Here is a 66980-nt window from a genome sequence, read left to right as displayed (position 1 = left end):
GCAGGATTGTATATATTTTTTCTTTTGCATTTTCATATGATCTCTGCTGGGGCTGAGAATGTCCCCCTTCTCTTATCACCCTGGGCTAGCCTGGTGACTCTCGATAATCTCACTGGACATTGGGGAGAGGAACGCAAAGAAGTAACATATAAGAAAAATATTCACAAGTGGGCAGTGAAACAGCTGAGAGATGCTGACACACATCCTGATCAAGCTGAGCTGGAAAAGCTCCTGATACACCTAGTCCAACCTTTCCTCCCAACCCCCTGCTGACAAACAGGGAAGCTGTGTGTGCCTTGGAGCAATTAGGTAACATGATTAACCGAATGCAACTAAATTTTGATGCAACTCTCAAGCCACCATTCCAAGTGTGCAAGAAGTATTACATTGGGGGAGGGGGGTGCACCTGGGTGGCTCAGTCGGTTAACCATCTGACTTTGGCACAGGTCATGATCTCAGGGTCCCGGTACTGAGCCCCGCATCAGGCTCCACACTCAGCAAGGAATCTGCTTGTCCCTCTCCCACTCATGTCTATCTCTCTCTCTCGCTCTCTCTCTCTCTCTCAAATAAATAAATAAAATCTTTTTTATTAAAGTATTACATTTTTTAACTTTTCCATGATTTAACATAATATTTATTTTAAGCACCCTTTCCAGGGACTTAATCTTGATATTCAGGTTATCCTCCATCAAATCAGGCTTCCCTCAATCTCTCCATCCCCAGTAGTATCTAAGTTGCCTCTGTGACTTCAGTCTATGCCAGCATGTGCTAGCACGTCCATCACCCTGTGCTAACTTTAACTACAGACATACAAGGGACCCTAGAATTAACTTTTTCTTGATCTCAGGGCTTCCCTACTTCTGCTGGCTTTCAGCTTTGCCCACAATCCTCCTCAGCACATTAGAAAATCTGGCTACTCTGGGACCCCAGGAAACTCTGCAGGGTGGTTTCAAGTCCTCTCCACTCAGGCAAAGCACATATCCAGATCTGTTCTTCCACTGCCAGGCCAGACCGAGGCAGGAACTCCACAAGCCATGTCACCAAGAAGGAAGGCCTGAGTCCTGACTCTCCAATCCATCCAAATTGGAGCTGTGGTTTTCAGGAGGAGCAGGTCACAGGACCCTTCCCAGAACCCCACCAGTGTTCGTTACCTCCATCTCCCATCCTCTCCCCAACAGATGGGGCAATGTTGCAAAGTCTCAGAAATGTGTGTAAGGGGATGCGAGGAAATAGGGACAGACTGCCTCTACAGGAGACTGTGTTTTACCAAACTTTCACATCTTTCATCTGGAGCTCAGCTTTGGAAACTCAAAGATGAATTTATGCTCTATTTCTGCAATGACAATCTCCCTTGAGACCGATGCATTACATTTACCTGTGCCCAACTTGGCCACAATAAAGTACAGAACATTGAGAGAAAGGCATCAGTAAAAACCTGGGCTGCAGAGCTCTGCAGTGACACCAACAGGCACATTTTATGACTACATTGTCAGAAGTTTATACATACAGAACATGAAAGACTCCTAACTCTGGGAAACGAACTAGGGGTGGTGGAAGGGGAGGAGGGCAGGGGGTGGGGGTGACTGAGTGACGGGCACTGAGGTGGGCACTTGACGGGATGAGCACTGGGTGTTATTCTATATGTTGGCAAATTGAAGACCAATAAAAAATAAATTTATTTTAAAAATCACAAAATAAAATAAAATAAAGTCCAATGCATCTCAACTCTGAATATATACCATTGAACTGTGCACTCTAAAAGGGGGAACTTTATGCTGGGTCAGTTATAGCTCAATACGTATATAAAAAGATGAAAAGGCTACAACAATGTGGGGATATTGTATAAAGTTATTTAGTTTCTTTTCTTTTTTAAAAATAAACATCAATTTGACTTTACGGGAAAATATCTAAATGGATCCAAACACATAAAACATCAATTTTCTCAACCACACAAAACACCAAATCTCTATGTGTCTTGTTCCTATAAATTTCCAACACTCTTCCATTATTAAAATGTGGGAAGAGAGAAAATAATGTGTTCCATGAAAACCAGTTGGAGGGGCAGCCCAGGTGGCTCAGCAGTTTAGCGCCACCTTCAGCCCAGGGTGTGATCCTGGAGACCTGGGATGGAGTCCCACGTTGGGCTCCCTGCATGGAGCCTGCTTCTCCCTCTGCCTGTGTCTCTGCCTGTGTGTGTGTGTGTGAGTGTGTGTGTGTGTGTGTGTGTGTGTGTGTGTCATGAATAAATAAATAAAAATCTTAAAAAAAAAAAAGAAACAGCCTACGGAATGGAAGAAAAAATTTGCAAATCATGTATCTATAAGGGGTTAATATCTAGAACACATAAGAAACTTACACAAATCAGGGCAGCCCGGGTGGCTCAGCAGTTTAGTGTCGCCTTCAGTCCAGGGTGTGATCCTGGAGATCCAGGATCGAGTCCCACGTCAGGCTTCCTGCATGGAGCCTGCTTCTCCCTCTGCCTGTGTCTCTGCCTCTCTCTCTCCCTCTCTCTCTCTCTCATAAATAAATAAATAAATAAAATCTTAAAAAAAAAAAAAACCTTACACAAATCAACAAGAATAACCTGATCAAAAATGGGCAAGGATAAGGATTTGAATAAACATTTCTCTGAAGAAGACATACAAATAGCCAACAAGCATATGAAAACAGATGGTCAACATCTCCAAGCAGAAATGTGAATCAAAACCACCATGAGCTAGCTACCCTCTCCCATCCATGAGGATAGCCACTATTTAAAGGGACAGAAGTGCAGGTGAGGAAATTGGAAACCTGTACACCATGGGTGAGAATGAAAAATGGAAAACCAGTCAGGCAGTTGTGTTACAAAAAAGAAAAAAAAAAGCAGCAACTGTTCACAACTCTTTCGGGGAACTTCCCCAGGGTAATCTGAAACTGGCCTCCAAAAGCACAAAGGGCAGGGAAAGACCAAAGAAACAGGGAGGCCACTCCAGACTGGTAAACAGCAGTTTTGTTTGTTTGTTTGTTTGTTTGTTTGTTTGTTTGTTTGTTTAGAGCACAAAAGGGGTGTGGCGCAGAGGGAGAGAGAGAGAAAATCTTAAGCAGGCTTCATGCCCAGAGCTAAGCAAAAGGAAATTACATACAAGACTTGTCTCAGGTGGCAGCGAGATGAATGGATCCCCGCATCCCACTGTCCAATCTTCAAAGTTTCTATAGTGGCTTTAACTGGTTCAGTCACATATGTCTTACAAATGTTACCATCACATTACTATCTCAAGGCTATGTCCTTGGAGCAGCTTCTGGAAGCAGGAAAGGCAAGTGGAGTCCATATTCCAAGGACAGGGGGAGGTATGGAGCTTCCCAGTGCCCAGGTCTAGCTCACGTCAATGGATGGCCACATCTGTCCAATGATCTTTCCCAACATCCTGGAAACACGCACCTGCTGTCTGCTTGGGTAGCTCACACTCCCATTGAACTGCCATTTGCCATGGACAGAATATTTGTGTCCTCCTCAAATTCTTAAGTTGAAGTCTAACTCCCAGTGTGATGGTGTTAGGAGGTGGAGCCTTTAAGAGGCAACTAGGTCATGAGGGTGTAGTCCTCAGGAAAGGGATTTGTGCCCTTGTAAAAAGAGGCAGGACACAGTTTGCTGCTCTTACACAACTGTCAGGGCTTTTACACAGAGATTGAATGGGAAGGAACAAGAAAGATCCTTCTATGTCTCATGGTGGTGATTACACAGGTGTATCCAGATATATAAAGTATAAAAATTCAGTGAGCCATGCATAATACTTGTGCACGTGCATATAGTACTATGTGTGTGATACCTCATAAACCTTCAAACAACACCAACAAGCATGTCATGGGATTTGACATAAAATAGGACAAGGAACAAGAAAGGCAAACCAAGCCAAGGACAGGACAAGTTTCAAATAGTAGAAAGTCAGATTCAAGGACCTCAGAGGCTTCAGTATTAATGAGATATCAAATCATCCCAAATGATGAGAATGGCAAAAATCATACTGGTTGACTTTCAAGGTTAGGCCATAAAAAAACATGCATCCTTGTTTGTTCCCTGGAGAAATGTGGGATTTGGTGCTTACAGACTATTGGAAATCCTCACTGCCTTAGCTCCCAAGCTCACTGCTAGCACCTGGAGAATCAGGAATCTGCAAGATGCCCGGGAAGCGCCACCAGTGATGACAGCTGCCTGTGGCTTACAGGTGGTTTACGGAGGGGAGCCTGGGGACCCCTGCAACCTTCATGTTCACCATCTGCTGATGCTCCACATCTGCTTCTCTCCATTTCTAGAGGAGAAACCATGCCTCTCCTCATTCAGTTTCTAAATCTAATGCAAACACCTCCCCTGGGCAGAACCTAATCCAGAGCAATGCTGGCAAAGAGCACTGGAAAATGGGATTCTGAGAAAGAGGAGAACACAGAAAGGAATGGAGATAAAGCCTGATCACAAGAACACCAATATTGCTGCTTTTTAAATTGGTGTTTGTTTTTAAATTGGCATTTCTTCGATGGCTGAGGAGGTTGAATGTTTTCCCTAGACTTGCTTACTACATTTTTCATTTTGCAGTAAACATTGAAGAAGCTGTAGTTTTAACAAAGTTTCATTTTTCTTTGGTGGGTGGGGAGAAAAACAAAAGCCAGGATAAGTATAGATGTATTTTGGGACACCTGGGTGGTTCAGTAGTTAAGCATCTGCCTTTGGCTCAGGGTCTGATCCTGGAGTCCCAGGATCAAGTCCCACATTGGGCTCCCTGCATAGAGCCTGCTTCTTCCTCTGCCTATATCTCTGCCTCGTGCTCTCTCTCTCTGTGTCTCTCATGAATAAATAAATAAAACCTTTTTAAAAAAAATTATAGATGTGTTTCATGCAAGTGCCTGTTGAAAATACATTGGGCTAACTCCTCCAGCTAGTTACAATCACTGCCTCTGACCGCCCAGCACCCTGACCCTTGCTGAACCCTTATGGGGAGCCAATGCCCCTCCCCCTGCTGTGTGTGGGTCCATGTTACAGATAAGTGGGGACAGGACTAATTTTTTTAAGATTTATTTACTTATTTATTATAGACAGAGAGAGAGAGAGGCAGAGACACAGGCAGAGGGAGAAGCAGGCTCCATGCCCGGAGCCCGATGCAGGATTTGATCCTGGGACTCCAGGATTGCACCCTAGGCGAAAGGCAGGCGCTAAACCTCTGAGCCACCCAGGGATCCCCCAGGACTAATATTTTTGAAGCACTTTCTTGTGCATTTCTCCCTCTCCCAGGAGTCAGGTTCCTTGCCGCGTAGCTCTGTCCCTTACCAAAGCTAGAGCCTGAGATTTGTTGCCTGGGGAAGGGGGCCAGGAAGGCAACCAGCTAGAACAAAGATCATGTGTTCAGGAGAGGGCTGAGGTTAGGAAAGTCCCTGCAGAGGAAAAGAAGGGGAATGCCCCCCCCCTTAGGACTTTAGTGAAGGGTGGTGAGAAAAAGAGGGAGAAGAACAGGCATTGAGACACCAGAGGCCCCGGCACCCCCATGCCCTGGGGTCAGAACTCAGGGCAGGGGATGGAGTAATAGAAACCCCAGCTATGTTTAGAGATTCCTAGAGCAGAAAGGACCATGGCCTGACTTTCTAGGGTATCCAGGGGGCCACAGGGGCCATGTCCAACCTGGATTCTGAGAAATAGATCAAAAGAGTGCAGGACTTAAAATTTCCAAAAGTGGTAACCATAGCCAAACCCCAAGGAAGGTGATATCTGGGAGCCCTATAAAGGAGATTTTGAATCCTGTGAATTCTCCACCCTAAGGATGCCCGTGGTAGGTAAATTACCAGAATGTTCACCATTCTTTTTTTTTTTAAGATTTTTATTCATTTATTCATGAGAGACACAGAGAGAGAGAGGCAGAGACATAGGCAGAGGGTAAAGCAGGCTCCCTGCGGGGAGCCCAATGAAGGACTCGATCCCAGGACCCCGGGATCACACTCTGAGCCAAAGGCAGACACTCAACCACTGAGCCACCCTGGTGCCCTGTCCACAATTCTCTACCCTTTCCCTACATCCACACCCTTGGCAATATGATTTTGCAGCTCCTTCTATCAAGAGGTGCGATCTGCCTTCCATCCCTTCTATCTGATCTGGTCTGTGATTTGCTTCAGCCAAAAGAATGTGGCAGGAGTGACACTTCTGTGATCTTGCAACTTCTGCTCTCTCCAAACACTGCCCCTCTCATGTGAACAAGCCAGACTAGCCTCCTGGAGAATGAGAGACCACGTGGAAGAGAGCTGAGGGGGTCCAGGCGATAGTCAGCCAACCGCAGCAGCAGTCACCTCGCCAGCCTGCTGCTAATTCAAATGCAGCAGCGATCCTAGCCAAAACCAGCTGCAATGAGAACCATGGAGCTGAGCCCAGGCAAAATTGTCAACCCACAGTCACCAGTTAAATAAATGGTTATTGTTTTAGATCATTGCATTTTGGGGGTGGTCTGTTACACAGCAATAGCTAACCAATACACTACTTTACCTATTAAAATAAATAAAATTAATTTTAAGTAACTCTCGAGAAGAAAAGAAATAGTGGAAAAGGAAACCAGGCAGATGTGCAGGCGATTTAAAAGCTCCCCTGGGGGATCCCTGGGTGGCGCAGCGGTTTGGCGCCTGCCTTTGGCCCAGGGCGCGATCCTGGAGACCCGGGATCGAGTCCCACGTCGGGCTCCCGGTGCATGGAGCCTGCTTCTCCCTCTGCCTGTGTCTCTGCCTCTCTCTCTCTCTCTCTCTCTCTCTCTCTGTGACTATAATAAATAAATAAATAAATAAATAAATAAATAAATAAATACTCCCCTGGGAGGATGACACGGAGGGGCTAAGGGGCTGATGGAATCTTCTAGGGCTGTGGTCAGTTCAAAGAGGCTCCAATATCTAGGTCTCTTAAAAAGCAGAACAAGCAGAAAGAGCAATGGGATTTAGAAGACAGGACCAGCCACACCTCAGGAGACCCTGTACAAAGTGCTCAGGGACCAGGCCAGACTGACTTCCCCATAGCAGACACCAGGCCCTGAGACAGAACTCAGACCCAAGGCCCACCACTCTTCCTGGAAAGAAACTTTAGCCTTCTCTTCACCCAAGACCACCTGAAGTAGGAAGGAGGAAGGGAAGCATTGGAAGCTTGAGGGGTTTTTTCTTTTCTTTTTTTTTTCAGAAAAAAAAATAACGGAGTTAAACTAACTCAGAGAATGATGGCAGCATATACAATGCTCACTCCACCTCATACGTGCAACCATATTTTTCTTCCTGTCTTACAGATCAGGAAACTGAGGCACAAAGTGCTCAAATGATAGTCATGATGGATAAAGCCACAATTTGAGCCCAGACACTGCTGCTGAAGAGACTAACAGAACTCTGAAGAGCCTAGGATTGCTTTAATTGGCAAATATAAGTAAGCTTCCTTCCTGATAACCAGGATGATAGGGGCTCCCGAGGAAGTTACAGAAAGTTAAAATGCCAGGAACACAATTTTTCATATGATCTGGGTGTGTTACATTTGGACCCCAGGAAATGAAGGTTTCAAGAGTTTCCTACAATTAAACATTTAGGAATGGGGTTGTGCCTTCCCCACACTGTCGAAAGGACACTTGCTTTATAATAATAAATCCTTCTTCTTAAGCAAATGCCACCTCTCCTCCTTCCTGCATATCATGAATAACAATGGCTGGGATGTTCAGCATTTTCATTGTGCTGTACATGTGTGGGCCCTCACCCACACACATATCTTATAATTCTCACAACACCTTTCTGAGGAGGGGATTATTACTGTCCCCATTTTGCAGATGAAGAAACAAAGATTCAGAGGTGGGAAGTGAGTTTGAAAGGTCACACAGCCAGGGAGAGGCAGACGCCAATACTTGATCCCAAGTCTAGCTGACTTGGATGCAGGACAGGCATGCTCATCTTCCGTCCAGATGCCAGGGCCTATGGCAAGGGGTCATTGAGGTTTGGACAGAGTGATTACAGGAACCACTCACTGCCCAAACACAGAACCCGGAAACCCTGGGCAGCCCCGGTGGCCCAGCGGTTTAGTGCCACCTTTAGCCCTAGGGTGTGATCCTGGAGACCCTGGATCAAGTCCCATGTCGGGGTCCCTGCGTGGAGCCTGCTTCTTCCTCTGCCTGTGTCTCTGCCTCTCTCTCTGTGTCTGCCATGTATAACTAAATAAGATCTTTTAAAAAATAAATCATTAAAAAAAAAAGAACCCGGAAACCCTCTAAACTTCTCCTTCCTCTTGCACCAGCAGCTCTGTCTTAGTGTAGTAAAAACACTTCCCCAAGCAGCCTTGGCCACAAGAAGCAGAAACAACCTTGCCCACGGGTCCCATTTCAGGCTCTAACACCCACCAAATCAAAGAACGGTGGCCAACTTTGGGAATGCAGGAGAAACTTGTGCCCCTTGCCATGACCACCCCTACGCACCTGGCCCACTGTCCTCCCTGCTCCTGGCTGCTGATGCTGCTCCTGGTCTTCTTTGGTGAGTGGGATCTGGGACAGAACAGGACCCTGCCCTGGCTTGTCCCAGAGAGGGCCACCAGGGTCTCTGGCATGCCTAGAGGGGCTCGACCCCACCAAGAGGGAATGGGAATGGGGAGCTGAGAGATCTCCTGATCCCAGCAGAGTGCAGATCCACTGTCCAAAAAAGGAGGACTTCTTGGGAGGCAGCACAGTGAAGTTAAGTTCCCAGGCTCTGGGCTCTCACTGAATGGGCTCTGGCTCCAACCCCCATGTGCACATGTCACATGCCACGTCGCTGTCCTCTTCCACAAAGAGAGCTGCTAATGAGGTGCTGTGAATATTAAGTGTAAAAATGGGGAGGCTCAGGGCACCTGGGTGGCTCAGTCAGTTAAGCGTCTGCCTTTGACTCAGATCATGATCTTTTTTTTTTTTTTATGATAGTCACACAGAGAGAGAGAGAGAGAGAGAGAGAGAGGCAGAGACACAGGCAGAGGGAGAAGCAGGCTCCATGCACCGGGAGCCCGACACGGGATTCAATCCCGGGTCTCCAGGATCGCGCCCTGGGCCAAAGGCAGGCGCTAAACCACTGCGCCACCCAGGATCCCTCAGATCATGATCTTAAGGTCCTGAGATGGAGCCTCAAATCGGGCTCCCTGCTCAGCAGGGAGTCTACTTCTCCCTCTCCCTCTGCCCCTCTCCTCAAGCTCGTGCTCTCTCTATCTCTCCTGCTCTTTCTCAATAGATAAAATCTGTTTTTTAAAAAAACACTTATTAAATAAATAAATATAAATAAGAATGGTGATGCTCAGCCCAGGATCAGTGACCTAATTTGCTGGGCCCAGTGCAAAATATAAACACAGGTTCAAAAAGTATTGAGAACTTTAAGACAGCAACAGCTGAGCATTAACACAAGCATGAGGCCCTGTGTGGCCACACAAACTGAACATCCATGAACCAGCATGGGCTCAGCCTGAGAAATCTGGGCTCAACCTCAACACGGATTGCTTCAAGAAACTTCTCTCTGAGTCTCAGTTTCCCTGTCTGTAAAATGGGGCTAATCATGGGACCTACTTCATGACTTTATTTGGAGGATCCAATGAGATCATACCTCTAAGCACCTGGCACATATACAGATTTAGTAACTGTTTGGCTGTTATTATCCTACCTGTGTCTTCTCTAAGTCAGGATCAGGCTGACTTAGCTCCTGAGTCCTGGGGCGCCTGGGTTCAGCTCAACCTCTGAACCCAAGTACCTCTGATCCAGCAGGCAGGATGCTGGGCTCTTAGCAGGCTCATTCCATCCCCTGTCCATCTGGGCCACTGTCCCAGCTCCTGTCGAGACCCAGATCCTGCTCATCTCACCTGGTACTCCAGAATGGTCACCTCCCAGAGAGGCCCTGGTGGGCTCAGATCTGGGGCCAGACCTGGCTACTCCTTCATTCCCCGACTGTGATTTGGGGCACTGCTTCACTTCTCTGAACTGTTTTCCCTGATTGTAAAATGTGAATTGTAATTCCTATTGCTTATTCCACAAACACTCTTGAGTATCCACTGCATTTTAGGCTAGAAAGTCACATGTATAAACTACCCAGGATCAAATATTTTTGAAAAATATGGGTTTTATACCAGGCTTCCAAAATGGAACCCCTCATCACAGACCGAGAAAGGCAGAGCAGAAAATAGGTGGGAAGGAACCCCAGGACTGTGGGCAAGGGGCTGCTCCATCCCTGAAGACAAGGTACCCAGGACATTTCCCAAAGTCCATGGGATGACATAGAGGGAGAACCAAGAAGGGGACAGCAGGAAGAGGTGAGTGGAACAGGGCTTCCTTTCATTGGGGTACAACTGACATACAACAAATGACACATATTTAACATGTACACTTTCGTAAATTTTGTTGGGTATTAGATATACTTCACTCCTGTGTACTCATCACCAAAATCAGTATAATGAATATACCCAAGACCCACAAAACTTTCCTTGTGATTCATCCTTTCCACTTCTCCTCTCCAGGCAACCACTTATCTGCTTTCTGTCATTATAGATTAGTTTGCATTTTCTAAAACTTTATACAAGATCATGCAGTATGTACTCCTTTTTGTCAGATTTCTTTTCCTCAGCATAACTATTTTGACCTTCATTCATGTTGTTGCACATGTTAATAGTTCATGCATGTCTTTTCATTTCTACCCTCTGTATGGATAAGCCACAGCTTGTTTTCCATTCAAACCAGACATTTGGCGGGCTTGCAATTTGGGACTGTCACAAATAAAGCATTTACAGATGCTCACATACAAGTCTTTATATGGACTTATGCTTTCATTTCTCTTGGGAAAATACTTAACAAAATGACTGTATCATATGATACCTATGTGTTGAACTTTTAAGACACCTCCAAACTGAAAGGGGAACCCTCCTGCTCTGTTGGTGGGAATGTGAACTGGTGCAGCCACTCTGGAAAACTGTGTGGAGGTTCCTCAAAGAGTTAAAAATAGACCTGCCCTATGACCCAGCAATTGCACTGCTGGGGATTTACCCCAAAGATACAGATGCAGTGAAACGCCAGGACACCTGCACCCCGATGTTTCTAGCAGCAATGTCCACAATAGCCAAACTGTGGAAGGAGCCTCGGTGTCCATCGAAAGATGAATGGATAAAGAAGCTGTGGTCTATGTATACAATGGAATGTTACTCAGCCATTAGAAACGACGAATACCCACCATTTGCTTCGACGTGGATGGAACTGGAGGGTATTATGCTGAGTGAAATAAGTCAATTGGAGAAGGACAAACATTATATGGTCTCATTCATTTGGGGAATATAAAAAAATAGTGAAAGGGGATAAAGGGGAAAGGAGAAAAAATGAGTGGGAAATATCAGAGAGGCAGACAGAACATGAGAGACTCCTAACTCTGGAGTGGGTGGTAGAAGGGGGTGGGGGTGACTGGGTGACGGGCACTGAGGTGGACACTTGACGGGATGAGCACTGGGTGTTATTCTATATGTTGGCAAATTGAACACCAATAAAAAATAAATTTATTTTAAAAAGACACTTCCAAACTGTTTTCCAAGAAGGTTGTACCATTTTGCATTCTCGTCAGCAACATATGAAGATATTTCTTCTATATGCTCGCCAACACCTGATATGGTCAATCTTTTTAATTTTAGTCATTCCCACAGGTGTGTAGTAATAGCTCACTGTGGTTTTAATTTCACTTGCCTAATGTGTAATGATGCTGGACTTCTTTCATGTGCATCCTTTTTGGTCAAGTGTCTCTTCAACTCTCATTTTTTTAAAATATTTATTTATTTCTTTTAGAAAGAGAGAGAGTGTGCACACACGTGGGCACATGAAGGTGGGGGGTGGGCAGAAAGAGAGGGAGGGCAAGAGAACCCCAAGCAGGCTCCACACCTAGTACAGAGCCCCTGTTTGGCCCCATCCCAAGACCCCAAGATCATGATCCAAGCCAAAATCAGGAGTCAGACACCCAACCAACTGAGTCACCTGGGTGCCCCTCGACTCCCATTTTTAAATTGTTTTTCTTATTATCGAGTTTTGAGAGTTTTTAATATATTCTGGTTACAAATCTTTTATCAGATATATACTTTGCAAAGATTTTCTCCAACTCTGTAGGTTGTCTTTTTTATTCTCTTACAAGTGTCTTTTGAACAGCAAAAATTCTTAGTTTTCATAAAATCCAATTTATTAATTTGTTCTTTTATGGATTGTGATTTTGGTGTTGTATCTAAATGTATGGCAGAATTCACTAGTGAGACCCTCTGGGCTTGCAGTTTTCTTTGTGGGAAAGTTTTTAATACAGGTTAAATGTTTAAGATAATAGGGCTACTTAGGTTATCTATTTTTTCTTGACGGAGCTTTGGTAACCATTTGTGTTTTTCAAGGAATTTGTCCCTTTGTCAGTATATGTAGCCATGAACTTTCCATAGTATTCCCTTATTCCCATAGTTCTTTAATATCTGTAAAATCTGTACTGCTGCCACCTCTCTCATTCCTGACTGGCCATCTCTCTCTCTCTCTCTCTCTCTCTCTTTCACTATAGCTATAGGTTTATCAATTATAATGATCTTCTCAAAGATTTCATTCTTACTGATTTTTCTCTGTTGTTTTCCGCTTTTTTCACTTTGTTGCTTTTCACTCAGATATTTGTGGTTTCCTTTCTTCTTCTTACTTTGGGTTTAATTTCCTCTTTTTTCCTTATTTCTTCTTTTTTATTATTATTATTTTTTTTTTTAGAAACAGAGAGCAGGAGCAGTGGGGGAGGAGCAGAGGGAAAGGAACAGAAAGAATCCCAAGCAGGCTCCACACTGAGCACAGAGACCAACACAGAGTTCATCCCCAGAACCTTGAGATCAAGGTGAGACCAAGCCCAAATCGAGAGCTGGATGGATGCCCAACCAACTGAACCAACTAGGAGCCCCTCCTTGTTTCTTAAAGTAGTGACTGAGGCCATTCATTTAAGTCCTTTCTTCTTTCCTAATATAGTCATATAATGCTATAAATTTCCCTATACATCCCACAAATTTTATTATTGTTTTCATTTTCATTTGGATCAAAATACTTTTTTTAAGATTTTATTTATTTATTCATGAGAGACACAGAGAGAAAGAGAGGCAGAGACACAGGCAGAGGGAGAAGCAGGCTCTATGCAGAGAGCCCAATGTGGGACTTCATCCCGGGACTCAATCCCAGGACTCCAGGATCATGCCTCAGGCTGAAGGCAGGCGCCAAACTGCTGAGCCACCCAGGGATCCCCAGATCAAAATACTTTCTAATTTCCCTTTTATTTTGTCTTTAACTCATGTGTTATTGGAAAGTGTGTTATTTAGCTTGTGAATTATCTCAGGGTTTCCTGGGCATCTGTCTGCTATTGATTCTAATTTAATTCCACTGTGGTCAAAGATTATGCTTGAATTATTTTAAACTTGTTGAGACTATTTTTATGACTCAGAATATGCTCTATCTTTGCAAATGTTCTTTGTGCATTTGAAAAGAACTGTATATCCTGCTATTTGGGGGCATAGTGTTCTATAAATATCAATTAGGCTAAGTTAGTTGATAGTGCTTTTCAAGTCTTCTGTATTCTTCCTGACTTTCTGCCTACATGTTCTATCAACTATGAAAAGAAGGATATTGAAATCTCAGAGCATAGCTGCGTATTTGTCTGTTTCCCCCTGACATTTTACTGGATTTTGCTTCATATACTTTGAAGTCCTATTATCTGTTGCACAAATGTTTGGGATTTGTGTATCTTCTTGATTAATTTGCTCCTTTATCATTATGAAGCAACATTCTTTACTCCTAGAGATATTCTTTGCTCTGAAATCTACTTTACCTGATAATACTATAGCCACTCCAGCTTTCCTTTGATTAGTGTTCATATGCTATAGCTTTTTCCATCATTTTCCTTTTAACATATGTGCACCTTTAATATTTAAAATGCATTTTTTATAGGCAACAGATAGTTAGGTCTTAGTTTTTTATCCAATCCAACAATCTCTAACTTTTACATATGTATTTAGAACATTTACATTCAAAGTGACTTTTTATAGGATCAGATTTAGATATTATTACCTTCCTATTTGTCCAACTTGTTCTTTTTTCCCTTTTTACTCTTTTTCTATCTTCTTTTGATTGTTGAATATTTTTATAATGCTATTTCATCTCTTTCATTGGCTTATTAGCTATAACTATTTTGTCATTTAGTGGTATAAAGTTTATAGTATACATCTGTAATTGATTGCCATCTAAGTACAGCATACCATTCAGCATACAGTATAGGAAACTTTTGAAAGTATCCTAGTGTTTCCCCCTTCCAGTCTTTATTTGGTTGCTATCAGAGCTTCACTTAAACATGTGTTAAAGCCTCACAATGGAATATTGTTTGTTTTTAATAAATTAATGTTTTATTGGTGTTCAATTTACCAACATACAGAATAACACCCAGTGCTCATCCCGTCAAGTGTCCCCCTCAGTGCCCGTCACCCATTCACCCCCACGCCCCCCTCCTCCCCTTCCACCACCCCTAGTTCATTTCCCAGAGTTAGGAGTCTTTATGTTCTGTCTCCCTTTCTGATATTTCCCACACATTTCTTCTCCCTTCCCTTATATTCCCTTTCACTATTATTTATATTCCCCAAATGAATGAGAACATACACTGTTTGTCCTTCTCCGATTCACTTACTTCACTCAGCATAATACCCTCCAGTTCCATCCACGTTGAAGCAAATGGTGAGTATTTGTCGTTTCTAATGACTGAGGAATATTCCATTGTATACATAAACCACATCTTCTTTTTCCTTTTTTTTTTTTTTTTTTAAATTAATTTTTATTGGTGTTCAATTTACCAACATACAGAAAAACACCCAGTGCTCATCCCGTCAAGTGTCCACCTCAGTGCCCGTCACCCATTCCCCTCCAACACCCGCCCTCCTCCCCCCTTCCACCACCCCTAGTTCGTTTCCCCGAGTTAGGAGTCTTTATGTTCTGTCTCCCTTCCTGATATTTCCCAACATTTCTTCTCCCTTCCTTTATATTCCCTTTCACTATTATTTATATTCCCCAAATGAATGAGAACATACACTGCTTGTCCTTCTCCGATTGACTTATTTCACTCAGCATAATACCCTCCAGTTCCATCCACGTTGAAGCAAATGGTGGGTATTTGTCGTTTCTAATCGCTGAGTAATATTCCATTGTATACATAAACCACATCTTCTTTATCCATTCATCTTTCGATGGACACCGAGGCTCCTTCCACAGTTTGGCTATTGTGGACATTGCTGCTAGAAACATCGGGGTGCAGGTGTCCCGGCGTTTCATTGCATCTGAATCTTTGGGGTAAATCCCCAACAGTGCAATTGCTGGGTCATAGGGCAGGTCTATTTTTAACTCTTTGTGGAACCTCCAAGCAGTTTTCCAGAGTGGCTGCACCAGTTCACATTCCCACCAACAGTGCAAGAGGGTTCCCTTTTCTCCGCATCCTCTCCAACATTTGTTGTTTCCTGCCTTGTTAATTTTCCCCATTCTCACTAGTGTGAGGTGGTATCTCATTGTGGTTTTGTTTTTTATTTCCCTGATGGCAAGTGATGCAGAGCATTTTCTCATGTGCATGTTGGCCATGTCTATGTCTTCCTCTATGAGATTTCTCTTCATGTCTTTTGCCCATTTCCTGATTGGATTGTTTGTTTCTTTGGTGTTGAGTTTAATAAGTTCTTTATAGATTTTGGAAACTAGCCCTTTATCTGATATGTCATTTGCAAATATCTTCTCCTATTCTGTAGGTTGTCTTTTAGTTTTGTTGACTGTATCCTTTGCTGTGCAAAAGCTTCTTATCTTGATGAAGTCCCAATAGTTCATTTTTGCTTTTGTTTCTTTTGCCTTTGTGGATGTAATGTATCTTGCAAGAAGTTACTGTGGCCAAGTTCAAAAAGGGTGTTGCCTGTGTTCTCCTCTAGGATTTTGATGGAATCTTGTCTCACATTTAGATCTTTCATCCATTTTGAGTTTATCTTTGTGTATGGTGAAAGAGAGTGGTCTAGTTTTATTCTTCTGCATGTGGATGTCCAATTTTCCCAGCACCATTTATTGAAGAGACTGTCTTTCTTCCAATGGATAGTCTTTCCTCCTTTATCGAATATTAGTTGACCGTAAAGTTGAGGGTCCACTTCTGGGTTCTCTATTCTGTTCCATTGATCTATGTGCCTTTTTTTGTGCCAGTACCACACTGTCTTGATGACCACAGCTTTGTAGTACAACCTGAAATCTGGCATTGTGATGCCCCCAGATATGGCTTTTTTTTTTTTTAAATTCCCCTGGCTCTTCGGGGTCTTTTCTGATTCCACACAGATCTTAAAATAATTTGTTCTAACTCTCTGAAGAAAGTCCATGGTATTTTGATAGGGATTGCATTAAACGTGTAAATTGCCCTGGGTAACATTGACATTTTCACAATATTAATTCTGCCAATCCATGAGCATGGAATATTTTTCCATCTCTTTGTGTCTTCCTCAATTTCTTTCAGAAGTGTTCTATAGTTTTTAGGGTATAGATCCTTTACCTCTTTGGTTAGGTTTATTCCTAGGTATCTTATGCTTTTGGGTGCAATTGTAAATGGGATTGACTCCTTAATTTCTCTTTCTTCAGTCTCATTGTTAGTGTATAGAAATGCCATTGATTTCTGGGCATTTATTTTCTATCCTGCCATGCTACCAAATTGCTGTATGAGTTCTAGCAATCTTGGGGTGGAGGCTTTTGGGTTTTCTATGTAGAGTATCATGTCATCGGCGAAGAGGGAGAGTTTGACTTCTTCTTTGCCAATTTGAATGCCTTTAATGTCTTTTTGTTGTCTGATTGCTGAGGCTAGGACTTCCAGTACTATGTTGAATAGCAGTGGTGAGAGTGGACATCCCTGTCTTGTTCCTGATCTTAGGGGAAAGGCTCCCAGTGCTTCCCCATTGAGAATGATATTTGCTGTGGGCTTTTCATAGATGGCTTTTAAGATGTCGAGTAAAGTTCCCTCTATCCTTACACTCTGAAGAGTTTTGATCCAGGAATGGATGCTGTATTTTGTCAAATGCTTTCTCTGCATCTAATGAGAGGATCATATGGTTCTTGGTTTTTCTCTTGCTGATATGATGAATCATATTGATTGTTATCCAAACTCAACTGAATACACATTCTTCTCATGTGCACATGGAACTTTCTCCAGAATAGACCACATACTGGGTCACAAATCGGGTCTGAACCGATACCAAAAGATTGGGATCGTCCCCTGCATATTCTCAGACCATAATGCCTTGAAATTAGAACTAAATCACAACAAGAAGTTTGGAAGGATCTCAAACACGTGGAGGTTAAGGACTATCCTGCTAAAAGATGAAAGGGTCAATCAGGAAATTAAGGAAGAATTAAAATGATTCATGGAAACTAATGAGAATGAAGATACAACCGTTCAAAATCTTTGGGATGCAGCAAAAGCAGTCCTGAGGGGGAAATACATCACAATACAAGCATCCATTCAAAAACAGGAAAGAATTCAAATACAAAAGCTAACCTTACACATAAAGGAGCTAGAGAAAAAACAGCAGATGGACCCTACGCCCAGCAGAAGAAGAGAGTTAATTAAAATTCGAGCAGAACTCCATGAAATCGAGACCAAAAGAACTGTGGAACAGATCAACAGAACCAGGAGTTGGTTCTTTGAAAGAATTAATAAGATAGATAAACCATTAGCCAACCTTATTAAAAAGAAGAGAGAGAAGACTCAAATTAATAAAATCATGAATGAGAAAGGAGAGATCACTACCAACACCAAGGAAATACAAACGATTTTAAAAACATATTATGAACAGCTCTACGCCAATAAATTAGGCAATCTAGAAGAAATGGACGCATTCCCGGAAAGCCACAAACTACCAAAACTGCAACAGGAAGAAATAGAAAACCTGAACAGGCCAATAAACAGGGAGGAAATTGAAGCAGTCATCAAAAACCTCCCAAGACACAAGAGTCCAGGGCCTGATGGCTTCCCAGGGGAATTCCATCAAATGTTTAAAGAAGAAATCATACCTATTCTACTAAAGCTGTTTGGAAAGATAGAAAGAGATGGAGTACTTCCAAATTCGTTCTATGAGGCCAGCATCACCTTAATTCCAAAACCAGACAAAGACCCCTCCAAAAAGGAGAATTACAGACCAATATCCCTGATGAACATGGATGCAAAAATTCTCAACAAGATACTAGCCAATAGGATCCAACAACACATTAAGAAAATTATTCACCATGACCAAGTTGGATTTATCCCCGGGACACAAGGCTGGTTCAACACTCGTAAAACAATATTGTTTGTTTTTATCATTTCAGGACCTTGCTTTTCAGATTTGCTAGATGAGACCAGAGCACTTTTTTCTGAGTAGTCTCTTCTGTCCTTTCTACCCATTGCTCTATCAATCATGAGGTTTTCCAGTTTGGCTGGTGAGGACGGGCACTATTCTCAGCCCTGTGCTGAGTGGAGGGCACCACTCAGTGCAAGTGTACGAGGTGCAAGGAAACCACCTGAGACCAGGGAACAGACCACCATAAAGGATTAGAGAGAATAGATCTAGATCTGACTTGCTCACATTATGGTATTTGAGGGTGGATGCTGCCAAACTGCTCAGAACTAAGGACACCAAGGACAAAAGCAATCCCTAGGACTGAGCATGAGGTATCACTTAATCACAACTGTGAGGCAGTTCTTGTAGAGGCTAGCAGCACAAGCCTAGCAGGCAGAAGAGGAATTTAGAATTCCACATTCCCCCACCCCCACCCCAGGAAATGTCTGCCTCACATCCCTACTCCCCTACCTCACTTTCAACTGAGAAACATCATGATATCCTGCAAACCTATATCTTGGAGTGAGACCAAGTCATTCACCAGGCCTGATGGTCACATACACCAGGGGACAGTTGGGGCACAAAGCTGATGACCTGTATTGATTAGAACCTTAAGTCACAGGCAGCCTGGGTGGCTCAGCGGTTTAGTGCTGCTTTCAGCCCAGGGCATGTTCCTGGAGACCTGGGATGGAGTCCCATGTCGGGCTCCCTGCATGGAGCCTGCTTCTCCCTCTGCCTGTATCTGCCTCGCTCTCTTTCTTTCTGTCTCTCATGAATAAATAAGTAAAAAATCTTTTTAAAAAATCTCTCTTATACATATGGATAGATATATGGAATATCTATCTACCTAAATATATATATTTAGACTTATTCAACTACTCTTCCTTCAGGCTTACCCTCTTTTCCTATAATTAGTGCAAAATAAAAATATTTTAAGTATAACTTTATAACAAAGAATGTTTCTTAATTTGTTAATCTCTTAAAAATTCCCATTATTTGGGCAGCCTGGGTGGCTCAGCGGTTTATCGTCGCCTTCAGCCCAGGGCATGATCCTGGAGACCCAGGATCGAGTCCCACGTCGGGCTCGCTGCATGGAGCCTGCTTCTCCCTCTTCCTGTGTCTCTGTCTCTCTGTTTCTCATGAATAAATAAATAAAATCTTTTAAAAATTCCCATTATTTAACTTAGTATTTCATGGGAAGGAAAATTTAGGAGTATCTTTTTTTTTAAGATTTTATTTATTAAAAAAAAAAGATTTTATTTATTTATTCATGAGAGACGGCGGGGGAGAGAGAGAGAGAGAGACAGAGAGAGGCAGAGACACAGGCAGAGGGAGAAGCAGGCCCCATGCAGGGAGCCCGATGTGGGACTCGATCCCGGGACTCCAGGATCACGCCCTGAGATGAAGGCAGGCGCTAAACCGCTGAGCCACCCAGGGATCCCCTAGGAGTATCTTTTTTAAAAAAATTTTCCATGTGCTTCTTCAACTGTCTATTGAAAGTTTGTGAAAAATCTTAAAGGTTATGAGGTTCTAAGGGACTAAATTATCTAATCAAAAGACAGAGTGGGTGAATGGATATAAAACAAAACCAACTCAATGCTTCCTACAAGAGACTTGCTCCAGCTTTAAGAGTACACACAGACTGAAAATGAAGGGATTTAAAAAAATCCATGTAAATGGAAACAAAAGAAAGCAGGGGAAGCTATACTTATGTTAGACAAAATAGATGTTAAGCCAAAGATTGACTATAATAAGAAAGAAAGAAGATCATTATATAATGATAAAGGGTCAACCCAATGAGAATTGATGTCATTTGTAAATATTTATGCAACCAACATAAGAGCATTCAAATATAGAAAGCAAAATTAACAAATCTAATGAACAGATCTAATGGGAGAAATAGATAGCAATACAGTAACAGTGGGGAACTTCAATATGTCACTTTCAACAATGGATTGATTATCCTGAGAAAAAATATTTAAAAAACTTTGGACCTAAGCTACATGTTAGAAAGAAGGCTTAACAGCCATTTACTCTCGATAAAGTGGGTATAGAGGGAGTGTACCTCAGCATAATGAAAGCGATATATAACAAGGCACAGCTAACATCACACTCAACAGTGATGTAAGCTTTCCTGTAAGATTAGAAATAAGACAAGGATGTCCGATCTCATCATTTTATTCAACATAGTATTAGAAATATGAGTGAGAGCAATCAGGTAAGAAAAATAAATAAAAGACACCCAAATTGGAAAGGAAGGAGTAAAATTGTCACTGTTTACAGATGACATGATATTGTATATAGGAAATTCTAAAGACTATCAAAAAACTATTAGAACTAATAAATGAGTTTTGTAAAGTTTCAGGATACTAAATCAATATACAAAAATCTGTTATGTTACTAATAATCAACAGAAAGAGGAATTAAGAAAACAGTCTGGGATCCCTGGGTGGCTCAGTGGTTTGGCGCTTGCCTTCGGCCCAGGGCGTGATCCTGGAGTCCTGGGATCAAGTCCCACCTTGGGCTTCCTGCATAGAGCCTGCTTCTCCCTCTGCCTGTGTCTCTGCCTCTCTCTCTCTCTCATAAATACATTTTTTAAATCTTAAAAAAAATAAAATAAAAAGAAACTTAAGTCACCTGATCTGAGTCCAGATCCTCAGTCATACTGCTAATGGAATGCCTTGGTCCCCTCATGTTTCTTCCCCATTAGGTTTCCTCATCTCAAAAATGGAGGTAATAACACCTGCCTCAGGGAGTTCTTGAGGGGAGCACCTGAGAGGATGTTCATTACCCAGGTATGAAAGAACTTGCATGGGAAGCCTTGGTCCTCTTTCTCTGTGCCTGTTTTAAGGCCCAACTCAGCAGTTCAACCACCAAAATAGACCCAGTTCCCTACACACCAACAAGCATTGCAGTTTTTTTTAAAAAAGATTTTATTTATTTATCCATGAGAGACAGAGAGAAAGAGAGAGGCAGAGACACAGGCAGAGGGAGAAGCAGGCTCCATGCAGGGATCCTGATGTGGGACTCGACTCCGGGACTCCAGGATCACGCCCTGGGCCTAAGGCAGGCGCTAAACCACTGAGCCACCCAGGGATCCCCCAAGCATTGCAGTTTGGCAAAGAATTCACACAAGACACCTGAAAATAATATAATGTTATATTCAACTCTACTTCAAATTAAAAAATGTTTTGAGGTGCCTGGGTGGCTCAGTCAGTTAAGCGTCTACCTTCAGCTCAGGTCATGATCCCAGAGTCCTGGGATCGAGCCCCATGTCTGGCTCCCTGTTGCACAGGGAGTCTATTTATCCCTTTCCTCTCTGCACATGGTCTCTCTCATGAGTAATTCTGTGTCTCTCTCTCTCAAATAGATAAATATTTTTTAAAAAATTTTTAGAGTTATAGAACTGCATACAGGACATAAAATTTCTGGTATTTACTGTATGTAAATAATACCTCAATAAAGTAGTTTTTTTAAGAAAAGAATTCACGGAGGTGGGGCAAAGGGCATCTGGCCGACTCAGTTGGTAGAGCATGTGACTCTTGTTCTCAACGTTGTGAGTTCAAGTCCCATGTTAGTCACAGAAATTACTTTAAAATTTTTAAAAATTCATTAATTTTAAAAAGAATCCACAGGAAACAAGGAGGATGTTTACACTAAACACCACCGTGCACACACTTTGTGTGATACATTTGTGAGCTGAGAGCTGAGAGCAGGGGCTCCAGAAACAGACTGTCACATTCTTATTGGATGAGGTATTAGTTTGGGTGGCCATAACAGACTGGTGGTTTAAATGTATTTTCTCATACTTCTGGAGACTGGAAGTCTAGGTGAAGGTATCAGCAGGGTTGGTTTCTTCTGAGGCTTCTCTTCTTAGCTTACAGATGACCATCCTCTCCCTGTACCTCCATGTGGGCCTCCCTCTTTGTGTATCTGTGTCCTAATCTACTCTTCTTCTAAGGACACCAGTCATATTGGATTAGGGTCCACCCTCATCCTCTAATTTTAACTTAATTTCCTCTTTAACAACCCTATCTCCAAATGAACCCATATTCAGAGGTACTGGGGGTTAGGACCCCAATATATGAATTTGGCCAGGGAGACACAATTCAGCCCATAAATAGTGATCCTGGGAAACTTACCTAATCATCTGGGCTGTCAGGGTCTTCTGTGAGGATAGGAATAATGCTGCCCACGTCACAGGAGCGTTGGCAAGAATAGATGTGGTAAGCCACACAGGGCTTGGGACATGGTGAGCACTTAAGTGCCACTTATTATTTGTAAGTTCTCCATTCAATAGTTCTGTCCTGCCTCTTCAGCCAACCTCCCCATATTTTGCACTTCCCTCTCCTAACAACATCCCTCCAGTGTTGTGAGTAATTGTTCTTGGCCAGCCAATGACTAGGTTGGGTTAAGCTCACCTTTTAAGGCTCCAGTTCCTTCCTGCTAAGCACAAATCCTTTCTTCCTCTGTTGTAGGAGCCTCTGAGCCGAGCTATGGGAGTAAATGGCAGGTGCTACAGCCTGAGGGCCCTTTGCTGGTTGCAGAAGGTAACACACTCCTACTTCGGTGTACAGTGGATGGCTCCTGCACTGATGACATGATTAAATGGGTCAAGGTGAGCCATCAGGACCAGCAGGAGATTTATAACTTCAAACACGGCTTCTTTCCTGGAGTCATGCCATTGATCCAACGGACATTGGAGCCACTTAATTGTGACTATTCCATCTATATCTACAATGTCACCAGCAGGCATGCTGGAACCTACCACTGTGTGTGGTTTGGTAACAAGAATGAGAACTCAGAAAAGACACCGCAGGAGGGCACCTCAGTGTTTGTGAAGGGTGAGTATCTGGCTCTGTGGGTCTTAGCACCTGGCTCTGATCTGTGTCCCTGCATCAGCCGCCTTTAATCACAACCATGCCGTACACACAAATCCCAGTGGCACACAAAATAAGTGTGTCTCATCACACATGTACAGACAGCTGGAGTGGTTCTGCTCCACGTGCCTTGTTCCAGGGCCACGTCTCATTGTAGCTACCTAGGGTACATCTGTGTCGTGGAGATGGCAGGAGCAAAGAGAACAAGTCCCAAAGCCCCAGGCACATTTCTAGCTTCTAACCACGTAATGTCTACTAACAGCCCATTGGCTAAAGCATGTCACATGGCTAAGCTCAAAGTGAGAGACCGTGATGTGTGCCTTGCCACGGTGAGGCCACGGCAGGAGCAGGGATGTACCATACTACCAGAGGACTCAAGAGCTAGGGCTGATCCTTTCATCGACCTCACTCCCCATATAATAAGTCATGCTATCTGTAAGCCCGGCAGCGGTGACCTGGGCACTCAAATCCTGATCCTGCCATTCGAGAAGAGTGTGTTAAATTGATCACTTCAGCTCTACACAGTTCAAGTGCTTAACTTGTAGGATAGGTGACATAATTCCTACTTGGAGGGTCATTCGGGTGATGAAATAGAAGAACAGTCTACAGAATACCATGTAGACTGTTGACAGAATGTCTGTGTAAGGTGGCTGGGGGCAGAGGGAAGGGTTCATTTTTAACTTGATGCAAGCATGTCAAAAAGGTTTCTCAGACTCCTTCCAAGCTGTGACAGGTACCTTCTCTTGGTCCTACAGTCCTCTGGGTTTTCAAGCTCAGGAGGATTTTCTGGGCCATCTCTATATACCACCAGACGGAGAATTTTCCCAGCAGGACATCTGTATGTCTTGTTAAGCTTCATTTTTCTCAATCTTAAACATCAGCACATAGTAGGTACTAGAAATTTCTTTACTAAATGAATCAACCTGAGAGTAATGGGCGGATGCAGAGGGAGTTACTGAGTAGAGAAATCAGGGAAAGGGGAGGGAGGGAAGATATGAGGGAGGTAATGAGCAGACAGTGGAGGAGGAAACGGAATACCACAAGGCCCCTCTCTTTGACTTCAGAAGCCGGGGACCCAGAGCCAGACCTCTGGATCATCCAGCCCCAGGAGTTGGTATTGGCAACCATCGGAGACAATGTATTCCTGAACTGCACAGTGCTTGGAGATGGTCCCCCAGGCGCCATCAGGTGGTTTCGGGGAACTGGTCTGAGCCGGGAGGCCATTTACAACTTTGAAGGCATCTCCCACCCTAACGTGACAGCAGTCCAGGCCTCCAGGAGGGATTTTAGCATTCTGCTGCAAGGCGCCTCCACTGAACATGAGGGCACCTACTACTGTGTCAAGTTTCAGAGGAAATTCAACAGGCAATACCTGTCTGGAATGGGCACCAGACTGAGAGTAAAAGGTGAGACAGGTGGTGAGGGGATGAGGGAAGGGGGAGGAGTTGGGGGTAAGAAGAACGTGGCCTACAACGAACTTTCCATCATGTCCCAAATAAGCCAGCTGTTCTCAGCCTCCAACCCTTACAAAAGCTGTTCCGCTGTCTGGAATTCTTTCTTTTTCTCTCTGAAGAACTCCTACTCATCATTCAAGGCCTACCACAAATAGCCCCTCCTCTGTGAAACCTTTTGTTTCTCCCAGGCAGAATTAATTTCTCTCCATTCTGGGCTCCACAAAACTTTGGACCATTAATGATTTAACAGCATCTGTTAAGTGCCTGTCTATTGTCCTGCACTGTATTAGGTGTGTAGATACTGCAATGAACCAGACATTGTCTCTACACCAGAGATGCTCCCACACGTCTAACTAGTCCCTCACAGTAGCAGGGTTTGACTTCTAGCCCCCATCCCAGATAGACTCATCTTGATGACTCCTGGTCCTAGCGCAGGGGCTCAGGAGATGGCAGGACAGAAAGAAAAGGGAAATGTGTGACTATCTCTCTTCCTTGCAGCAAAGCCCCCTTCTCCCCAAGAGACAGAACTCACCAATGAACATGTCGCCGGGATATTTCCATCAGGTGAGTGTACCTACGTCCTGGGAAGGTAACCAGTCCCCAAGGCAAGGGTGGCCAAACATGACGTGGGCCATGGGAAGGGAGTAGTCCCTGACTCCAAGGGCCACCTGTCACCAAGAAAGTCCCCAAGACTTCATCTTGACTGCAGAACCAGGAACCCAGAGAACCATGTTGAAGCTCATTTAAAGAAGGGACTCTCTAACAGCCAGTGCTAACTATTCAGTAGGCAGTCTTGCCTGAGAAGTAGTGAGCTCCCTGAAGTCCAGTACAAGGATACACCGTGAAACTGTACATCACGGTACTGGAGAACATGGCTTTGTAGCCAGGCATCCTGTATTGAGCCCCTTTCTAGCTATGTGATTGTGGCAATTTGCCTCGCTCCTTGAATTTTTATAGTCCTACTCTGCGAAACTAGTGGGGAGAAGCGATAAGAATCAGAGAGCCTACCACTCAAGGTGGCATGTAGCTCTAATGAGATCACATGTGCCAAATGCCCAGAACTGTGCATATCACATCACATCACAAGGGCCCCTTGTGACTGAGGCGGGGCTGGGGGTGAGACTTAGGGTAGCGACCTCAGATGCTCCCTGTGGCTCAGCCCTGTTCCTGCCATTCTTGGGAGCTGTAACACCTGGTCCCATCACTTCTCTAACATATATGTCCCTGAGAAAATCATTTCCCCACTCTGAGTCGGCCTCCTCATCTGTACCAATTGCATTATTATCCTACCTTGCAAGATAAGTTTAAGGGTTATGTTAGGCAATTAGGAAGTGCTTAGCTCAAGGTCTGGAGCAGAGATGCTGAACAGCCAATAAATGAACACAGTTTTTTATTACTATCAGAGGTCAAGAATGCTGCCAAGATGACTAAACATATGGGTAGGATATTGGGCAAAGCCTCTTTAGGCCCAGGATAGAGGGAGGGATCTTTGGTCTCCTCTCTCAGTGTACAAAGAATGTGGCCCAGCAGCTGGGGCCAGACTTCCCTGTGGGGACACTGAGGTCTGGACTATTGGGGAATCACCCAGGGTCCTTCCTGAGTTCTCCCCTGTGTCCTCCAGACCTTCTGTCTGTGTTCACATCTCTGGTCCTGGGGCTGAAGGCAACAACCCTGGCTGCACTCCTGCTGGTCCTGGTTGCCTGCCAGAGGAGACCATGGCAAGAAGATGTCAAGACTCCAGGCCCAACAAAACTGGGGCCACATTAGCTTGGGGCATGGGGCATGGAGCATGGGGAATGGGGCATGGGGCGTGGGTGAGGGGTCGGCCCCAGAGTGGGTCCTCTGAATCAGAGGGAGGCCAAGGCTCCCCAACCATTTCTCTGCCTCTGATCTCAACCTCCAGAGGCTCCCCAGGCCTCATGCCAAACTCCGGGATCCACATACCTGGTTTCCACTCACCTGGTGAAGTCCCCCACTGGGCAGTGACTGAACTCCCTTCTGATGTGCCGTGCTCTCCCTTCACAGCCCCTATAAGCCCTCCTCCTCCTCCAAGGCTTTGCCCAGCCCTCTTCTCAGGACCCTTGTTCCTGCCACAGCCCCTTCTGGAGTGTCTGCCCCCTTCTGCCCCTCTCCACATTTTCTCATCCTTCAAGATTCAACTCAGAGTCCTTTCCAGAAGGTTTTCCTACGCATCTCTGAGCTTGCAGAGCCAGACTGGCCAGGCCCCTCTATTTACATCCTCCTCTCCCCATTTCCTGCCTTCTTACCTTCCCTACTATGGGTGGCTTGGGTAGCTGTAATAGTTAAGTTCAGGCTGGGCAACTTTAACAAAACTCTTAAATAACAGTGGCTTAACCCAGAAGAAAACTAATTTATCTTGTGATAACCAAGCATAAGCAGGCCAGGCAATAGAGGACTCCTTGATATTGAGACCCGAGATTCCTGGATCTTGCTACCAAGTCCATATGCCAGGCAGCAAGACTAGGGAAGAAGGCAGTGAAGAGAAGTAGGACCCTCTCCTCCAAGAGCATCGCTGGGAATTTGCCCACATCGCCTCTGATTGGCTGGAATCTGGTCGCATAGTCACACCTAGTTGCAAGGAAGACTGGGAAATGTAGTCTTTATTCTGGCAGCAGTATGGCCAGCTGTAATTTTTCACTAAAAGAACCAGAGGGCAAACATCAGTAGATAACCAGCAGTGTCTACTTCAGTGGCATAGAGGCAGCTGCCTCCTTGCGCTGTGTGACAGTTGAGTTCAATTCCCAGCTGAAACAGCACCTCCTTGTACCACCACCTTCCCTAGGGCAGTATAATAGAGAGCAGTAGTTCTGAAGAAGAGGAGGCTTCTCCCCCAGCATACATTTTGCAATGTCTAGAGACACTTTCAGTTGTCACAACTTGGGGGTTGTCCCAACTGGCTATCACCATCTAGTGAGCTGGGATCAGGGATGCTGCTAAACACCCTGTAATACACAGGGCAGCCCCCACAACAAAGAGTTGTCTGGTCCAAAGCATCATAGTGCTGGGGCTGAGCAGCCCAATGTAGGGGAAAGTGTGACACACCTAGCTTGCAATTCCGAAGCCTCCATCCACTCCCTCTCAGTGTGCCCTTCCTGCCTCATCAGTCACTCCACCTCTTGGACCCTCACGGATAATAATGTGGACAACGATCATAATGTGGACTTTTCTGCATCATATAAAAACTGATTCAATTCATATACTCAGGGCTTAATATGTGCTGTGTGCACCAAGTACCCTCGGTACCTATGAACTCCCTTTTTGCTTTCCACGTGAACATTTACTAGCACCTACTCTGGGGGGGAAGTGCATTAGTCTGGCTGGTTTTCATTATAACAACAGAAAAACAGCTTGCAAAATATAAGCCAAAGGGGCCGTTAGTTTACTCTGAGAGTCGCATAAATCGTTGAATTATCAGACATCAGAATAATGGCCCCTTGCCAGAAGATATCCACGACCTAATCTCTGGAACCTGTGACTATGACCTCACATGGCAAAGAAAAGGAGTTTGCAGCTGGAATTAAGGATCTTGAGATGGGGAGTTTATCCTCAATTATCTGGGTGAGCCCTAAATGCAATTGAGAGCATCCTGATGAGGGAGAGACAGAGGGAGATTGAACACTGAGGAGGAGACAGCAATGTGACCACAGGGGCAAAGATGGAAGTGATGTGGCCATAAGTTAAAGAATGCCAGGAGCACCCAGGAGCTGGAAGAAGCCAGGACAGCTCTCCCCAGAGCCTCCAGAGGGAGCAGAGGCCCACTGACACCTTGACTCTGCCCAGTGATACGGATTTCAGACTCCTGGCCTCAGAACGATGAGACAATAAATTTCTGTTGTTCTAAAGCACCAGGTTTGTGGTCATTTGTCACAGTAGCCATGGGAGATTAACAGCAGGGAAGTGTGGAACTGAGCCGCTGGAAAAACTGCTCTGCCCCCGAAACCTCCTGGACTTGCAGGGCCCTGCTTGATGCAGTCGCTGCAAACCAGCCCCCTCTCCAATCGCTTCTCCCACTACAACCGCCCACCTGACACCAACCTGATACCCATCTGGGCCTCGGCCATGCCACATTCTCTAACTCATCCAAGTCTCTCTCCTCCACGAGGGCTCCCCAGGCTGCTCCGTCCACCATGACATCTCCATCCTTCTCATGCCTCGTGCAGCTCACATGTTCTTCACCGCACTCATGACTGCCTGAAACAAAGGGGCGTGTATTTCCTTCATGGGATTGCCAGTTGTCTCCACTAGAACTTGAACTTACTGAGGGCAGGAGCCTAACTTCTCGTAGCCCTGCCATTCAGTCATAAAAGTGGCTGAAGGTGACAGGGAGCCAGGCACTAATCAGTGTACTGAGAAATAAAGAGAAAAGTCTGCTCTTTCAAGACATACCTACGACTGGGGGAAGACAGACAACAAGCAAGTAAATGTAGATAAGTAACATGTCACATGATGGTGAATGCTAAAGGAATAATAGGGCTGAAGGAGGAGTCTGGGGGGGGCATGCCAGAACAAGGTAGAGGAGATACATTTTATTTAAGGTGGTCAGAAGGGTCCTCACAAGTAAAGTGAGCAGAGACTTGAAGGGAGTGAGTAGAGAGTTGTCGATAACTGGAGGGGAGAACGTAATAGGCACAAGGAACAGCAAAGGCAAAGACCCTGAAGCAGGAGTGTGCTTGACACAGCACAGGAAGCGTTAAGCACCAAGCAGATGCTTGGCACATGTTAGACCCCTGTAACATCTGAGGGGGTGTAGAGGGTAGAGGTAAAGTCCACAGTCTTGGGAATCTACTCAGATTCAAATTCCAGTTCTCCTAATCATCTCTTGGGTGAGTTTGTTTCTCTCACAGTTTGTTGGTTTCCTTGGTTTCCATAAACTGGTAACAACATTAGCATCTCCCTTCTTTGGTATTTTTTTTCTAAAGATTGTATTTATTTATTTATTCATAAGAGACACAGAGAGAGGGAGAATCAGGCTCCACGCAGGGATCCTGATGTGGGACTCGATTCCGGGTCTCCAGGATCACACCCTGAGCCGAAGGCAGATGCCCAACCACTGAGCCACCCAAGCATCCCTCCATTCTTAGGTAGTTTTGAGGCTGAAATGCATTGGTGCATGTAAGGCATTAACTGTGCCAAGCCCAGTGGGTGTGCAAGCAGGAGCAGTCCCCAGAAGAGGTGGAGAGGGTGCTGGCAAATAAAACAAACCATGGGTAACTCAGGGCCCTTGGTGGGCACAGAAGGAAAACCTGCTGTTGACAGCCTGAAAGAGTGGGGAAGGAACTGGTGTCAGAGCTGTCCAGTCCAGCCCCTCCCTTGCCTTGGGGTGTGGAGCCCTGTACCTGTAAGATGACCTACGAAACACAGAAGAGGGGGTGGGCCCCAGGCCACAGATCCTACTACAGTTTGATCCTGCTTAGGCCTCAGAATCCAGACCTTGGGAGGTCAGTGGCTGTAGTCCAGGCCTCCCTGAATCAGAGCATCTGTTTCTTCCCTCCTCTTCTGTTTTCTTCTTTCCTGCTCCTTTTCTTTCTCTCTTTCCATCCCCACCCATGGTTCTTGCCGTCTCCTCCATCTTCCTGAGAAAACTCCTATCAAGCCTGCCCAGGCCTGGCCTCCATGGCAGCTCCTAATGAGAGAGATGGGCCTGTTCCCCATTGCTCTCCTCGGGCCTCCAGAGCCCCCGCACTTGCTCCTGCAGAGAAGGTGGAGAGCCCAAGGACGAGGAGGGATAGGCAGGAGCTTCCTGCATCCTGCCACCCTGAGGATGGCAGCCTTGAGCATTGTTCCCCGGAGCAGGGTGAGAGGGGGTGCCATGCCTGGCATGTTATTCCACACGTCATTCCTAACCTTGCTTTTTTGGCTCAACATTCAAGATTGATCCAGGTTGGCTACCTGGAGCTCTGATTCATGGATCTGTGTGTGATACTGTGTCACAGTATTCTGTCACAACAGAACAGTTGTTCTGTTCTGTCATTATCGCACACAGAAACAATGCCATTGTGTCTCCTGATGTGTGCATGCCAGCATTGACTTGTGAACATCCACAGGTAGAGTTGGCAGGGGATCTAGGTTTCATGACTCTTCATCACCACTAGGTTTGCCAAGTTGTGTTCCGTCTTTGAACACCACAAAGGAAGGTCCCTCCACCTCCATGTCCTCCCAGGACTTCACACAGCTGAAAACCTGTTTTTTATTAAAAAAAACTTAGATCCTACCTGAACTTAGATCCTACCTCATTTGACATATAGAGTATTTTTTTTTTGTACGGCTTTAAATATACACCAAATTTCCCAGGAGTGTAACTACTATGTCATCCGAGGAAAGACTGAACTTTGTGTTGTTTGCAACTTTATCAAGGCTTTCCTTTTTCTTATAATTTTGAAAAATTATGTCACCCACAGCAACACATTTATAATATTTTAATCATGCATAGCACAACCCTGTATGGGGTTGCTTGAGTGGCTCAGATCTTGATCTCAGGGTTTTGTGAGTTCAAGTCCCATGTTGGGCTCCATGCTGGGCTTGGAGCCTACTTTAAAAAAAAAGAAAAGAAATAGAAACAAAAACGAACAAAAAAGCATCCCTGTACATAGAGGTGAGCCCCTAACTGGCTCATTTTGTCTTGTATTATATTTACCCCTGAGAATTGAAATACAGATCATCTTATTCCTAATTATTTCTTTATTTCTCCAGTTAGGGCATGATGTTGATTTTTTTCAATGTGTGTAGGTCAATTTTATCATCTCTGAATTCCATGTAAGGTAGTAAAGGAGTGATAGAAAATGTTTTTTTATGAAAAAGGGGTTGTGGGTCTGCGAAGGCTGTGAACACTGGACAGGCCCGACTCCCTTCCCACCTTGTTTAATTAAAAGCAGGCCCTCAAGCCCAGAGAGGGTAGAGACCTGCACTTGCGACCCAGCTTGTCTGGGAGAGCCCAGCCCACAACCATGATGGATACTGAGGGCAATGTTTTTGCAGCCACCTCACTTGGGGAAGGAACATTTCTGGGTCTGAGGGTTCAGGCCATTTCTCCCCATTATAAAGGCATCTGTTTTATGGAAAAGGAATAGTTCTTTTTCTTGAAACTGGATCATACCCCATAGTCAGCTCCAACACTCTCCAGGGGTCCAGGTACCCGCCCTGCATCCTTGTCCTCCTCAGATTCTGACCTTGAACTTTTCATCTGGATGCTCAGATACTCCACTGATTCAGCAAAGGATCAGTAAGTGGCTGTTTAATACCAGTGACTGCAGGTCCCAGGAGGGAAAATGACAGCTAACATTTGTAGAGGGCTTGGTGAGTGTCAAGCATTACCCTGAGCAGTGGATCCTCACACATCCCCCCTGCAGTACTGTAAGGAGCCGTGTACCCATCAGGACACTGAGGCTGGGAAAGACCATACAAGCAGTACTATCAGGGCTCCAACCCCAGGCTGAGTCCAGAGTGAGGGCTGATAAGCCATGTTGTGGCCCCTGGGGAAGCCTGACACTTCATGTGGCGCCACGGCCTGCACAAGGATGCCTGGTGGAGCCCAGGGATGTGGAAAGGGCTCCTTGAGGAGGGAATACCTACTCCGGGGGGAGGGGGCGTGCCCTTAGAGCAGAAGCCTGAGGAAAGTGGGGGAACACCTTGCCACCGAGGAAAAAGGAGCCTCCGCTGCCGGCAGGGCTCTGACGCAGATGCACGCCTGCAAGAGGGCGAGCCTGGAGCGGGAGCAGAGGAATTTAGCGGGATGCCTAGGACATGAGATGGAGGAGCTGGCAGGTCTCGCACGGGTCCTGCGGGCCCCGAGATTCCGTCTGCTACGCGGTGTGAGACCGGAGGAAGGCGCGGGGAGGCACTTGGGAGCGGAGGAGGGAACCTGTCGTTCCAGGCCTGTTTTTTCCCCCAGAATGTGAGCAAGGGCGCAGGAACTTTGCGTTGCTCCTCGCCTGGAAGAGCACCAGGCCCTTTGACTGCCTTCAGTAAATATGTGAACAAGGACATGAACGAACGAATAAATAAATGAATGAGATGAAGGCATGAGTCCACGCATAACTGCGAATCCGGCTCGCCCCGAGAGCCTCCGTCCCACAGGTGCGGGCAAGAGCCGCCCCGCCTCTCGGCCTCCGCGCGGCTCCCACCGCCGCCCTTGGGCTGCCTGTCCGCGTCGCGGCCGCCAGGGGGCGCGGAGCTGGCGGGGGGGGGGGCGGTTCCCGCACGGAGGGCTTTGCGTGAGGCACCGCATGGGGCGGGGCCTGCGGGCTGGCGCCGCTCGGCTGGGCCGGGTCGACCCGCGGGCGGAACGCGGCTGCGGGGCTGAGGCTGTGCGGCGGCGGCCGGAGCGGTTCGGGCGGCGCACAGGGCGAAGATGGCGGCGGAGCGGCAGGACGCGCTGAGGGAGTTCGTGGCGGTGACTGGGGCCGACGAGGACCGGGCCCGCTTCTTCCTGGAGTCGGCTGGCTGGGACCTGCAGGTAGCGGCGCGGGGCCGGCCGCGTTGGGCCGGGGGTGGGGGGCGGGGGGCGGGCGTCTGGCGCCTCCAGCCCGCGGCGGCCGAAGCGCACAGTCATCCCCCGGGCCGCGGCCCGCCCCAGGCCTCAGGGTCCTGAGGTGCCAGGCCACGCGTCGCCAGCTCGGCCGGGCGTGGGGAAACGCGGGGCGAGCCCCGGCCGGGCCCCGCTCTGCCGAGCGTCGCGTTCCCCTCCGCCCGGCCCGCCGGCGAGGTCGGCGGGGCTCGGGGCACCGCGGCGAGCCGCGTGGAGGGGGAGCCTGGGGGCGTGGCGGCCGCGCCGGCTGGAGCGACGGCCCGGGTGGCGCCGCGCCGGCCGCGGGGGTCGTCGGTCCCGTCTCCGCCGCTCGGGCCGCAGGGGGACGGGGGACCGGGGACCCGGCCCGGGAGTTGGCCCACGCCCCCTCCGGCCTGGCTGCCGGGAGACGCTCCCCCGAGGGCGGGGGCGCCCGTTCGCCTCTCCTAGTTAAGTCCTCCCTAAGAGGGGAGACGCGTGGGGGTTATCGTCGTCAAGTACTAGTGAGTGAGGACGTGGAGACGACCACACGACGGAGGGCGTTTGTCAGGTCTGACTCCCCGCGTGCCTGGCTCAGAGCGGGCGCTCGCTAATTAATCGTAGAAAAAAAGAACTGCGTCAGGGGTCTCGGCCCGCCCTCCGTCTGAGGTAGATGACGGTGGTTAGTATTTCCTGAGCCAGGTGCCCTTCCGACTGCTTTACGTGTCTTTTTTTTTTTTTTTTTTTAATTGGAGTTCGATGTGCCAACGTACAGAATAACACCCAGTGCTCATCCCGTCAAGGGCCCCCCTCAGTGCCCGTCACCCAGTCACCCCATCCCCCGCCCACCTCCCCTTCCACCACCCCATAATGTCCTAAAGCATTTCAGCGACTTCTAGGAAAAAGCAAGACGTGTCTTAAACTATGTAATCTATGCGTTTGGCAGCTGAGGCTTAGGGAGGTTAAGTGATTTGCTCAAGACGTCACTAGTTACACTTTGGAAGCGGAGAAGACAGAACTCAGTTCTGATTCCAGAGCCCAAGCTCTAAAGCACCAAGTGCCAGGCACTCTACAGGTGGCGATGTATTTAATCCCAGCAACGCTGAGGTAAAGAGGACTAGGTCCTTCCTATAGGTGAGGAGTTGGAAGCCTAGAGGGCAAGTAGTGTGCCCCCGAGATCCTACAGCCAGTAAGCAGTGAGGTTGAGATTTGCACTGGATCTGCAAACTCCACCATTTAAATTGCTTCCCCAGAGCAACACGCTTTGTACACACGGCACAGTGTAAAGCCCCCGTGTGGGGCAGAAATACAAAATACAGCTGCTGCCTGGGAAACCTAGAAGCTCACAATGTTACAGTCGCCAGGTCATCAGTCCTAGTCTCCTGACACAACACGTAGGGCAACTGAGGCCCATGCATGTGAAGACTTGCCTGGCAGGACCAGGAATTGAATGTAGGCCCGCCCTCAATCCCAGTTCAGTGCATGTTCTATGACAGCACACTGCCTCCAGCCAACTGATTCTATCCCACAGGGGCACACTCTTCATGGGCTGGTGACATCCCACAAGGGCTCACTGCCAGCCTGTAAGGCTGCTGATCTTGAGACCAGGATCCATATCTTTCTCATTTCCGTAGACCTCAGTGCTCTTTATTTCTCTGTTTAAAGTAAGGGATTAGGAAATACCTAACCATTGAGTCTGAAAGAAACGATCAAACACAAAGGGCCAAAAGAATCCCATATACCTTGTGTGCGTAGAGAGCTAAGGCATGACTGTGCAGGAATATTAATACGTCCTCTCGTGCATTGTGCAGGGTTGGTGGGACAGGTGTCTCCATTGTATAGATGAGGAAACTGGGCCTCAGTGAGAAAGTAAAAATAGCAACCTAGACCAGTCTCCCTGTTCCTGGCTCCATAAAAGCTGAGTAAGGGCCTGAGCAGACTGCCTGGGATGGAACCTGGCTCTACTCCTTATCAACTGCTTAACTTTGGGCAATTTTCTTAACTTCTCAGTGTTTCTGTGTCACCTATAAAATGAGACAATAATAACACTAATCACATAGGGTTCTTTGAGGATTAAATGAGTTAACATATGTAGAGTTATCCTTAGAACAACATGGCACATAAATAAATGCTCGATAAATGTACACTGCTTTTACTGGATCACATTTCCTGATAAAATGAGAGTGAGGAGTGTCTCTATCCCAGCCTTCCTTTTTGCCTTCTATTCCCCTTAGTAGGTGAAATTTGTTTCAGATGATTATGAAGTGAAATAGTTGGGCTGCTATGTTTTGATCTTACTTTCTCTGGTCCCCAGATACAGGCCACATTGTCAACATGGGCCATATCTTTGTGACTTTGCTTTTTTGCACTCAAAGGGATTATGTGTTAGATGAAGGCTTGTTTAAGAATCCCAAGTTACTACCTCTCTGTTTCAGATCGCCCTAGCGAGCTTTTATGAGGATGGAGGGGACGAAGACATTGTGACCATTTCACAGGCAACCCCCAGTTCAGTGTCCAGAGGCACAGCCCCCAGGTAAGGGCCAACTTCTATTATTGCTACATGGGTGTGCTTCCAACAGTGATGAGGAGCAATTTCCTGACTTGAAGGAGGATTCAGGCCTGGGGATACGGACCAGTGGGTTGGACTGAGAAAGTTAGATTAACTGATGGATACTAGTTCCTTACATGCCTTGCTCCTTTCCTGTAGAGGAGATGCACAACACCCTCAGGTGGAGACTTTTACCTGAGTGTGGTTTATGGTCCAGTCCTGGGGAGAAAGAACCACAGAACCTACTTTTAAGATATTTGGGAGTCTTTTATTTATGAATGTGAGGAGTATTCTCCCTATCTCTGGAAGTTTTTAAGTAGAAACCAAAGAACTTCCTTTCTGGGATGCTGTAGATGTAAAAGATTAGACTACATGACTTTAGAAAGGCTCTTTTGATATTTTAGGATGCCCATTACCCTGTCAAGTCTTAGAGAAAAATAAACCTGTGTAACCCACTCTTTCCCAGGTTGATTAAGTGAAAAAGAGTTACCCTTTATAATCCCATTTCTATTGCCTGTCCCAGCCACGTAACTCCTAGGTTCCCATGATGGATCAGTGCTAGGATCTGCTGAGTGAGACAGTTCTGGTCTTTTAGGAGACAGGCAGGGCGTCTTCCTACAAAGGTATCTGAACCACAACTCCCCTCTCTGCTCTAGCCTGATTTGTTTCTACTCTGTGGTATATGTTTTTGCCATAAAAATTTGGTTTTTAAATCAACCCCAAAATACAGATAGAGTGTTTCTTTGCCAGTGGAGTGGTAAATTGTGTTTCTCTCTAAGGGCATCCAAGCTTTAAATTGCATTTCCTCCCTCTGAAAACAAGGAACTCTAACCCCAGATTTTGTTCCTCCTTAGCTTCTTTCCCTATCTACCATGTCCAGAAAAAAAGTAGTAGGCAGATGATCTTTTAATTATTCACAGGGACTGACCTGCGAGGTGTGGGTGATGGCTCACCTGGATGTTACTACCTGGAACATAGCCACTAGAGAGATGGCAGATTTCCTGGGTGCCTCTCTCCTCTGTAGCTTCAAAGTCTTATCAAGGCAATGATGTATTGGAGCATAGGCCTATCAACCAGACTGCCTGCATTCAAATCCCAGATCTGCTACTTGGGAGCTTTGTGACCTTGGACGTTTTACTGAATGTCTCAGTCCCTTGGTTTTCCTCGCTTCTCACATGGGCATGATAGCAGTGCCTACTGTATGGGAGATTAAATGAGTTTGTAATTTACAAGCACGTTGAACATAGCACATGTTAGCCATTGTCCTTTTATTATTATTATTGTCAGCATCAGTTTTCATGATCTCTATTCTTTTCCTGTGTGTCCCCTGTCTCTTTCCACAACAAATATATAAACTAAAAAGTAGACCTACAAGTAAAAGAATCAAGGAAATAGAGTTTAATATTAAGACCAAGGAGAGAGAAAGACTGAACACATGTGCAGGCCTAAAGGCCTTGCTTTGTTGCTTCGGTTAGCCCTCAGACATAGTACTCAGCTTGGGTGAAGCCAAGAAAAGGGGCGAGGGAATACACAGTCTGTAACGTCATTGTCCTTGTCTGGAAGGGAAGACACAGTCTGTAACTTCGTTGTCCTGGTCCAGAAGGAAAACCCAGAGTGCCTTCTCAGGAGAAGCCACATTTGTACCAGCACCTCAGAAGAGTTGTGTGTGTGTGACCTGCCTCTGCCCTCACCCTGAGGGACCTGAGTGTTGTAGGACACTTAGCCTGCTTCCAGCTCACCCTGTCCTGCTGCTCTCGACTGTTGCTCTGGAGCAGCACTCCATTAGTGAGGTCCTCCCTTGATTGTAGAATGGCAGTTCTTAATGTGGAGGCCCTGAACCCCCAGGAGGAATCTGGAATGGATGTGAGAAGGCTTATAAATGCCCTGAAATTGCAGGCAGAATTTTGAATGTATGTTGTATCTTTTCTGGTGAGAAAATCCATAGCTTTTATCAGATTTTCTAAGGTCTGTGAGACATAAAAAGGTTAACTTATTGCTATAAGATAGTCTAAACTCCTCAGTAATAACAGTTGTCATTTATTGAGCACTTGCCGGGTGCCAGGCCCTGGTTAAGCCTTGACATGTATATCTCTTTAGTCCTCACTACAACCCTATGTATGGGTATAGTACCCATTTTACAGATGAAGATACTGAAGCTGGGCATCTTCCCAAGATGCATAGCTAATAAAACAGGGATTTAAAATGCAGATTTGTTTCTGCTTCTATCGTTCAGCTCTCAGCCATAATGATGTACTGCTCCCTTTGTGGACGTTCAGGGTCCTCCAGAGCTGGCCCTGAACCAGCCCATCCTAATCTTACCCCTTCTTCCTTGTTTCTTGAATCTTTATTCCAACCAAACTGATTTCATTAGTATCTCAGTTTTGCCTCATATTTGGTTCTCTTGCTTTTGTTTGAGCCTCTCACCTAACTGGACACGCCTGCACTCTTGCCTGTCCACATCCCATATGTCCTTCCAGGTTTAGCTCCTCCCTACCTTCTCTGTTGAGTACATCATCCCCAACCCATAGGCAGCATGCAATGGTATTGTTACTCAGAAATCTAGTCATCTGTAGTTCATTCACTGCTTGACCCATATCCACGTACTGCTTGGTGACCTCTCCTGGGTTGTCTTGAACTCTTCTCCTGATATTTAACTTCATTTTTTCTCCCTCAGTAGATTGTAAGTTCCTGGAAGTTGGAGGGCTGGGATTTCAGGAGCACCCACCATCTGTCTCTTCTTACCTATGTTGTTATGCCTCAGCAACTTTGGAAGTCGGTAGGGTGCTGGGTGTTAGATTGAGTAACTGATAGCTGCTATTAGGGCAGATTCAAGCCCAAGTCTGTGTATATTCAGAGCTGCTTCTGCCACATACGGCCTCCCTGTCCAGCACCTCTGACCCCTCTACCTAGCACAGGGCAGAACAAGAGGTAGTGGTGAATGTCTTCCTGTTTTTGTTTCTTCATCCAGCTAAACTCTTCTTTCCTAGGATGTCAGGGACTGCCATTTTCTGATTCTCTAAAATTGTGCTATCCAGCGTAGGAGCCAATAGTTTCATATGGGTGTTTAGTTAAAATTAAAACAAACATTCAGTTATTTATACAAAACACATTTCAAATGCTCAGTAGTCACATGTGACTATGACTTCCATACCAGACAGCACAGGTATAATGTTTCTATCACCTATGAAACATGAATCTGACAAAGTACCTTATTGCACTTCAGGATGCCAGGGTACCTGGGAGATAGAGTTTTGATGCTGAAAAATGGAATTTCTGAGACATTTTACCACTTTGTGGAGGACAGAGTGTTCTAAAATCAGTGGTATCCCCTGGACATCCATGCCATAAGGTAACTCTGAGTGCTACTCTAGTGCAGCTCTCAGATCTAAGCATACATCAGAATTACTTAGCTCCTCAAATGCAGGGTGCTGGGCACTCCTCTCAGAGTTTCTGACCCAGGAGCTCTAAGGCAGGCCTGGGGACTGGCATTTCTCACAGTTTCACAGATAGCGCTGATGCTTTCAGTCTAAGGACCACCATTTTGAGAACCACTTCTTGAGACTAGCACTTGAAACGTGCTGGCACCATGCATCAGTGCCCTGACAGCTCACAGAAAGCCTGGGAGTTTGGTGCTCTGATTGACCCCATTGGCACATGAGAATATGCAGACTCTGAGAACTTTATTAACATGCCCTAGATCTCTGTGTGGCTCATTTGGGATTAGAACCAGGTATATGGACGTCAGAGTCAGAGTCTGGATGTGAGAACTTTTGGAGAAAGAATTAAACCTGTAGCCAGAGCAAGTAGTATGCTCCAGCATGTGTACACATGGTATTTGAAGGTATTTAACAACAGAGAGAGGGTTTTTTCCCCCATGGATGCTAGGCTGGAGTATCTGTAGCAAACTCCTTTTGGGAAGATTCACGAGTAGAATTAGCCTTTCAGGGCAGTAGTGCACATCTATCACTTGGATCCTTTTGAACCATGTCATATAGAGCATCCAAGAATGCCCAGGAGGTTGCTCTCAGCTAACTCAAGCAAAGAATGCATTTGCTACATTAATTGGTCTTTGTTCTCTCCTTTCTAGTCTGTGGCACTTCAAAGCTTGTTCTGTCCTGTGATTGTCTCCTTGATACAGATCTTCAGCATTGAACTGAGGTCTCTCTCCCTAGAAAATAGTTCCTTGAAGTTTCTCGGTCTATCCTCACCAAACTTGTATTGCACATATTATAGACAACCTACTTTTTTCCCCCTAAGAAATACAGAAAATGTTTTTATAAAAAGTGTCCCATGATTCCTATGTTCCTTGAGGACAGTCTAAACTAGAAAAATGACAGTGTAAAAGTGTCAGAGGAAGAAGGTGACCCTTCTCACACGTTTTTAGTGTGCTCTGTCCAGCCCCCCACACAGTTCTGCTTTTTTCCTGAACATCAATAAAAACTTTCTCTTGACTAACCTGCAGCAGAAACAGAGGTGTACTCAGTCATGTGTTCATTTCCTTTTTACTTCTTGATAACTTGTCCTTCCTGGAATGTGTTACTCTGTATGTATGTATAGCACTTTCTGCAGTGCCCTGTGCTCCCTTACCCCCCTCCCACCTTTTATCCACCTGACTGATGGTCCACTTGTTCTTTGGCACACAGTCCAATGTTGCATTTTCCTGGAAAACCTTTCTTGATGTTCCCCCATCCCCACCCCATTAGGGAAAGACATTCTGTACCCACACGTCCCATGTACTTTCCTCTGCCACAGCCCCTACCAATAGTATTTAACAGATGGTTTCCTGGCCCAGGGGTCACAAGCCTATAAGCAACTGAAGAATAAGAACTGGGGGTTCTGAGCCTGGGTGGCTCAGTCGGTTAAGCATCTGCCTTTGGCTCAGGTCTTTTTTTTTTTTTTTTTTTTTTTTTTTTTTAATCTTTAGTTCATTTAGTATAGTTTTTATGATAGGAAATTAGGATTTCGGGATCCCTGGGTGGCGCAGCGGTTTGGCGCCTGCCTTTGGCCCAGGGCGCGATCCTGGAGACCCGGGATCGAATCCCACGTCGGGCTCCGGTGCATGGAGCCTGCTTCTCCCTCTGCCTATGTCTCTGCCTCTCTCTCTCTCTGTCTGTGACTGTCATAAATAAATAAAAATTAAAAAATAAGAAATTAGGATTTCATTCTTTAAAAAAAAAAAAAAAAGACTTTATTTATTCATGAGAGACAGAGAGAGAGAGGCAGATAGGGGCAGAGGGAGAAGCAGACTCCATGCAGGGAGCCCGATGTGGGACTCGATCCCAGGTCTCCAGGATCATACCCCAGGCTGCAGGCAGCACTAAAACCACTGTGACACCAGGGCTGCCCTGGCTCAGGTCTTGATCCTAGAGTCCTGGGATCGAGCCCACATCAGGATCCCTGCTCAGTAGGGAGTCTGCTTCTCCTCTGCCCTTCACCCTGCTCATGGCTTGCTCATTTGCTCACTCTCTCTCAAATAAATAAGTAAACTCTTAAAAAAAAAAAAAAAAAGAAGAAGAAGAACAACAACAACAACAACAACAATGTTTGATTATAGACCTAGTATCCAGTTCAGTGCCTAACACACAAGCGTCCCTTGGTATTTAAAAATTAAATATGAAGGTTGCCTGGCTGGCTCAGTGGGTGGAGCCTGGGACTCTTGATCTCAGGGTTGTGGGTTTGAGCCCCACGTTGGATGTGGAGATTATTTAAAAATAATAAAAATCTGTTAAAAATTAATAAAAATTAAATGGTGGAAAGAGCTATCCAATTTTAAGTTTTTAAAGTAGTATGTACCCCATACCATTCCCCTTTCCTCCCTCTAGAGGAGCTTAAATTGGACTCCATCTTATTTCACGGTAGCCCTTTCTAATTTACTTGCAGTCCTGAGTGACCTCAAAGAAAAATGCCACATTATTTTGATAAATTTAAAAAAAGGCTAGCTTTCTTTCACATAGTTCCTCTTCTACTCCACCAAAAAAATCTAACCCCTGTGTCCTCAACTCCTTAGCAACTGTTAATGGGGATTAATTTTGTTTAACTCTCCCTGAGATCATTTTGCTCCTTTCTGTGTCTCCAGTGATAATAGGGTGACATCCTTCAGAGACCTCATTCATGACCAAGACGAGGAGGAGGAGGAGGAAGAGGGCCAGAGGTGAGTCTTTGTTGAGGAGTGCACAATCCACAGGAAAGTTCATGATGATGTATAGAAATCATCTAGAAAAATAATTTGCCAGTTATCATTTGCCATTACTACCATGGGCTAGTCTGGGTGGTTTATATCCTAGAAACAGTCTTCTATTCCCTGTAGCTTAGAGGTTATCCCTTTCCCCTATTACAATTTTTTTTTCTTTTGTGGTATTCTGGGTTTTTCTTTTTTTAATTAATAAAATAATACGTATTTGTTGAGGAGTATTAGGGGAAGGGAAACAAATTAAAAAGAAGGAGAAAACGTTACTCATAATACTGCAACCCAGTGGTCACCAGGTGTCAGTATTTTGGGTGTATATCTTTCAAGTTTTTCTTTTTAAATTAAAAAGGCAATGTATCACCTAATAAGCAGAATAAAAGGCATATCAGTGTGTATTCCCCCACATACATACATGCATACATACGTACATGTACTGTTTGTTTTTAACTGTTAGAGAATGCTGTAATAAAAATAGTGTCCATTGTGGAAAATACAGAATATGTACTGAAAAAATACAACACTCCTGAACCTTTTGGTAGCTAGAGTTAAAGTTTTGGCATATTTCTATTCAGTCATTGCTCTGTATAAAAATGTACTTTGGTATTATATTTTACATGGTGATGGTCAGATCATTTTGTTTCTTGTTTTTCTTGGAGTGATGCTATTTTTTCAGTACTTCTCTATGCCATTAATATTCTTCATTAGTGTTTTCAGTAACTATAATAATAATTTATCATGTGGGTTGTCCAACATTTAGGTTTTTGATGGTTTTTTACACTGTAAATATAGTGCTATGAACATCTCTGTATATTAATCTTTGGCTACATTTCAGATTATTTTCCTAGGGAAGTTTCTAGAAATCAAAGTGTGGGTTAGGGGAATGAATATTTTTAAGCACTTAATCATAGGCAAGGCTTTGAGATTCCATAATAAAGACCTTTCAGTCCACTGAACAGAACCTCATCTGCAGCCTCATTTCACAGGTTTTAGTTCCTCATGGGCCCTGCCTGGGTCGGTCAGATGTTCCTGAGGATCATCATAGTAGGCCTTATGGAAATATACTTATCTCATGGTCACTCTTTGGGAAGCGGGCTGAGAAATTACATGTGTTCTATTCTCTGTTTTCATCCATATAGTGACCTTTACACTGCCTCACAGCCTTCTTTTTAGATACATTCAAGGTTCAGAGTTTTACACTCCTTGAGTGAAAGGCAATGCCATCAAGTATGTGAATACCCAACTCCTAAATGGCCGCTGCCTCCTTTTCCTGTCCTGTCACATACTCCAGGTGATGACCTTCCTTTATTTCACATCCTGATTACATCCTTGCCCCCTCAGCATTTCAGACGTGATGACATTGGTGCTGTCGTCCTTGTCAAGGCCTGTGGCTTGCCTTGCAGTCAGTGGGAAATGTCAGGAAGTAGAAGGCTGAGGCTAATTTTATAGGTTCTCAACTCTTCTCCACTCGGAGACATGTTGTTGACCTGGCAGTGAATAGGAGTGACAAACAAGTGGCTAGCCAGGCTACACATGTACTGGTTTTCAGAACCAAATTAAAAACTGCTAACTTAATCTCAAGCCACGGTTAGTCCATTGCAGAGCCTCGTGTAGGTGTCTTGGGGCTTGGATTTGTCTTTCCCAACCTCCTTCAGTACCTTCTTTTCATTGCCCCCAGTGGATACCACAAGAATAGCAAGGTGAGGTGAAGCTTGGGTGAGCTCTCGGTGCTGTTATCACACCACGTTACATGTGTGCATTACTCTGTGCTTGTTCTTTTGCATACATCCGCTGATTTGAACCTCATGGCCCTGACTTAAGGAGCAGGTAGGTAGGGCATGTGGTCCTTCCTTCCCATTTCACAGATAAGGAAAATGAGATTCAGGGCAATGTACTGGTTTTTCCAGGGTCACTCAGTGTCAGAGCCAGCACCAGAGCCTAGCTGCTTGTACTAACCATACCACTGCCGCTGTTAACCCAGAGCTGCTAGTGATAGCTGCTTCTGACTGTGACCATAGTTGCTATCTCCTAGAAAGGTGCTGGCCACCGGATGGTTAATTCCCATTTGGGACTCTTTCTGGAGCTGGCATGTTGTCATGCATGCCTGGAATGCCCTTCCCTGGTTTCTTCACCTGATAAACATATCCTTATCCTCAAGACTCAACCCAGAAGATATTCTAGGAAGCCTTGATTATCTTCCCACAGCCCAGTGCTCCAGAGCACCCCTTACCTCCATTGCTGTTCATACTGCATTATGCCTGCCTGCCTACTTACTATTTCCCCAGCTAGACAATAAATTCCTTACAGATGGGCATTGCACCCTTTACCTCTGTGTGCCTAGCCCCAGCCCAGAGCCTGGCACATGTTCTATTCATGTTTTCCAAGTGCGTTTAGTGGTAGACATGTATTTTCTGCACAGGTTTTATGCCGGGGGCTCAGAGAGAAGTGGACAGCAGATTGTTGGCCCTCCCAGGAAGAAAAGTCCCAACGAGCTGGTGGATGATCTCTTTAAAGGTGCCAAGGAACATGGAGCTGTAGCTGTGGAGCGAGTGACCAAGAGCCCTGGAGAAACCAGTAAACCCAGAGTGAGCATGGGCAGTTATTGTCTGTGCCCACAGGACTCTGGTTCTGAGGGCAAGTGGGAGCCCTTTCTCACCCCAGTACTGACAGAGTTTGTTTCGTTTTTCTTTTATTGCTTAGTTACTCTTATCTACGGAAGAACAATGCAGATTCTCTCACTTTTTAACATGAAATAAAGATTTGAGGCAATTTTCAAACCTGTAGCCTGTGGGCTGAAACAGATCCTATACACACGTTTTTATTTGGCCTAAACCAACTTGATTTACTCAGTATTTTATTTTGTTTTAATTGAATTAGTAGCCACCTGTGTTACAGAAATTCTAGATTTCTGTTGTCTTTGGGAAAGTCAGAAAGTCTGTGTCTTGCACCCAGATTTCTGCATGACCATGATTAGCTAGAGTTTAGTAGCAGCTTTTCCCTTTTGCCAAGCAGCACCTCCTCCCTCATTCCACTTTTCACCAATCCTGGCCACTTAATTCATCTACCATACTACCTGGCCCAATGGCTTTGGAGTTCAGTACCAGAGAAAGTGCTCCTAGTAGGTAACAAGCTTGAGGTATGTTATTGTATCTGAGTAACTCACCACCATTGACCCTCTCAAGTGTTTTATGACCTTGTGTTTTATAGCCATTTGCAGGGGGTGGCTATCGCCTTGGGGCAGCACCAGAGGAAGAGTCTGCCTATGTGGCAGGAGAAAGGAGGCGGCATTCCGGCCAAGATGTGAGTGTGCATCTACGTTCCTTGGGAAATAGACTGTTCTGCCATTTTTCAGAAGAGATTGGTCACATGTTAGTGTGCACCAGCAGACCCTCAAAGGGAAGAGGCAGTGCCCTTACTGTGGTCTGGGAGTGGAGAGGATTACATGACTGGGCAGGGGCACTTGTGAGAAGGGGTGAGCAGAAGGAATGGACAAATAAAGGAGTTTTCTGAGCATTCCACAAATTTTGGGCAGAGGGATCATGATTCTGGGGTTTTCTGGCAGTGTGGACATGGCTAAAGAACTTGGCCCTCAGTCTACCCAAGAGGCCTAAAACACAACTTTGAAAAAATTTTCCTTACTACTACTGCCCACTCCTTTTTTTTCTATGCATAGGGTCCTCTACCCTAAGTGTCTCAGACTATATCGATAATTGTGAAGTTTGTGAACTTAGTATTATGCCATAAACAAATGTCTTGTCTCATGACCATTAGTTTCTATAATGTGTTTGTTTTTAATCATTTGAGGTTTTATTCCAAAATATAGTCGACCAAGAAGAAAATAGAAACTGTACCCATCTGAGGCAGTAGCTACTAATATGTTGGTTTGTAGCCTAGACCCTTTTCTGTGAATATGTATGGAGAGTTAACAGGGATTGTAGATAGCATTTATAATGACTGCAAAATAGTCCCATGAATAATTTTGCCATGGCCGTTTAGTTGAGCATAAGCTACATGCCAAGCACACTGGAAACCCTTCAGATAAGCCACAGCTTTGACTTAGTCACTTGCTCAGAGCCACTTAGCTAGTGAGTGCAAAATCAAGATGTAGACCCAGGTCGGCTTAAATCAAAAGTCCATGCTCTTAACCTGTTGCCATATCACCTTATTTTAGGTTAATATTTGGTGATTGATGGATTTCTTTGTGCATGCGTGTGTGTGGTGTGTATCATTTTGATAATGATACAGTAAAATAGTAAGAACTTGCTAATTTGCAGGTTCGCGTTGGAGTGCTTGCCAGTTTCCTGACAATGTATGGACTGCTTACCTCCCATTGTCACAGGTTCATGTAGTGTTAAAGCTCTGGAAGAGTGGGTTCAGCCTGGACAATGGTGAACTCAGAAGCTACCAAGACCCATCCAATGCCCAGTTTCTGGAGTCTATCCGCAGAGGGTGAGCAGAGAAGCCCTCCTCTGGGTTCCATGTCAGTGAGCGGAATGGCAGATGGAAAAGAAGCTGATCAGATTTTTATTATTTAAGAAGTGAAAAAAAAAATTAAGATTATTTATTTTAGAGCAGGAGAGTGTGGGGTGGGGGGGCAGAAGGACTCTCAAGCAGATTCTACACTGAGTGTGGAGCCTAATGTGGGGCTCGAGCCTATGGCTCTTAGATCATAGCCCAAGCCAAAACCAAGATGCTTAACTGACTATGCCACCCAGGTGCCCCCCTTCCCATTTTTAAATTTTTTTTAACTTTTTTTGAGAGAGTGTGCACAAGCGTGTACATGTGAACATGTGAAGGGGGTGGGGGGAGAGAGAATCTCAAGCAGTTTCCATGCTCTGCACAGATCCCGACTTGGGGCTCAGTCTCAGGACCCTAAGATCGTGACCTGAGTCAAAACTAAGAATTAGACACTTAACTGACAGACACCCAGGCAGGCAAAGAAGTAAAAAGCTTTAAGCGGTTTTAACACAATTGGAATACAGATTCACAGATGTAAAACCGTGTGTGTCTGTTTTTCCCTTCTGGGCCTGGGACAGAACCAAGTTACCAAATAAGATAGAGGTCTCAACTGGGACTTTGAGCAAGTGAGAAACAAGTGGGAGGCAGACAGTAGCCACTAAAGTAGCTGCTCCCTGTGGAGGCCCAGCGATTTTCACATTTGGAACTGAGATATTTCTCCTCCCTTTACACCCTCTGTTGCCGGTTCCTGTGCTGCTCGTGTGGACCCCAGTATTGCCTTTTCTCCTGCAGGGAGGTGCCAGCGGAGCTGCGGAGGTTAGCTCACGGCGGGCAGGTGAATTTGGACATGGAAGACCATCGGGATGAGGATTTTGTGAAGCCCAAGGGAGCCTTCAAAGCCTTCACTGGCGAGGGTCAGAAATTGGGCAGGTAAGAATAGCACAGGCGGTAGCGGGACATGCTGGTTACTCTACCACACCCTGCAGACCCTATAGCTCACTCACTTTACATCCAGCTCTTCACCATTACAGGGTGCTGCATGGTTCATTTTTATGGGAGGAAGAGAGTGGAGAACGTAGACCTTGGTGTTAAAAGAACTGAGCTTGAAATCTCTTCTTCACTTTCTGGCTGTATGACCTCAGACTTTATAGCCTCAGTTTGCTCAAATACAAAATAGGACTAATGAGAGTCCTTACCTCCCCAGTTATTGTGAGGAGCACAGAGCACTGCCCCACAGTGAGCAGTCAGTATAAGCAGGAAGGGTAATATGTTGTTGCTTTGATTTAGTAATCTAGCATGTTCATGGCATGCTAGTAACCTCCTTCATGACTTATGGCTGAAATAGACATGCATTTTCTCAGGTCACCTGGAATGAGGGTTTGCAGGGATGAAAAATTCTAGACTGGCCCACCCAGCCAGCCTTAACAGCAGCATTGTTCAGGATCCAAGGAAGGTTAGGAACATTGTTGCCATGTGCAGGCTGCTGCTCCACCATAATAAAGGCTCTTATCTCTCCTTTGACCGTGCCTGACACTGTCACTTCCTGTGACTTTTTCTGCCTTATGTCCTTTGCCACTGCCTCCATCTTGCATTCAAACCCCTGATAGGATCTGATTGGTCAAAGTCACTGTTGCCTTTGATAGGCAGAGTTCTCCCACCAGAGAACCCATACATACACAGGCTGCCTTCTCTCAGAGCTCTGTCAGTGGGTCACTTGGTCAGTATTCTTCAGAGAGAACTGTGCTTAAAAGAGGCATTCAGGAAATAATGACCCTCCCTGCTAGTACAATCATTATTTTACAGAAGGAAAGCTGAGATTCTTGGGTTCTAAGAATTACCCTTGGGTGCATGACTGATATGTGGTGAAACCAAGATTGGAACCCAGGCCTTCTAAGTGGCATTGCTTCCCACACCTGCACAGCAAGCATCCTCTCTGACCTATTTCTGGCAGTTTTTGAGCTTTGAGCAGGCCTTCTCCTAGAATCCCCTACCTCCCTATTGGCCATTCATGCTTTATTAGAAGCAAAGGTAATAACTCAGAACATTAGATACCAATAGATGATTTCCCAGGACTGAAATAGTAAGTCTACCATGCTTTCACTTTGTCCACCCCGTTGGGCCTATGGGATAGTCCAAGACAACTGTCCTCAGAGTGGTCCTGTCTTTGGCTTCCCTGCCAGCTATGGTAAACTTGTAGAGCACTAGGTAATTTTTTTAATTATTAAAATAACACATATTATCTTTTAGAAAATACAGATCAAGAATAAAAACTAAACCTAACACCCAGATATATCCAGTTAGTATCTTTCTAGTCCTATACGTTTGTGTAAACAATGTTGTTTTATCACTTGCTATTTTGCCTAATAGAAAGATACTGGTATGGCTGCCATTCAATACCAATAAAATGCATTTCTACTGTTTTAGTTCTAATACATAACTTTTGATCTTGTGTATGTGCTATAGTTTAACCAGTCCATACTGTGAGCCATTTAGGCAGTTGCCAGTATTAAGAACAACACTGCAATGAATATCTCTCATTAAATTCTTATATACCCACTATTCTTGGGCCAAAAGTAAAATTTCTGGCTCAAAAGGGCTTTCATTTTTTTAAGATGATGTCATATTGTCCTCCAAAAAGGATGTATCTATTTTTACCTACCAGCAATTATAAGGAAGGGCTCAGAACTCAAAACACTGTACAGTTGGGCTTGTTTGGTTTCAAGATACTTACTGGAAAGTCTCTGTTATTTATTTGTGCAAGACTCCACATCTCAAAAAATTAAAATGTTTTTAAGGAAGTCTGTTTTAACAAAATGGGAATAAATAATTTATTATGTGGAGGATGAATCCAACAAGTTGAGACAGATCTTTATAATCAGGTGTTTGGCAGAGCTTGATGTTGTCAGGTAAATAAATATTCTTTGCCAGTGCCACTTTCATTTTATTTCATTTTGGCTTTCTAAGTGAGGTTTTAGCTTTTCAGTCTTAAACAGAGGGACAACTTTTTTAGTTTTTCCATAAATTTTGCAACATTTTCCATTGTCGTCTTGTCAATTAAAATGATCAAGAGGTTTAAGAAGGTCAAGGGGGTTTAAAACGATCAAAGGTTTAAGAAAATGTTCTCAAGTTTGCCTCAAAAATGAGTCAGCTCTGGGTTTTTTCTCTAATGATCTGAATGAATAAATGGTTCTCAGTTCAAAAATTTGAGAAGATTCTTAGTTAAACTTGTTTTAGGTTTTACATTTGTTTGGACAGGAACTACTCTGAAGGTCCAGGAAAGACTGCATTTATTTAATTATGAGTAACAAACGCCAAGAGTGCTCTGAGGAGGGTATAGGGTTGCTGCTACCCAGATTGAATTTCAGCTGCTCACCATGCTTTCTGCAGTGGTCATATTTGTAAAGAGATGGCAAAGTGTCAGCACTTATAATTGTGACAACAAAGCACCTCAGTGCCCATTAATTCCTGACTACAAAGGAAATGAACAATTGAGTAATTCAGGCTCTCGGTCTGGGTGAGGCTCTATTGCTCTGTGAGTCGTATGGTATTTACAGGGAGATAGTAAAGAAACTTCTGGATGTCTGATCTGACCGTTCCCATCCCTAAGTGAAGTGCCTTCACTGCCTCAGATGGCCAGCCGCTGAGAGGAATGGCACAAGTGTTAGGAGTTCTTAGGAAACACCAAACCCAAAGCTGAGTTCTATTACAAATGCATGTGGTTCTCATACACAATTAGAGCAATTTGGACCTACTACACTTTGAGTATTCTGCTACAAATAAGAACCATAAGATCTGGTATAGAGTTTCCTCCTCCTTAATCCTCACCCTGCTTGAGGGCAATGTAGGTTGGGCGTGCCCCTTAGGTGACCTTCCAGTTATAGCCCATGGCTAGGCAGTAGCATCTCCAGCTGATTTGGGTCCAAAATACAGACAAATATAAGTGGGACAGGACCTTAAGAAATGATAGAATCAGCTTTTAGAGTGTTTTTCTGCTATTAGCTAAGCACTGTAGTAAGCATTTCATATGTGTTACTATCTTTAATCCTGTTTCAGTCTCCAGTCTACAAATAAAGACTTTGAGCCTTGAAGAGGTCAGATCACACCCAGGGTCACACGCCTGGTCAGTCCAGAGATGGGTTCCTTCCAGTCTCTGTTCTTACCTGTCATGCTGCATTGCATCTGGGATTGTTATTACATAGCCACATAAGCATTTGTTTGTGTTTCTACTATATGCTGGATGTGGTGCATTATTTTTAACTATTATCTCAACCAGAAATTTCATTTAATTCCCATTTAATTATCAGTGAGCAAACAGTGTGTTGGAACAGTGTTCTGTAAGTCCAGGTCTAGGTCTGCTTGATCCCAAGGCCTGGCAGGAGAGTGTGGCAGATGTTAAGAGCACAGGACAAGAGCCAGGCAGCTTGGATTGTGTACTGGTTTCACATCAAACCAACACTGGGATCTTCAGTATGTTACCTAATCCCATTGTGCCTGTTTCCTCATCTATAAATTAGAAATAATGAATCTCTACCTCACATGCCATTAAGGATTAAATGAACTACTTTGTGTGAAATACTCAGCCGAAGGCCCAGCTGGGTGATTAGTGTATCGTAGACATATAGTGTTGTCTGTCCTGCCTCCCTAACTCACCTTAATTGTGGGATGTGCAAGAGAAACAGAAGCAACACAGCCAAGTCTGTGCATCAGGCTTTCCTGATCTTCAAATGATGAGCACCAACTCCATGCAAGAAGTTGTGCTGGGAAGAAGGCCAAAAAAATCAGTTGCCTCCGTATATGGAGGACTTCCTAATTGTCTGGTTTATGTCAGGCCTTCTGTACACGTTATCTCAGCTAATCATCATGGCAGAACAGTTCCTTGTTACCCATGCAGATACTGGAGCCCAGCAGGTTGAGTAACTTGCACAAGGCCACATCTCTTGTATAATTCCATAGTAGAACTGAGATTGGGTGGCTGGTCCTCTGCTGTTTTTCCAGCATCACACTTACTCTGTAATGGCTGCCATGTGTGGACTCCCTGCCCTGAAAGGTGTGGTTCTAGGAATTCTATCCCTAGGGATAGAATTCCCCTTTTACAGAAAAGGAAATGGAGAAGCCTGGATGTTCACTAACTTGCTGAGGGTCACCCAGCTCATAAGGGAGGGGTGTTTCAGATTCTCTGGGAGCAGGGGAGAAGTCTGAGAAAGCATTTTTGCTGTAAACCACGGAATGTGAGGCTTGACTGGTTGGAATACAGAACACACAGGGAGAAAGCTTGTTATGTAAGTTTTTAAAAATTGAAAAACTGCTCTACGACATACACTTCTGTATTCCCATCCATAAAATGGAGAACTGTACCCACAAGGACAGTTGTGGTGAGTCATGAGGCTGAGGCTATCAAAACCCCCAAGACAGTGCATGCACAAACACCCATGTTTATGGGTGTTTCTATTCTGTTTCCCTGCCTCCTCCACTGTTGCCCAAACAGGTACTGGGCCCTCTTGAAATAGCTTCTCTCTCATTGTAGGACTGACTGAAAATGTAAGAGTTCCCTTTCTGGCAGGCAATAGCTTCACTGAGTGCTTCTTTATCCTTGGAAGTGTTATATAAACAGTTGAGGGACAGGCCACCTACAGTCTAATTAGACAGTTGACCTAATACCCATAAAACTACTGAATAAAACAGTTGGTCTTAGGCATTTACAGGTGTAATGTTGAACTTTCCACTGTGTCTGAGCATCTCTTGAAGTCTGTGGTGTTGTGATTTCCCTGTGTGCCCTGACCCGCATTTGAGTCCCATGTGCTGGGAGGCTGATATATAGAAGCAGTTCCTCTCGTAGCTGGTAACAGTGGCCAGAGTTCTCTCCTGAACTTTACTTGGTGGCTCTCTGAGCCCACACTTTCACATTCACAGAACAGAATAAGTTCACTGTTCAGTCCTTTGCTAGCTATGTGTTCTGGGGCAGTGTTTGATATGATACAGTATATATAAGTGTCACCTGAAAAAAGGATGTGGTCAAATAAGTTTGCCTTAACTGTACAGTCTCTCAAGACATTTAATATGCAAGTGGCTTCTGGTGCTGCCAGTTTGTTAGGAGACCTTTCCACAACTCCCCTGGGTTGTGGGGGGACTAGGGTCCCAGAAACACACTTGGGAAAGCACTTTCTGTTGGATTTGCTATGATTACCATTTTTAGCTTGTAAAGATGGGAGAAGTGTAGGAACTGATAAAATTAGAAGCTTGGGGGAAGCAAGCAAGCTGGCATCTCATGGCCTTCTCTCTGCATGGGTCTGGGCTAGGGTATCTGCTAAGAGAAATGTGGAAAGTGAGATGCATGGGTGTTTACAGGAGAGGAACAAAACCTCCCAACAGTTGTCGAGAATTGGGAGGTAGGTTTTTTGGGGGGTTTTGGGGGGGGGTAAGATTTTATTTATTTGAGGGGGAGCATGTACACAGCGTGAGGAAGAACAGCAGACTCCACGATCAGCATGGAGCTGGACATGGGGCTCAGTCCCACAACCCTGAGATCGTGACCAGAGCAGAAATCAAGAGTCAGACATTCAACTGACTGAGCCACCCACATGTCCCGAGAATTGATAGTTCTGTGTACATTTTGTATATGTCAGTATCGTATGTAATTCTCCCTTTTCTCCCTCACAAAAACTGAGGAAGGCACATAGCCTTCACCCTTGTTCAAGATCCTCATTACTACCCTTCTTGAAACTAAGGGAGTTGAGTAACTTGCCCAGCACTACAGAGCTAGTGTGTGAATTTAGACCCCAGTCCATCTGATCTAAGATCTGAGCTCTAAACACTGCAACAGACCATGTTCTGCTCATACTATGTAAATATTCCCTGTGGTGCAGGGTACTTGGTTGGCCTGTGGGAAGTCTCTGCCCCCTTCTGATAGTTGATACAGGAGAATAAATGTGCACACTCCTGAGGTTGCACTAGGGAATGCAGGCCTGAAAATTCCGTGACAGGGAAGGAGTCTGAACTGGTCCCTGCATTCCAGCAGCCACCTGCCTAGCTGTGTCAGGCCTCCTCTGCTGCAGAGTTGGACTGCCCTTCTCTGAGGTTAAAACTCATCCTGGTCTGATCTGGCGGTAGGCTGCCGTGCATCCTGCTTTCCTCCCTTTAAGCCTTTGTTGAGGTGAGGACAGCAGGGAAGGGGCTGAGTCACCTGCCCAGATTACTCAGGAGTGAGGAGGCTAGCAGCAGCTCGGGGCCTGAGTACAGTCTGCTGGGCCCCTAGATTCCACAAGGGCAGGGCTTGTCTCTGTCACTTTGTAGCGGCAGCAGCAAGCCTAGTGCCGGGCACAGCAAGGGCTCAGGCTGACTCCGAGGCGGGATTGCCCTCCTGCAGGGGCCTTGTTTCTCTGTGCAGCTTGACATGCTCCTCTCTCCTCAGCACGGCCCCCCAGGTGTTGAATACCAGCTCTCCAGCCCAACAGGCAGAAAACGAAGCCAAAGCCAGCTCTTCTGTCTCAATCGACGAGTCACAGCCCACTACAAACATCCAAATACGGCTTGCTGACGGCGGGAGGCTGGTGCAGAAGTTTAACCACAGCCACAGGTGCCTTGCGCCGTCTGGCCTCACTTATTCTGGGAAGGCCCCCTAAACAGAAGGCACTCTGTGCTGGCCCCAAAGGAGGCAGTGGGAGGGGAAGGTCTACAAGTCTGAAGCCTTTGTTTCTAGTCCCGGCTCTTGCATTAAGTTTGCAGCCAGTGACTGTTCACTTCCCTTCCGTGGGTCTCATTCCTCACATGTAAAACTAGGGGCTTGGAATTATTAGTATCTTTTTTCACGCCCACAATATTTATTTACAGAAAATTTCATGGTAAAGCCCAGGTGTAGAAAAATAAACTCTGAACTGCTGTGGTTGATGGAGGGGAGGAGGGGACATAATGCCAACATCCCCTCCAACTGGCTTCCTCTATCCGCCTCCCGCCTTTGCCCCGGGGATCTCTAAAAACCACTGGGCTATGAAAGCGCCTTCTAGATCTGCCCCTTGAGAATTCTAGGATACCTGCTCTACTGTTTCAGATCATCTGGGCTAGATCAAAGCAAACTGTGCCAACCTCATTTTAAAGATAGGGAAATTGAGGCACAGAGATTGAAGAGATTAACAGGGGAAGAGTGTTACTTGGTTTTATAGGTATTGGGCAGTGCTTTTTTCTAGAATAACAGTATCTAAATTTCATCAGTCATAGGCCAACTAAACCAGAAGTCCATATGGGACCCAGGGAATGGCTTGACAGTCCTTGAGTGCTGACAGAGTTTGCATGTGGGCTAAACTGAAACACGTGTGAGTAGGATTACAGGAGAAGGATCGGCAGAGGAGCCTTTAGGAGGGACCCCAATGTGGGCAGGAAGCACGCAGCATGAGAACTTAGGAGGAGGAAGACAGAACAAGGGGAAGGGGGTGGTGTTAAATTAGGACTTGGGATCACAGTAAGGTAGTAGAGTTGGTGTTTATCCCAAGGAAACAGGGAGCAGCTGTGAAGGTTTTTAGGCAAGGGAGTGACATGATCTGATGTGGTTCCAAATGAGTGTTTTGACTGCCTTGTGGAGAAGGATGCCCGGGGTTGTGGACAGCAAAGAAGGGTCCTCCTCACCCACCTCCCCACTCACCCTTGCTCCACCAGGATCAGCGATATCCGACTCTTCATCGTGGATGCCCGGCCGGCCATGGCTGCTACCAGCTTTGTCCTCATGACTACCTTCCCGAACAAAGAACTGGCTGACGAGAGCCAGACCCTGAAGGAAGCCAACCTGCTCAACGCCGTCATCGTGCAGCGGTTAACATAACCGCCCGCCTGGCCGGCAGCCTCATCTCCCTCCTGCGTCTCCCACGGCCAGCTGCCCCACGGGGACCGCCTCTCCCGCCCCTTCCCACACACCCAGCAGTCCAGTGCCACGTCTCCTCCGTAGCTCTGGGTTCTTAGATCTCGGTTGGACATTGGTTTTCTCCTTAGTTGCATTTCCTGGGTTTTTGTGACGATCAATGGACTTTAAAGAAAAAAAATAAAAATAACCAAAAAAATCGAAGGAATATCACCAGCATGTTGTACAGAACCTCTCCCACTGAAGGCAGCTTTGATTGCTGGAGGATCACATTAATTTCCAGGGTGCGTGGGGAGGAGCCTGCCTTCCATCATCTCTGCTTAGAAATTGCTGTGACACACAGCTCCCATCCACTAGTGTCCATCTGCCATCCCTGAGATGACTAGTAGAGGGTTTCCCACTTTGTTGGGAAGGGAGTCGGGCACTTGAAGAAAGAGGCTCTGTAGCCACTTGCTCCCGCAAGAACAAACCTCTTGCCTAGATAAAACTGTGCAACAGTAGGCGTGCCTAAAGTGTGAGGTCAGATCTAGATGCACATGAGCCGTTTAGGTGAAAATAAATACTTCCCCGTGCTCCTTTCACTCAAACCCTGGGAAAATCAAGCTCCCTGGGCCTTGGCCAACTGGGATTCTAACTATGCCACCTGCCCCAGCCCTTTCCTCCCTCATCTGGGCTACTCGTGCCCCGGATCTCAGCTGTTCTGCCCTTGTCTGCCCTTGTCTTACTTACTCTACATGGAGAGATCTATACCTGGGAGATAGGGTGTCTTCTTACTGGGAAGCTGCTCCTGCCAACCCAAATGAGTGCAGAATAAGCATCTTGGCCTGGAAAAACAGAACCAGAATGTCACTGAGCTATCCACTGAGGATGCAGGGCAAACCACATGGGAGAGAAGGGATGGGTTCCCGTGCTACCAGCCCCTTCTGTTAGTGTTTGCCAGAGACTCCTGAGTCCATTTTGAAGGTGAGTGTAGCATCCATGACTCTGTGCAAGTCTTGTTCCCAGTACTTTGCTCTGCTGCCTTCCCACTGGCAGCAACTCGGGTAGTCTTTCCCCCTGGGAAAGAGCTCCCCCCAGAAGTGTACTTCCTGTGTAAGTTCAGCACAGGAGAATTACAGGGGTCTTGGATGAAAGTCTTTCCACTACCCTATCCACTGAGCCCAACACTGAATCACCACTGACTCAGAGTCTCCTGGTTTTGAATCATCATAAAATGCCTCAGCCCTCTTCTCAGGCACTCCTTGCCACACACTTTCTCTTTCCTGCTTCACCCCTACGGCGAGACAAGAATACTACTTCTACCCAGAGCTAGGGAAGGGCTTGGGGTTCACCCAGTACCCATCCCGAGTAAGGGATGTGGCTTGGTGTTTGTGATCCCAAACTGGTGGGGGCCTGCCAGGGGCAGCAGGATCCATGGCATGTCCAGCAGGCAGAGGTGACTGTGGAAACCAAACATGGGTCTGCAAAAACTTTGTGAATTGTTGTCACCTTGACTATTAAAAGGCAGAATGAGGACGACAGAGTTTTGTACTTTCTAATGGATTGTTCTAAAGGAGTGTGATAACAGTAGCTACTACAGTGCAAAATCTAAAGCCCAGGTCACAGCTGGTAAAGTGGCAAGGTGGTGTCGGTCAGCTTCCAAAGCTTGTATTCTTAACTGCCATGCCCTGTATCTGTATATACTCCAGCCCCAGCCCCCAGCCTTGTATGCCTACACTCTGCTTATATTATTTCTGCTTACATTAATTAGTACATCCCTTAAGAGATCGTAAAAACACCACTTAGAACCTGCATCATCTAGAAGAGTTTGCAGAGGGCTCTTTGAATTCCCACCTAACCTGGAAAGTGGGTGGGGCAGCTGATCTAACTGTTGCAGCCACCACAGTTCAGACAGACTGGGTGTCTAGCCAGCCCAAGGTCAGAAGGATTGCCAGCCACCAAGCCAGAGATCACACTGGTCTGGATCCAAGCCAGGCAACGATGTTTTTAGCCCTAGCTTTCTGTTCTGGGTGGCTCAGGTGGAAAAGTCCATCACAGACATTAAAAAAAAAAAACAAAAACAAAACAAAACAAAAAAAAAAAAACATTAAAACCACTGTTTCTGGGGCTTCTGAATTCAGGGCAGTTGTTCTCCACACAATTCCATTCGTGTTAGGGGAACATTTTGAATCATCCCCAAATTTGATTGGTTGATAGGGGAATCTCCTGGCATTGTATGGGCCAAAGATATATTGCAAAGCATAGGACTTGTCCTGATGGAACAATATTTAAAATTCATCACCGTAAAAACCACAAGTTAACTAATGATGATACCTCACCAGGTTCAGTTTAAACTGTTCACTGTGTAGCATGTGTATTTTTGTTTGGTCTTATAAACTATACGATACATCTGGTCCCTGGCCCCAACAATCTCTTCACAAACAGGCACCACACCCATCACTCCCTTTAAAGCTCTCAGGCTCATCCCCACCCTCCTTGCCCCTGGAAACCTCTCACTGAGGCCTGAAGAGCACCACAGGGTTGACCCTGCCCGTCACTTGATATCCCTTTGTCCTGCTTTATTTTTCTTATCTGACCTCCATCTGGTGCATTATTATCTGTTCTATCTTTGCATTTGTTTCCTTCATCCCTCCACTAGATTATGAACTCGATGAAGGCAAGGGTTTTGTGTTCTTCACTCTTGTACTCTGAGCACCCAGCACAGTGCCTGACTCATAGCAGATCCTCAACAAATAACTGGTTGGATGAACCTGAAAACAAGAGGTAAGACCTCCCTAATCTAAGCTAAAGAGTGACCACTGTACTGCCCAGCATGCCCCATGTGGTTGGTACTTAGTCCCTTCTCCCCAAGCAGGTTCTCCTTCAGCCACAGGAGGGCATCGCTGTCCCAAAGGGCACCTGTTGCTTCCAGCAAAGGCATTGAGAAGGTGAAGCTAGAAACTTGTGTATTAGGGAGGGGGAGCAGGGTGTGAAGGGAACGCCCCCTAACACTTTCCCTGCCCAGCCTGAGCTGAACTCAGAAGTTTATGATGGGCCAATTACCCTCTGTTGAGCACCTGAGGCCCTCAATGTCCAAACCAGGTCTTTAGCTATGACTGATTATAATAGCATCCATCATTTGAGCACTGTGTGCCAGGCCCTGTATGTACCTTACCTCTTGTAATCTGACAGCAACCCAAAGGTACTACGGTTAGCTCATTTTGTGGAGAAAGACACTGAGTCTTAGCATGGTAAAGGGACTAACCTGAAGTCCCACACTGAGAAAAAGACAGAAGCAAGATTTAAATCCCACATGCCTGACCAACGCCACAGCCTTTGACCACCAAACTATTGCTGTGAAAAGGGTGGGTCCAAGGACAGAGGGGATGGATGACTGGGGCCAGGGGAAATCAGGGAGAGCTCAGAAGAGGGCACGCTTAAGCTGAATATGAAAGATGATCAAGGTTGGTTCTTTGACAAAGTGTCAAGATTTCCCTTCCTTAAGAGACTAACCGAAAGGATGTGTGGAGGTATGGGGCAGGCCGATCTGGCTGACCTCTGGGCTCTGAGAGGGAGCCAATGCCAGGGCCAGCATCTCATCCCCTACTGAGGGACAGAAGCAAGTCTCCCATCAGACTTGTTGGAGAGGGGAGCAAACTGATGAAACTAAGAATAGACCTAGAGGCCACACCCAAGCCCTTCCTCCTCAACTCCCCTCTCTGCTGCAGTTTTCTCATTTGTAAAGTGGTCTCTCCACAGAATGAAAGTAATCAACACACCTAATGCTCTTAGCCCAATGACCTGAATTGTTAGTAATACTGTTTCCCAAAGCTCAGAGTTCCTGTGTCCCCAAATCAGCCAGTACTGTTGGTTTTGACAACCACATTTCAGCCTAGGGCAGACTTGGAACAACTCACCCCCCCACACAGGTGATAGAGTTTATCAGAAGATTTCAGACTGATAAGGTGGTGGGTTAGCTTGAGTGATCCTTGTACCCTCTCTCCCTGGGCCCAGAGTCTGTCCTTTCCTGCTTGATTTTCAGCCAAGAACCTGAAAGTCAAGGTCCCGATCAGCTGAGACCCAGACAGCTCTGACCAGGTGGCTTATCGATCCTCCATCCCAAGAAGAGGAGACAGCTCCCATCCAGACAGACCAGACCGGTCCCAAAGTCCCCAGTGGTGGCCAGAATTTGAGAGAGACTGAACACTCACAGCTTTCCAGCCAGATGATCTATAGTGGAGGCGGTGGGGAGCCCCTGGAACAAGAGTTGTCACGAAGGCCATACAGTTATCTAAACCAAGTCTTTGAAGCCCCAAGGGCTCAGGGAGAAGTAACCAAGAGACAATATTCTCAGGGCCCTGCGCTGGACCTAGATTTTAATCTTACCCCACCTCTTACTGGATGTGTGTCCTTGGACCAGCTCCTCCCTCTCTGAGCCTTAATACCCTCATTTCTAAGGGAAGACCGATGATAACTTCCTCAGGTGGTTACTGTGAGAATTAAGTGAGGCTCACACAAGCTTCCAGTGTTACTTGGTCAGGGCAAGAGGTAGACCAGTGAGCTTGCTAACAGCCCTCTGTTTTCACCAGAGTCAGCAGAGATCTTGAGCACAAGAAAATATATTTCTGAAATCCAGGTCTCTCGAAGATTTAGAATATTATTAAAACAAATGAGAGAAATGCAGTCCATGGTATCCATCAGCCAGCAAGGGTTGGTGAGCACCTGCTTGGTGCCAGGCCCCAGGGTTCATGGTGAGCCACCAACTTCTTCCAGGGTCCCACCCCGCGTACAGTCTGCTGAGAAGGGTGGTAACTAGAGGAAAGCGAGGATGGTGGGGGAAGAGACGGGCCCGGGAAACCTCTCACAGGTGGATGTGGCCTGTCAGGGGGCCAAGGAGTCTTGTATCAACCAGGTGGTCAGAGAGTAGGTGGGGAATGTTCTGGGAGGAGAGACAGAAGGCACACCAGGCCAGTTAGCTCAAGAGAATGTGATGCATTCTAGGAGTGAGACACACATATGAATGAATAAATAGCTTTGGATCAGTCTTTGTAATATAAGATGTTTCCAAATGAATTTAAATGTCCATCCACCCAGATGGTTAAGTCAATTCTGGATACATTCACATAGTGGATACAATGCAGCCATTTGTAAAGAATGAGTTCTCCATGCATGAAAATGGATGTTCTCCAAGATACCTGATAAGTCATTTCCAGGAATAGGGCTCACCATGTGCCAGACACTGTTCTGAGCACTTGGCAAATAGTAACTCATGATCCTCACACCAGCCCCATTCGGGAGAAAGAAAAGAGAAACATGGAACGTAGGTTACTTGCTCCAAGTCACTCAGCCAGTAGGTGGAGGAGGCAGGATTTGAACTTGGGACCTGGAACTAGCATCTGTGCTGGACCATTCCCCACACACACACACCCTGCCCCTTCAGAATGTGTAGTTTGGGGATGCCTGTGTGGCTCAGCGGTTTGGGCCTTCAGCCCAGGGCGTGATCCTGGGGACCCGGGATGGATCCTGCATGGAGCCTGCTTCTGCCTATGTCTCTGCCTCTCTGTCTCTCATGAATGAATACATACATACATACATACATACATACATACATAAAATTTAAAAAAGAATGTGTAGTTTGCTTCTGTAGGGGAGGCCAAACTTTACCACTAATCTTAGGCTTTCAGCTGGGACTCTAACAAAAATTAGATCAAAAAGAAAAAACTTGTATTAATTCATGTAGCACACATTACTTGGAGAAACCTAATGAAAAGTAACTCAAAATGGCAGCTTAGAATTCAGCCTAGATAGCATCTTCAACAAAAAAATGATAAATTTGCAGAGAAATAACTGAACAAAAGGAAATGACTTAAGGCTTACGAGGGCAGCAGACTGTGGAAAGGTAAATATACAGGAGGGAACAAATGGAGAAAGGTTTGTTTACAAATTCCCATGGTGTCATCTCTAGATTTATATCTGTCTCCAATAAAAGAATTAATATCCTGCCTTTAGGCAAAGAGGGAGCCTTTTCTGGGCTTGCTGCTTCTTAATTGCTTTCAGCTCAAAATAATTTTTATGTCAAAGAGGCATATTTTGGGATGACATATTCTGGTTTCTTTCACTTCCATCCTTATAAAATAAAATGGTTATAAATACTCATTTGATTATCTCTATAGAGATCCTCCACCCTGGAAAGACACACCAAACAGTAATAGTGGGTGAAGGGAGATGGGACACCTGGGTGGCTAAGGGATGGTGTGGGAGGGGGACGTATTTTACACTGCCTTTTTCTTTTCTTTTCTTTTTTTTTTTTTTTTTTTTTTTTTGGTTTTTGCTTTAAAATTTTGTACCATGCACTTTCTGTTTAAGAATTTATTTATTTGAAAGAGAGCACAGAGGGAGAGGGAGAAGCAGTCTCCCCGCTGAGCAGGGAGCCCAGTGTGAGGTCCCTGAGATCATGACCTAGCAAAATGCAGACCCTTGACTGACTGAGCCACCCAGGTACCCCGTACCATGCACTTTTAATGCGTATTAAAGATCCTGCTGGCTGGGGGAAGAGGATGGACTCAAATGCTCTGTATGGGAGTGCAACTTGCTAGGACCACCTTGGAAAATGAATTTTCCTAGATGTAAACCCAGGAGAAATGAGTGCGTATGTCCAAAAAAGGCATTTCAATAGTCTCATACTGGAAAAAAAAAAAAAAAAACGAAGTTCCTATGCATGGTAGGATATAAAAATCCATGTGTCTAGGGATCCCTGGGTGGCGCAGTGGTTTGGCGCTTGCCTTTGGCCCGGGGCGCGATCCTGGAGACCCGGGATCGAATCCCACATCAGGCTCCCGCTGCATGGAGCCTGTTTCTCCCTCTGCCTGTGTCTCTGCCTCTCTCTCTCTGTCTCTCTGTGACTATCATAAATAAATAAAAATTTTAAAAAAATCCATGTGTCTAGTTCTACAAGGGACTACCACACTGCAAGGCAAATGAACATGTGACAAATGCACAAATGTGCTGATGAATTTCGAGGACATGACGTTCATCCAAATAAACCAGACACAAAAGAGCACATACCACATGGTTCCATTGATACAAAATGAATCTGTGGTGTCGGAAATCAGGATCAAGGGTACCCTCAGGAGAGGGTAAAGGAGCAAATGGAAGGGCTCAGTGGGACTTCTTGGGGGCTGGTCATGTGCTGTTCCTTGAATGGGGTGATGGTTTCTCAAGCGTGTTCAGTCCGTGAGAATTCATTGAGATCACACTTTTGACTATGAATTATATGTATGTATGTCACTCGTGAATAAACAGCTTCAAGAATGAAAAAGCAGGGCGGCCTGGGTGGCTCAGCGGTTTAGGGCGGCCTTCAGCCCAGGGCGTGATCCTGGAGACTGGGGATCGAGTCCCATGTTGGGCTCCCTGAGTGGAGCCTGCTTCTCCCTCTTCCTATGTCTCTGCCTCCCTCTGTCTTTCATGAATGAATAAATAAAATCTTAAAAAGAAAAAATAAAAAAGCAGCTAGGAGGCATTTGCAATGTCAAGGTGAGAGATAAGAGAGCTGGGGCTGGCCTGGAGTGCTGATGGTGGGGTGGAGAGAGAGGGCTAGGGAGAGGGGTAGTGAGGGAGCTTGAGAAGCCAGGAGGGTGCCCAACTTCTGGCCGGCTGCTATGGTGCAGCCAGAGAGATGCTGGTAGCAGACACGGGCATGCAGGAGTATGAAGAGCTTGGTTTTTGTGGTGCCTGGGGGATGTGCAGGATGGATGTCATTCCAAGAAATGGTTGGCTGTGTCTGGGTTCAGAAGAAAGATCTAGAATCTTTGATTTTGCAAAGTCCAACTTGGAGCCCCTTCCAGGGTGAATCCTACTCACTGGGAACCTATCTGGTTAGGAAAAACAGCCTTGTCCCCTCTGAGCTTTATCCCTGGAGCCCTTTGGGCTTGATGGAACCTGGCAGGTCTAGCTGGTTGGAGTCCAAAGGTAGACCATTCCTGCCATTCCCAGTGGCCAGGGCTCTGGGGCCAGGTGCTCAGGAAGCTCAGTGAAAGAGAAAGGGTGGAGCAGATGTTCCCCAAGGCCTGAGCCTGAGGGGGAGCTAGGTCAAGGGCTGAGTTAACAGTAACTCCATTAGCCACAGCCAGGTGGTCCCAGTGAAGGTCCCTGGGGCTGGTCTGTGTCACACTCAAGGTGGCAGACACGAGGAAACTAAAGTTTCACAAAGAAGTTTAATGTAGTCTTACCTATAGAGCCTCAAATATGCCCCCTTTGAGAGAGAGTCGGAGGATCCCAGAGCAAGGTGTCTGTTTCCCAGGGGCAAGAGATGGAATGTACCTGACCACACGTCAGACTGCCCGCACACCTTCTCCTCCACCTTCTCCTCCGTGTTCGACCACCTGCTCCCCTAGCGTCCAGCCCCCTCCACCTCCTGCCCCTCCACACCCACCACTGCAGTCTCCACCACAAACTCCAAAAGCATCGCTTCCTCGCCTCTCCCCTCCCCCGCCCCCTCTTCTCTCCATCTCCAGGACCTTCACCTCTGTTTCTTCCAAACTCAAGCTGTCTGAAAATGCCCACACTGCGCGGGGGGTGGCGAGGGGGAGAATATATTAACAGCTTTTTTTTTTATTATACCTGACCATTCGAAACATCTAAAACAACAAAAGTTACTATCCTCCATGATTTACCATCACCACCCAAGATAATATTGTTTAATGCTGATTCTTCCTGACTTCTCTTCCATAATGACAGTTAATAATTATTGAGTGCTTACTTCTTGCCAAACACTATTCTGAGCACTTCGAATGAAAACAGAATTATAAATATAATTCTCAAAACAACCGAATGGGGCACCTGGGTGGCATAGTCAGTTAATCTGCTCCCTTGGGCTCAGGTCACAATTCCAGGATCCTGGGATCAAGCTTCATATGAGGCTCCTTGCTCAGCAGGGAGCCTGCTTCTCCTCCCTCTGCATGCTGTTCCCCCCACCTCCGCCACCACTTGTGTTCTCTCTGTCAAAAAAATAAAGAAAAAAATCTTAATTAAAAAAAAAAACCCTTATCGAATGTATACCATTGTTTTCTCCATTTTACAGGTGAAGAAACAGAGGCACAGAGAGTAAGATGAGTCATCTGCTCCCTCATCTCCCACTTCTCCCTACACGGGGCTCCCTGCTGTTCCTCAGGCCAGCCTGGTGTGCCCCACCTCCTGGTCTTTGCATGTGCTTTTCCATCTGCCTGGAACATTTCCAGATCTTTACATGGCCCAGCCACATACACACCTCACTCCTCCTACCACCCTCCGGCCACACACACATACACACACACACACACACACACACACACACACACACACACACTATATGCAGGTCTCTGATCAAATGCCACTTCCTGGAAGGCTTTCCCTGACCCTCCACCCCTTCTACTAGCTTTCTTTTGCTTCATAACGATTTTTACCACCAGCCATATTCATTCATCCATTCAGCACATATCTAGCAAGGCCCTCAAGTGTGCCACATACCGTTCTGAGTACTGGGGCTGCAACAAGGAAAAGATAGATGCAAGCTCCACCCTGATGGAACTTATGCCCTCAGGGAAGCAGATATTATTCCACTGGCTCCTAACAGCTGGCCTATATCCTGGCTCCATTTATGAGCCATGTGGCTCAATGCTTAACCTTTCTGAGCCTCGGTCCCCTCATCTGCAAAACTGGGCTAATCATAAAGCCCACCATGAGGGCTGTTGCAAAAATGAAACAAACTAGGGGTGCCCGGCTGGCTCAGTTGGTAGAGCATCCATCTGACTCTTGATCTCAGGGTTGAGTTTGAGCCCCATGTTAGGGGTAGAGATTAAATTTTTTAAAATGAAATGAGCTAATATAATAACTGTTCAGTACTTATTGGCACTTATTATTATGGTAGTGATTATCATCATTAAGCTCCATAGGGAGGCAGAGGTGGTCAGTCTTTCCGCCCAGGACCCCATGGCCCCAAAGTTTCCCAGAGCAGCCAGAGAGATCAATGGGGGGCAAAGAAGGCATGAGAGAGGAAGCAGGCCTTGAACCAGGACTCAAAGAGGGGGTGGGATTTGGAGAGGTGGGAGTTGGGGAGAGAAGGCTCACCAGACAGGACTCCCTGAACAGAGGGAAGCAGGTGGAGCTGAGTGCCCAGGCCTAAGTGTGCTTCTCTTCTTTTGTCCCCCTCGGAGAGCACACATGCTGGCTGGGCACCCTCTGCTGCCCCTCCTGTCTGGTGCAAGTTCTGGAGGTAAAGGAACAGCCCAGTAAGGAAGCAGGAGGTGGGTAAGGCAGCCGATGGGTTTAAGAGGGCAGGAGTGGTCTCATGCCCCAGGGACTGTAAGCATGAGACTGTGAGGACATCCAGACAAGAAATGTCACCAGAACACTTAAGTGAGGCTCAATTCTACCTTGAACTTGGCCAAACCCCAGAAGGGTGACAGAGTGGAGACCAGGCAGGCCCTGGTGTGGATGGAGCAGCCCAGGTGTGACAGTTGTTTTTAATTTGCCTTTTTGCTCTGTCAAGATCACCCAGATCACCAACATCCCCACATCGCCAAGTCCAATGGCCGCTGCTCTGGTGCCTTGTCCTCCCAGCAACCTCCATATAGCAACCAGCCCGTTAGGGCTTCCAGAGACCCCGCTCTGACCCAGCTGCCCCTCCCAGCCTCCTTGGCAGGATCCTTGGTCAGTCAGTTGCTTGTTTTCTTGCTTGGTTTTGAGCACTTTCTTGCTTCCTAACACTATAAGATGCTCCAGCCTCATCTTGTAAATTTCCTATCCTGCCAGATCCTAGATTGGGTATTTCTTCAAAGAGCCCTGGTTCCTTTTATTGGAGAATGGTATTAGAAACCAAGATCTGGGATGCCTGGGTAGCTCAGTGGTTGAGTGCCTGCCTTTGGGCCAGGACGTGATCCTGGAGTCCCGGGATCAAGTCCCACATCAGGCTCTCTGCATAGAGCCTGCTTCTCCCTCTGCCTGTGTTTCTGCCTCTCTCTCTCATGAATAAATAAATAAAATCGTAAGTAATAAATAAAATCTTAAAAAAAAAAAAAAGAAACTAATATCTGGGTGCTAAATGTGCTTCTTGCTCTTTGAATGTCTTTCTTTTAGGCCCTGACAGCCAACAGAGCAAAGAAATATATGTGTGTATACTAATCTGTAATATACACATACCCATAAATATTTCTGTATGTAACCATCTGTATCTATATTAAACATAGTTCTTACTAGCAGTTCTTTTTACAACTTTTTTATAATATCTATTTTGTTGCTGAGATTATTTTTTTCTTCATTTCAAGGGAATTTGTAATTGATTGTCAAAGCATTTTTATGATGGCTGCTTTCAGATCTTCTCAGATAATTCTAGCATCAGATTCAGCTCAGTGCCAGAGTCTGTTGATTGTTTTTCTCATTCGAGTTGTGGTTTTCTTTTTTTTTTTTTTAAGATTTTATTTATTTATTCATGAGAGAGAGAGAGACACACACACACAGGCAGAGGGAGAAGCAGGCTCCATGCAGGGAGCCCAACGTGGGACTCGATCCTGGGACTCCAGGACCACGCCCTGGGCCGAAAGGCAGGTGCTAAACCGCTGAGCCACCCAGGCATCCCCTGATTTTCTTGATTCTTATTTGGATGGGTGATTTTCAGTTGTATCTTGGTCATTTTTGTCTGTGATCTTTAGAAACTCCAGGTCCTACTTAAGCCCCTTATTTTAGCAGGCAAACATGGTGTTTAGGTTTAATGCAGGTCCCAGACCATT

General features: G+C 45.7%; 2 protein-coding genes across 3 annotated transcripts; both read left to right on the top strand.

The window, feature by feature from the left end:
• Positions 1-8275: 8275 nt before the first annotated feature.
• Positions 8276-28567, top strand: SIRPB2 (signal regulatory protein beta 2). The gene is made up of 5 exons (XM_025986128.2): positions 8276-8493; positions 22846-23211; positions 24312-24653; positions 25200-25265; positions 26323-28567. The coding sequence occupies exons 1-5, from the start codon at positions 8394-8396 to the stop codon at positions 26466-26468; spliced, it is 1020 nt and encodes a 339-aa protein (XP_025841913.1). The 5' UTR covers positions 8276-8393; the 3' UTR covers positions 26469-28567.
• A 4422-nt stretch (positions 28568-32989) lies between these two features.
• NSFL1C (NSFL1 cofactor) lies at positions 32990-56759 on the top strand. 2 transcript variants are annotated; one of them, XM_072736194.1, is made up of 9 exons: positions 32990-33174; positions 35640-35737; positions 41829-41903; positions 44356-44521; positions 45144-45236; positions 46276-46385; positions 47187-47324; positions 53803-53967; positions 55041-56759. In XM_072736194.1, exons 1-9 carry the CDS (start codon positions 33070-33072, stop codon positions 55201-55203), a joined length of 1113 nt encoding a protein of 370 aa, XP_072592295.1. In that variant the 5' UTR covers positions 32990-33069; the 3' UTR covers positions 55204-56759. The 2 variants fall into 2 exon arrangements, with proteins under 2 accessions (XP_072592295.1, XP_072592297.1); XM_072736196.1 differs by lacking the exons at positions 32990-33174; positions 35640-35737; positions 41829-41903 and having other exon boundaries at positions 42022-44521.
• The last annotated feature ends 10221 nt before the right edge of the window (positions 56760-66980 follow it).

Source organism: Vulpes vulpes, chromosome 14 (assembly GCF_048418805.1).
Source record: "Vulpes vulpes isolate BD-2025 chromosome 14, VulVul3, whole genome shotgun sequence".
In the NCBI taxonomy this organism is placed as follows: domain Eukaryota; kingdom Metazoa; phylum Chordata; class Mammalia; order Carnivora; family Canidae; genus Vulpes; species Vulpes vulpes.
Note: the sequence above shows the minus strand (reverse complement) of the source record. Positions and strands in the feature narration are given on the sequence as shown.

Coding starts and splice junctions, on each gene's coding strand:
- SIRPB2 (XM_025986128.2), top strand. CDS start 8,394: ATGCAGGAGAAACTTGTGCCCCTTGCCATGACCACCCCTACGCACCTG. Junction 23,212..24,311: donor CACCTCAGTGTTTGTGAAGG/GTGAGTATCTGG, acceptor CTTTGACTTCAG/AAGCCGGGGACCCAGAGCCA. Junction 24,654..25,199: donor CACCAGACTGAGAGTAAAAG/GTGAGACAGGTG, acceptor TCTTCCTTGCAG/CAAAGCCCCCTTCTCCCCAA.
- NSFL1C (XM_072736196.1), top strand. CDS start 44,033: ATGCATGCCTGGAATGCCCTTCCCTGGTTTCTTCACCTGATAAACATA. Junction 44,522..45,143: donor GAGAAACCAGTAAACCCAGA/GTGAGCATGGGC, acceptor TGTGTTTTATAG/CCATTTGCAGGGGGTGGCTA. Junction 47,325..53,802: donor GAGGGTCAGAAATTGGGCAG/GTAAGAATAGCA, acceptor CTCTCTCCTCAG/CACGGCCCCCCAGGTGTTGA.